Source organism: Ananas comosus, linkage group 7 (assembly GCF_001540865.1).
Source record: "Ananas comosus cultivar F153 linkage group 7, ASM154086v1, whole genome shotgun sequence".
In the NCBI taxonomy this organism is placed as follows: Eukaryota; Viridiplantae; Streptophyta; class Magnoliopsida; order Poales; family Bromeliaceae; genus Ananas; species Ananas comosus.
In genome coordinates, this window is record NC_033627.1 from 7,892,609 (window position 1) to 7,964,697 (window position 72,089).

General features: G+C 39.7%; 1 protein-coding gene across 5 annotated transcripts; it reads left to right on the forward strand.

Annotated features, from left to right (window-relative positions):
• On the forward strand, window positions 31,736–56,611 carry LOC109712738 (ribosome-recycling factor, chloroplastic). Of its 5 annotated transcripts, none has more exons than XR_002216964.1 (13): window positions 31,740–31,926; window positions 36,108–36,243; window positions 36,333–36,402; window positions 36,475–36,570; window positions 38,334–38,431; window positions 38,515–38,626; window positions 46,661–46,702; window positions 47,312–47,368; window positions 47,456–47,506; window positions 47,638–47,694; window positions 54,960–55,016; window positions 55,727–55,799; window positions 55,967–56,611. XR_002216964.1 is itself a non-coding variant. In XM_020236483.1 (12 exons), exons 1-11 carry the CDS (start codon window positions 31,848–31,850, stop codon window positions 54,975–54,977), a joined length of 816 nt encoding a protein of 271 aa, XP_020092072.1. In that variant the 5' UTR covers window positions 31,740–31,847; the 3' UTR covers window positions 54,978–55,016; window positions 55,967–56,611. The 5 variants fall into 5 exon arrangements, 3 of the variants coding, with proteins under 3 accessions (XP_020092069.1, XP_020092072.1, XP_020092070.1); XR_002216963.1 differs by having other exon boundaries at window positions 55,898–56,602; XM_020236483.1 differs by lacking the exon at window positions 55,727–55,799.

The following is a 72,089-nucleotide window of genomic DNA, read 5'->3' on the forward strand; positions in this document are numbered from 1 at the left end:
AGGCTTGAGCTAAGGTAATAGAGACCTTAGAAGCCAGTGGACCGAGTTGAGATCCTAAGATAGTAGAAACCTTAGAGTAAAGTTATGAGCTAACAGTAGCTAAGTAAAGTGTAGAATCAATTGATCTACTAGTCGTTGCATAGAGTTGCATGATTTTCATATCGCATATTGTGAGGCATGGCGTGTATTTCAATTGAATATATATCTGTTATATATTGTTCAATTAACATGTTGCAGTGCCTCCTCAGACCTATCGGTCGAGCTTTTCCCTTGGGTGGTCATACCCACTGGGAACCATGGAGTTGGTTCTCACCCCACGTAGTTTTGAGGTGTTTTCAGGTTGTACGTGTGCAGCGCGGTGGCGCGAAGCGAGGGCGTAGCTCAGTAGATAGTGCCCTACCACAGAGACCGAGGTAGTAGTACCCTGAGACAGTCTAGCTTAGGGGGCTAGAAGGTAAGGAATCAAAACATATCAAACTTGTAAAATAAATGATTGTAATTTGGAAGTAAAAGGTAAACTGAGATGTACTAAGTGAATGAAAATGAATGCTTGTAATAGCTGTTAGTTTTATGTATTTGATACTTCCTTTGCAATCTGGATTGATATCCGTTCCTAGTTGGAACATTCGTTGATTGTTTGGATTGCGACGCCTAGAACGTATAGGGGAGACTCTGTCTGCGTACAGGGGAAACCCCGGTCCGTTCGACGGTCTGTTAGCGGCGCCGCGACCCGGTCTAAATTGGCGGTTGGTTGCGGGGCGTGACACCCAAACGTTACGAACGCCGAATTCGCGTCCTATAGTCAAAATAGTGCCAAATTAAGCTCCTTTTTACATGAACTATTCTTAAACATTTTCGTAACGTTAAACGGAGTTGTCCCACGTGTCAAGGGCACCCCCAATTAGGTTTCTACGAGGTCAATTCGTCCCCGAAAAATTCTAGGGCAAAAGCCTCAAATTTGAGCCCTAATAATGCCCTAATGAGATTTCTCCTAGATTGATCTCATTGCTAAGCAAATAATAGCTTAGAATCACTTAAGAAGCATCCTACTAAGGTTTCTAGGCTCTTGGAACCATCCCTAGGGCATCTACCATGAGCCCTAGTGATCTACCATGAGAGCTCCCCAAGAAAACCATGGATTTCATGGTTTCAAGGTCAATAGAGGGTTTCTAGGTTAATTAGAGGATCAAAACTCTAAATCTCAAGGTTTAAATCCAACCCTAGAGTTCTACATGCTAGAAACTCACCTTAGTCCAAGTTCCACCAAGCTCCTCCAAGTCCTTCTTGTAGGAGAGCTTGCTAGACCCACCAACACCACCACAATCCACTTCTCCTTGCTTCTTCTCCTTCTTCTCCACCAAACCCTAGAGTTCTAGAGAGAGAGAAGAGAGAAAATGAGAGAAAGGTGAGAAAGGGCTGTGGGAGAGAGAGCTAGGGCTATATAAGGTGTTGTGACAATTGCACATAGGCCCCTCCACTTCCTATTTTGTGCACTGCCCAGACTGGGCAACTTTCCCAGTCAGGGACTGGTCTCCCCGACCAGGGACCGGTTCCCGAACGTCAGTTTTCCAGGACTTAGACAATTTTCGGGATTTTTGGCTGGCTGCACAGTGAGGGACCGGTCTCTCCTTCAGGGATCGGTTCTTTAGGGACCGGTCTCACTGCCAGGGACCGGTTGCCTCAAGATTCCTGGTAGGCTACACGCACGGAGACCGGTCTCTCCTTCAGGGACCGGTCCCCGAAAGCACAAAATCTTGGACTTAGCCAGATTTTGGAATTTCACTCTCTCGGGTCCCTTTGCACTATATATGGGCTCCAAAACACCGCTAACCCATACCAACTTGTTCCACTCTGCATTCCTGTAATATACCGAAAATTCGGAAAGTAAATGTCGAACTTTAGTCAAATTGACCAAAGTGCGAGGACGGTACACTTCGGAAAGTCCGAAGGTGTTAAAATGATCAAAAGTGAGTTACGGAAGGTTTTCGAGAGCTAAAGAATCAAATTCTGCAAAACAGCAGTTTTTCAGCTCTCGGGGACCGGTCCTTGGTGGGAGAGACCGGTCCCCTTGCGCGTGGGAAGTAAGACAGCCGAAAAATCGGCTAAGTCCTGGAAGGTTAGCTCTCGGGAACCGGTCTCTGTCTGAGAGACCGGTCCCCGAGAGACCGGTCCCCCAAGGAGGGACCGGATGCATTGCGCGCGGCAGCTCTGGCTGCGCAGGGTGGACCTTCGGGGACCGGTCCCTGCTCGGGGAGACCGGTCTCTGCCCGCGAAAACTGCCCAGTCCAGGCAGTGCACAGAGATAAAAGTTGAGGGACTTATCTGCAAAAATGCATTATGTGGGTCATGTTTAGGGCTGTAAGAGCCTCTCCCTCTCATTCCCTCACACCCAAACTCATCCCTCTCCTTCTCTCTCTCTAGAAGACAAAGGAGAAGAAGAAGAAAGGAAGAAAAGAAGGAAAAGAAGGAGAAGAAAGTGAAGAAGAAGATCAAGGAGCAAAGAGGCTTCATCTTCTTCCTCTCTAGAGCAAGAAAGGAGCAAGCCTAGAGATAAGCTTTGCTCCTTCTCATGTTTAATTCCAAACTAGGGTTTGGATTAGAATGAAGATGGTTTTAATGGATTGTTTAGAGTTTTTGAAGCTTTCTCTTTGCTTCTTTAGGGATCAAAACCATGGTTGAGCTCAAGGTGAGCTTCAACCCACCTCTCATGGTGAAATCCAAACTAGGGTTTTGGAAAGGCTAAGAATGGTTCTAATGGACTATTTAGAGTATAATGAAGCTACTTTTGCTTCCCAATGAGATCAAACCCTAGGTTTGATATGTGTATTGGAGCTAGGGCACCAAATTGGGGCTTTTGCTCATGAGGATTGCTAAGTGCAATTGACCCTCTAGAAACCTAATTGGGGGTATTTCCGACGCGTTGGTGCGCTCGGAATAACATTACGAAAAGTCAAAGTAAAGTTATGGGCAAAATGGCCTAATAAGGGTTCGTTACGCCGCAGGTAAAGAACAAGGAGTCTAAAAATCCCAAGAAAATCATCGGAGCACCTTTGAAAGCCTACGAGGTGGGTGGTGCTTCTCAAACTCATTGAACTTCTCTCTATGCCTAATGTGTCATTCATTTGAGCATGTGTAATATATATATTGTTGCATGCATATTAGGGTAAAGTAATGATAAGAATGTGATGATAGCATGATTGTGAGTACAACTTGCTTATAGTGATGGTAGAGAACCAAATGAATGTCAAAACCCTATGTGTATGCATGAGAGCAAAGTGAGCACCCAAAGTGAGCAAAAGAACAGAGTGACACTATGACATAGATCGAGTGGCATTTGAAAATGTAAAGTAAAGAGACACTAGAGTTAGTGTGATGCAAAGAACCAAAGTGATGTAAAGAATGATGAAAATGACAATGTGTAAAGTAAAGTAAAGTGGGGCAATAAGAACAAGAATGCTAGAGTTAGCAAGAGTAGAGAAATGTAAAGAATGTAATTGCATGAGTTTGCAACATAAAGTGATGTAAAGAACACTAGAGCTAGTGTAAAGTCAAGATTGAACTTATAAATCCTTTGAGTTAAGGATATGATCATACTTGCTTTGAGTTCCGTGCTCGAGGGCGGTCGCTCCCCCTCGGGCGATGCACTCCGGAGTTATGCATCACGGGTTGGAGTAAACCCGAAGGACGGTCCTAGCTGGTGAGTTCCTGCGATGATGGGCTTAATGTGAAGCAAGTCAATGTGGCGATACCCCCGGGTTAGCCTTGAGATTAAAGAACAAAGAGTAAAGAACAAAGTACAAAGTAAAGTTAAGAAACGAAAAGAATTGCATAATCTGTATTTACTTAATGTTGAGCATACTTCTTGCTTATTGTTCAGGCATATTAGCATCATGTTATAGATTGGTTACTATACAGCTTATTCTTTCTACTATGCCTGAGTTAGTCCTAGTGGGAAAGTCGGTGATGTTGAGGCCGAACCCACTGGGAACTTTGTTGTAGTTCTCACCCCACTATTCCACAGAACCGGGACCGAGCGAGCCGGCGAGCGACCGCGGAAAAGGTATCGCACCGTAGTCAGAGGCCACCGGTGTTGGGTTACATTTTGTTAGCAGTTATCCCTTTATCATCTTTTGTATTTGATGATTCAAGATGTTAATGTATAAAGCAAGGAAAAGAATGTAAAGCCTATTTTGAGGTATATGTGATGTAAGAATGAAATGATGGAGTGATGTAATGAAATGTAAAGGATCCAAAATGAAAGCTATGAATGCAATGTATATGATCTAAAATGAATCATGTTACATGTGTAGATGTTTAGTTTTCCTTTCTTTCACTAATGGCTATTGCTTACCCTCGTGTAAGCCGTTTATGTATGTTTCCGCTAGTGCTTTTCTCTATTGATGAAAATGTACATGTGATGAGCCTTGGGCGGATAGGGGAAACTCTGTCCGTTCGGCGTCTGTTTGACGTGCTCGGGTCGGGCCAAACTGGTATCGGTCCCGGGGCGTGACAATTCCGCTCATTTCGACGAAACTCGGCACGATTCATGAGGGATGTGATATATTACATTCTCCACCCCTTAAATTTAGTTTCGTCTGCGAAACTACTAAGTTTGAACTTTAGCAAATTGCGAAGTTCGAGAGAGTGGGATTGGTAATTGGAGTGTACCCACAAGTTTTAAAGGTTTTTAGACAATTTGTGGATAAGTTTGAAGGTGATCAGACTGTCGGAAGCACAAAAGTGCATTGCTAGTGCAGAACACTACAATTCAGCATTGGCAGCAGCAACAGCAGCAGCTTCAGCAGCAGCAGCAGCAGCATGGGCAGCAGCTTAAGCAGCTGCTGGCAGCAGCAGCAGCATCAGCAGCTGCAAGCTGCAGCATCAGCAGCAGCAGCTGAATCAACAGCAGCAGTTGGCTGGCAGCAGGGGTGTTATAGTAATTTTTCTCTCAACCTTATCTCTAATGACCCAACTTGACTCTTGAAGCTGCTGGAGAGTCATTAGAATCAGAGAAGAGGTTTTGCATCTCCCTTATTCTCTCTCTCTAAGGGTTTTTCTCTCTCTTTCAATAGAAATTGAGTTTGGAGCTTGATTTCATCCCCTTTTGGATGCTGAGTATTTTGGAAGGTCTTGGAGCTATTACAGGAGGTGGAGAAGAGGTCTTGGGGTGGATTTCATAGCTCCCTTGCAGTAGGTAGCTGAGGGATGGTTGCTAAGGTAATTAACTTAACCAATTTAAGTTTTGATGTGTTGATGTTGGAGTTAGGTGTGATTTTTGAAGTTCTTGTGACCAGCAGGTGTAGAAAAGAGATTTTGGCAGCTCGGAAGGGGGGGCTGTGGCTTCAGGGCTTTAATTCGAAGCTAAGGGAAGTACTACTATAGCTGCAAGAAGGTAATTGAGTGCTTAAATGAATAATTGATGCGATAGAAGTTATCGATATGATGTATGAATGCTAATTTTGGGAATTTGTGTTCTTAGCGGCTGGAATCTTCACTTTAAACTGAGTATTACAATCTTATTAGTTGATTTTGAATGTAATTAATCAGAGGGAAGTTGTAACACACTGGACCTTTGCAAATTGCGAGGTTCGAGTGTTTGGACAGTGTCCTGAGCTTTTCCAGACTTTCTGGTGGGTCGTAGATAGTGTTCCGACCTATGGTTCGAACCCCGAGGATTGAAGTATGAAGCCTAACACCAAAACCCAAAAAATCGGATTTTTGGCTAGCTCTCGGGTAGCCTTCATTGGGCTATGTACCGGTACAGAGTTGATGGCTGTATCGGTACAGGGTTGATGGTTGTACCGGTACGGGATTGTGTACCGGTACACAGGTAGCTTTCCAGCCAACCCGAGGCTCGGGTTTGGTATTTTCGTGGGATGTGTACCGGTACGTAGGCCCGTGTACCGGTACGCAGTGACAGATTTTGAATGGTCAAAACTGCAGGGGTGCTTTTGCATTGTGGCTTCTCTATAATAGCACCCACGCCCCTAGGGCTGCTCATTGAGCTTGCCACTGCAGAGAGAAGGTAAGGGGAGCTCCTCCATGCTTCTCCTTGGTTTTGATCCCCTTTTTAGCTTGGATTAAGGGTTTAATCTCTCTCTTTTTCCCTTTTGGTGTAATTCCTCCATTGTTGAAGCTTGGAGCTTGGATTTGGAGCTTTGTTGAGGGGAGATCTTGGCACTTAGAGAGTCTAGAGTTTGGATTGAAACTTCTAAGAGGTAATTTACTTGTTTTCTCCCTCTAGATTGGATTTTTTATTGATGGTTTTGAGATGAAACCCTAGAATGGAAACTTAGGGTTTATTTTGGGCATTTTTGATCTAGGGCTTTTGGAGCTAAATTAATTAGATTAGAACCCTCCTTTGGGTTGGATTGGAAGGAATTTAGCTCTCTTTTGGAGCTTGTGAGAGCTTTTCTCCACCCTAGGTGAGATTTTAGCCATTTTGCCTTGATGGTTAATGTTTGATCTTATAGTTGATCGTAATGCACATGTATCTCTTCGCTCATTACTTTTAGGATATTTTGAGACTCCTGGACAACTTCGTTCGGCGAAACGAGGGACTACGCCACGGTTCGGTGGGTTTGACCTAACCACACAATGAGAAAATCTCATATGCGAAGATTTGAGTATCGTTAAACGATAAAGCATGTATAATCATGTTAGATATATTTATTATGAATTTTAGAATGCTTAACATGCCTATGTAATGTATAGTAAATTTTTGGACCTCTATGTAGTAGAGTGTATGCATGTGAGATATAGCATTCTAGTTGAGACTTGGAACCATGATTCCTATTATGAAAATGAACATTGCCTTCATGCATTTATCCTTTATGCCCAATTGTGACAGTAGAGACTTTGGAAGCCTAGAGAGGCTTGAGGACTTAGACTATTTGAGATTTTGGACCAATGTCATAAAGAGGCATTGGGCTCCGACCTTAGTGAGCATTGGTATTAATGTCTTAAATGAGAACATAGAACTTGATTTGGGCCTGATTAGTCGTGGTGCTTATGTGTCATAAAGAGGCACTAAGCAAGTGAGTGTCGGGATATCACATTGCGACATAGAGCTAGACCGTTGGGTTACTAGTAGCTATTACCATGTTTGAGACATGAGGGTTGGATACTTGAGCCTTTGACTATGCTTGCTTGTCATTTGTGCTCATTCGCACATGCTTGTGAGGGTCGCTCCCTACAAGCCGGTACTCCGGAGTTAGCCTACGCGACCTATGTTCGCTAGTGCGGTAATGAGAAGCCTACGGGGTCGAGTAGGACAGACACATTCCAAGAGCAGGGATGTTGGGCTACCACAAGCACTTAGGCAGCACAAGCTGGACTACCTTGGGTAGGTCCTTAATGGGAAATGAAAATCGACACAGTGTTGAGTGTATTTTAGTCACTACCAGATAGAGAGTAGTAGTAGGATTACTTGGACTTGCTCCTAGCATAGTGTTGGACACTTGTGTATACGTACGTACATGTAGCATGCTAGGAGATGTTGCTTATTGCATTCATGTAAATATTGTTTACCATAGTAAAGCATGATCTTCATAATTTCATAAAACAAATCATGATTGTTACTTGTGGTCATGTAGGGACATACTTGTTTATTATGAAATAAAGGTGCATCTTAATTAACACAATGTAGTATCTTAGCATTTTAATTATGCTTTCTTAAATGCAAATTATTTATTATTATTGCCCTCTTTTTGACTTACCCTTTCTTTGGGGCCTAGTGGTGTATTGAGCTGAGGTCAGTAATTACCCACTGGGAACTATAAATTATAGTTCTCACGCCCTCTGTTTTATGTTTTCTTTCAGAGCCTTCCACGCCGGGAGAGGCTAGGGACCGTGGGAAGGGCGTTGCTTCAAGCTAGCTCTTCAGCGAGTGACGAGTTCTTGGTGGTCTACCTCTCGATGTATTTATTTTGGAGAGGTTGAGAGCTGTACCAGTATACTAGAGACCACCCTGTTGTGTACCTTTTGGACAGATATTGTATAACTATATGTTTTACTCTTATCGCTTTTGTATTTATCCTTTTACCTTGTTCTAGATGATAGATCTATTTGTGCTCTGATATCTCTAGATGTTGTTTATCTTTGGTTTATTTTTCCGCTGTTGATGTAGACGCCTTATATGTATTGACATATGGCGGGTCTGGGCACGCTACCAGGAGGGCCTCTGCCGGTCCCGGGGCGTGACAGAAGTGAGGATTCAGGTTAGGAATCTATGTTAGTTGAATTTCAGCATACATTAAGGAGTCGTATAGGGTACTAATGCTGTTATCTTTTAGTAATGTTCGTAATAGACTTGGAGGACCATCGGATTACTCTTGGCTTATATTTAGAAGTTCTTGAAGAGCAAATAGAGTACCTTAACCTGAACCAAAGCAAGGATTCAAGCTATAGCATCACGCAAGGTAATAACCTTGCCGAAATTGGAGGTTTGGATACTAATTTCAATGCAGTTTTTATAGTGAATTTGCAACAGGATTGAGACCAGTTGAATTGAATTTTCAGGACTTATTCAAGTGGAATTGAGCTGACCTAGAGGTGCTTTAACTTGGATTGAAGTAGAGGTTTAGTTTAAACTAAACCTAGGTGAGGATTAGTTCATAACTTGTGACTTTATGAAGTGTTATTATTGACATATATATTCAGCTCTTCGTTGACTTTGATCCGATGTCAAGTGATTGTAAAACTTCAGAATTTCTGCAAGTGTGTGTATTCGACAAAAAATCGTCAATAAAAAGATGGGTCGGACCTCACCAGAGCAAATGAAACTCCTCTATGTTCTATATGATACTATAGAACTATTAATATCATGCAATGGATTTAATATGTGACAAATGAAGAATGATTGAGGCAATGCACTGAGTACTAGCTAATCTTGATTTCTCCGAATTATGACTCTACTATGCTTCTGTAAGTAAGAACAAGGACATATGTTTGTGGCATGAGTTTGTTGTTGAATCTCAATGCATGGACATTAAATGCTTTGTTACATTTTATAAATTAGAGAACAAAGAGGTTAGATTGTATTCTGGTAAATAATATAATTGTATTGACAAGTTTTAAGGCTAATGACATATATACACACTTGCATTGCTTTCATGTATACGTTGAATCTAGTGGACACTAGTATGTTACTTATGATTGAATTTCGACCCAAAGGTCCAGAGTAGAACCTTACATGTTAAGACATAATATTTGAGAACTGTTGGACTATGAATTATGCCTGCTTGCCATTGTGCTCATTCGCACATGCTTGTGAATGTCGCTCCCCACAAGCCGGCACTCCGGAGTTGGCCTACGCAACAGATTGCTCGCCCGTGCGGGATTGGGTGCCGAAATGGATTTCCGTGGGAAGTGTTTACTACCACTGGGCCATTAGGCGCAGCGCAAGCTGGACTACCTTGTGTAGGTCCTTATGAATTAAACTAAAGTTCTAAAAGATAGTAATCTATGATTACCTCATTTAATGTATAGTTACACATTTCCAGAACATGTCCATGTGCGTAGTAATTACCTTATTTGCTTTTACTTAATTGATACATCTGATAGTATGATACATGTTCATTATTAATTATTGTTGATTTATCTATCATGCAATAAATGTTGTTTACATTTCTAATAGTACATTATGAGCCTAGTGGTGTAATTCGCCGAGGCTGGCGGCTTACCCACTGGGAACTATTATTTAATAGTTCTCACGCCCTTTTTATTGTTGTTTTTACAGAGCCACCTACAGGAGAGACTAAGGATCGCGGCAAGGGGGTCGCGTCTAGCTAGACATATCTTGATGTTTGCTAGTTGATCACCTTGCTACTCATGCCACGACCGAGGGTGATGTACCCGTGCATAGAGAGACTACCATTGTACATGTATTTTGAGTAAACCTGTGATGTATATGAGTAGTTTGAATCGGGGATTTTAGTTTTGATATTGCTCTTTGATATTGAGATTTTGGGTTGTATACTCCTTGTTCCTCTGATGATGGTTTTATTGACTTATACTTTGCTCTGATATCAGGTTAGGAATCTTTTATGTTTTCTTTCTATCGAAATGTTTTCTTTGTAGATGCCTTATATACTGCAGGTGTATAGCGGGTTTGTACACGTACCAGATATGCTTCTGCTAGTACCCGAGCGTGACACACACCGTGTACCCTATGCAATACATTCAGGAGGCACCAAGATGTATAAGGACTTAAAGATGCTATATTGGTGGCCCAGGATAAAATAGGACGTTGGTGAGTTTGTTGCTAGATGTATAACTTGCCAACAGGTGAAAGCTGAACATCGAGTCCCCGCGGGGAAATTGCAGAGCATACCGATCCCAGTATGGAAGTGGGAGAAGATCACCATGGACTTCGTGATGGGATTGCCTCACTCACAGGCCGGACATGATGCTATTTGGGTGATCGTGGATAGGCTGACGAAATCAGCTCATTTCATACGTATTCACACTACTTGAACTGGTGAGAGACTCGCACAGGTATATCTTGATGAGATTGTGCGATTGCACGGGGTACCTACTTCTACAATTTCGGACCGAGATCCCCGTTTTGTATCTCATTTTTGGAGGAGCTTACAGGATGCCTTGGGCACACGCTTGGATTTCAGTACGGCTTTCCACCCTCAGAGTGACGGGCAGTCAGAGCGCACTATACAGACTCTTGAGGATATGCTTCGAGCCTATGTGATCGACTTCCAGGGACGATGGTCACAGCATCTACCGATAGCAGAGTTTGCTTATAATAATAGTTATAAAGCAAGCATCAAGATTGCACCTTTCGAGGCACTTTATGGACGAAAGTGTAAATCGCCACTTCATTGGAGTGAAGTTTGCGAGAGATTGGCTTTAGGCCCCGATGTGCTCTAGAAAGTAGAGGACAAGGTTCGTATTGCTGAGAGCGACTGTTGACAGCCTAGAGTAGGCAAAAGAGTTATGCTGACAAGCGTCGACGAGACTTGGAATTTCAGATTGTAGATCATGTCTTTTTGAAAGTCTCGCCGACCAAGGAAATTAGAAAATTTGGTATCCAGGGTAAGTTGAGCCCCCGATACATTGGACCGTATAAGGTTTTGGAGCGCGTAGGTCCGGTAGCGTATCGACTTGCTCTACCACCCAACCTATCGAGTGTACACAATGTATTTCATGTATCGGTCCTTCGAAAGTACATCCATGATCCGGCTTATGTGTTGGATGCTATACCCTTGGAGCTGAGGGATGATTTGAGCTTTGAAGAGCAACCTTTGAGGATTTCGGCTTGCGAGGTGAAGAGGCTGCGGAACCATGAGATTCCCTATGTGATTGGAGCAACCACGATGAACGCGAGGCCACTTGGGAGTTGGAGAGCGTACTGCAGGAGCGCTATCCCCATCTTTTTCAGATGGAAGCTTGAGGTACCTTGCTTTTTGAGTTTCGCGAACGAAACTCCTTTTTAGGATGGGTGAATGTAACGCACTGGACCTTTGCAAATTGCGAGGTTCGAGTGTTTGATCAGTGTTCTGAGTTTTTTCAGATTTTCTGGCGGGTCGTTGACAGTGTTCCGACCTATGGCTCGTATCCCGAGAATTGAGGTATTTAAAGCAGCACTAAGGTCACCAAAGAAGAGGACTTAGGCTGCTCTTGGGTTGCCTTCTGTGGGATTGTGTACTGGTACACCTTAATGGTTGTACCGGTACAGAAAGTGTATCGGTGACAACTCGATGGTTGTACCGGTACACATGTGTTTATTAGCCAACCCGAGGCTCGGGTTTGCGCATTCATAGGATTTGTACCGGTACACTTTTTTGTTTACCGGTACACTTTGGCAGACTGCAAAATAACAGCTTTGAGGAGTGTTTTTGCTATTATAGCAACTCTATATTAGTCCCCACGCCCTTTAGAGGTTTTCCTGTGCTGAGAACAGAGGAGAATCAGGTAGAGGACCCCTCCACTTCCTCTTTTTGATTTTCTTTCCTTTTCTTGGATTTTTAGAGGAATAATCACCTCTTTTTGCTTCTTTTGGTATTTTGGTGACCTACTCACCATTGGAGAAGCTTTGGAGGGAAGTTTGGAGCTTGCTTGAGGATTGATCTTCAACCCTAGCTGGTTTTGACCCTTGTTTGGGGCTTCTAAAGAGGTTAGTTACATACTTCTCCTCTCTAGATCTTGATTTGGTGGATTTCATGTGTGGAAACCCTAGAATTGGAAACTTAGGGTTTATTTGGGCATTTTGGATTTAGGACTTTTGGAGCTTGATCTCTTGGATTAGAACCTTTCTTTAGGTTGGTTTGAAAAGGTTCTAGCTTCCGTTTGGAGTCCGAAAGAGATTATCACCATTTAGGTGAGTTTTTGCCCTTTGCTAGAAATGGTTAATGTTTGAGCTTAGGGCTTTTCGTAACGTATGTGTATCTCTTCTTTTGTAATCTTTAGGGTGCTAGGAGAATTGTCGGCAACTCCATTCGGCGAAACGAAGGAGTTTTAGCGAAGCTTCGGTGGATTTGACCTCACCAAGAATGAGAAAATATCATTTTTGTTGATTTGAGTATCGTAAAATGAAAAATCATGCATTTTCATGTTAGATGCATTATTTATGAATTTTAGAATACTCAAAATGCTTATGTTGTATACAATGCATTTTTGGACCTCTATGTAATATAGAGCTTGCATATGAGACTTGTGCATGAGATTAGCATTCGTATTCGGGACTTGGAATCATGTTTCATATTGTGAAAATGATAATGTAATACACCATTGGACATAGGAGAATACATTAGGCCATAAAGTGGCGTTGGACTTGAATAACTTGTGAATTAGAGAGCTAATGTCATAAAACGACATTGAGCTTGGGTTATATATGAACCTAGTAAATAATGCCATAAAGAGGCATGGGAATTGGAACATGTTTGGTTATAGTAAGGTTCTAGTGTCATAAAGAGGCACTAGACTTAGTGAATGTTGCAACTTCACATTGAGATATAGAACTAGACCTATGGATTACTAGTGACTATTACCATGTTAGAGACATGACGATTGGGTACTTGAGACGATGACCATGCTTGTTTGCTATTTGTGCTTATTCGCACATGCTTGTGAGGGTCGCTCCCTACAAGCCGACACTTCGGAGTTGGCCTACGCGACTTATGATCACTCATGCGATATCGAGAAACCTACGGGGTCAGAAAGGATAGACTCATTTCTAGAGTGGGAATGTTGGAGCTACCACCGGCACTTAGGTGGCACAAGCTGGACTACACTTGTGTAGGTCCCCAAACAAAATTGAACAACGACATCAATCCATAATGATAATCACTACTAGATAGAGTGTAGTAGTTGGATTACCTTGACATGCTTAATGCATACCTGTGGACATTTGAGACATGTAGTATACTTAGTAATATCGCTTATTGCATTATAGTATACTTGCTTGCCATGTGGGATCATACTAGATATGTTTTGGACATGCTTTACCATGATAGAATGAATGTACCATATATTTTCATCATATTGCTTATGGCATAGTAGTTTAGCATTTATACATGCTTTCATATTTGCAGTTTATTTCGTTATTTTTCGTATCTATCTTATTCTTTTGGGCCTAGTGGTGCATTATGCTGAGGTTAGTAATTGCCCACTGGGAACTATAAATTATAGTTCTCACGCCCCCTATTTCTTGTTCCTTTCAGAGCCTTCCACACCGGGTGAGGCTAGGGACCACGGAAAGGGTATCGCCTCGAGCTAGCTCTTTGGCGAGGGATTTATCGATAGGTGGTCTACCTCTCATTGATTTTATTTTGGAGAGGTTGAGAGTGGTACTATGTAAAGAGACCACCCTTTTTGTATTTTGAAACAGTTGATGTATCTACTTTATATTTTTAATTAATGGATCAGTTTTCTTTTCCTCTACTTGTTGTNCGGAAAGGGTATCGCCTCGAGCTAGCTCTTTGGCGAGGGATTTATCGATAGGTGGTCTACCTCTCATTGATTTTATTTTGGAGAGGTTGAGAGTGGTACTATGTAAAGAGACCACCCTTTTTGTATTTTGAAACAGTTGATGTATCTACTTTATATTTTTAATTAATGGATCAGTTTTCTTTTCCTCTACTTGTTGTTAGAATTTAGCTGCTAGTTGCTCTGATATCTTTACTTGTCTTACTTTTCCTTACTTTCATATCTCTATTGTTGTAGACGCCTTATATGTGCAGGCATATGGCAGGTCTCGGCACGCATCGGGCAGGCCTACGCCGAGTCCCGGGGCGTGACACCACCCACCTTGTATGGTTGTAAAGGTGCTACGGTTCAAATCTGAAAATTTTTGGGCTCCTATTCTCTCGCCTGCGGCAAAACGAAGCCGAATTAGGCTTTTTGCTCATAACTTTGCGTAGGCTCGTCAGATCGGCGAACCGAGTCTATAAACGAGTTAGAAATACCCCCAAATTGGTTTCTATAAGGTCAATTTGTCTTTAAACCAACCTAGGGCAGAAGCCCTAATTTTGGTGCTCTAACAATGCCATATAACCATATACCTTGGTTTGATCTCGGAGCTAAGCAAAATCAAGCTTAGAACCATCTAAGAATCCCTCTAAAATAATTTCTAGGTCATTCAAACCATCCCTAGGGCATATAAACCGAACCTTAGAAGTCCACTATGAAAGCATATGAAGAAAACATGGTTTTCATGTGTTTCATGGCCTCTACTTGGTTTCTACACTTGTAAGAAGATCAAAACCAAAGATCTAGAGCATAAAACCAAGCCCTAACCTCAATCATACAAGAAACCTCACCTTAACCCACTAGCTCTCCAAGATCCACCTTGTAGGAAAGCTCCCAAGCCTTCAAAACCCCAAAAATTTCCTCCAATCTTCCTCTTGATCTCCTCCTTCAAGCTTGGGGGAGAGCTCCTAGAGAGAGAGAGGGAGAGAGAATGAGAGAGGAGAGGGTGTTTTGCTGTGAAAGGGAGAGCGAGGGAGTGTGGGGTCTTATATAGGTTGCCAAAATTGCAAAAAGACCCTCCCTCAATTCATATTTGCAGCAGACCAAAGTCTGCTGCAATGGGCACTTGGTACCGGTACAAGGTGATTTTGTCATCGGTTACACGATCGCGTAATAGCCAAACCCGAGAGCAACCTTCTCGCGTAACAGACTTGGTACCGGTACAAGCTATTTTGTCACCAGTTTAACAGCCAGAATTTCTCAAACCCGAGAGCAGTTGCTCTCGGTCCGCTGCCTGGTACCGGTACAAGCTCAATGCATTACCGGTGACAAAAGTTCCAGACTTGAGTTTTGCACCGTTTTAACTCCAATTCGTGTCGAGCAATGCTAAAACTTTTCTAACTCTTTTGGAACTCAACTTTAACCCTTCCAACATTGTTGAAATGTTAAATTGACTTTGTCCAACTATTTCTCTCGGACACTTTAGTCAATTTGACTAAAGTACGATATACTCTACCGAAGTTTCGGTATATTACAATATGCATGTTGGCATATTTTGGATTATGCTAAATGATATATATATATATATGCATTGTAGGATTGTAGTTGTAGCATTTCCATTCCTTATGCTTTTCTAGTTGATAACATATTGTGAGATGGACACACGATATAGTGGATATGTAAGGAATTGAGTCTTGACATCGAAAGTCCTATAGTGCCGGATCCAGAGATGAACTTGATGCAAGTGTAGCGACATAATGAGTGGCATGTAAATCAATGTGGTTGAGACACTTACTGTTAAGGATTTTTCTAGGTTGGCGGTTTTCGTGAAGTTCGAATGGAGTCTTGAAGAGTTAGAAGACGAAGTTTGAAGAGAGAATTGGAGTTTGAAGTTCAAAGACTCGTTCGCAAAGCTCAGGACCTCAGGTATGATGATAAATGGTTTGTGGTGAAGTTTTATTGTCAAAATGTGTTTAGAAGACTTAGATTGCATTTCTGTTGATCAAACTGGACTATTCTGAAATTCTCAGGGTTCAGGGATCGGTTCTTGATCAAAAGGACCGGACCTCGTAGGTCCTCTCTGCGTAGAAGCTACGAGGGACCGGTCTCTGTCCTTGAGGACCGGTTCCCGTAGGGTGGTTAATATGGTACGAAGAGAGGGACCGGTCTCGGAACTGAGGACCGGTTCCCGTAAGCTGGTTTTTCAATTGCGCATTGAGGGACCGGACCCTGAATTGAGGGCCGGTCCCCGTATGCAAGATTTTCAGTTACGCAGAGAAAGACCGGTCCCCGAAATGAAGGACCGGTTCCCGTGACTTGTGTTTTCAGCTACGAAATGACAAACCGGTCTTCATCTTGAAGGACCGGTTCCCGTGGCTTATGTTCTTTGTCACAAAACGAAGAACCGGTCTCTGACTTGGAGGACCGGTCTCCTCGGGAGGACCGGACCCTGAGGATGTCGTCAGTTTATAAAATTGTGTTTTTGAAATCCTAGTCTATCTAGAAGTCTTCTAAACCTATAAATATGATATGAGGAACCTCATATAATGTGAGCTTAGAGAGAAAACCTTTTAGAAACCCTAACGGCTTGATTCGAAGCTTTTGATCTATGTTTTACAAATCAAGTTCTTTTCTTTGATCACCGATTCGATTCTTTAGTGTTTGATTTCAATGGTTCTTTAAGGATCAAATCGGTGATGTTCTAATTACGGTTTCTCCTTATATCATATGTGCTTTCTAAGTTTTTAAATCACCACAAAGTATTAAAATTCTTCGAGCTCCGGATGGAGCGTTGACGCGTGGACTTTGCATGAAAGCCGTGGATTCGGTGGGCGCTTCGTGGATTCGAGGTGTGTTTGCTGCAAGGGCTTGCAGCGTGATCGGTAGAAGGAGTTCGATCGATCGAGGACCGGCGAAGACAATTTACAATGAGGATTCGGTAAATTGAGTCATGTATTTTTGGTAAATCACTTGTACTCAATTCTTCATAGTGGATTGTTTCGTGTGATCGGTCCCGTGGGTTTTTCTCTCCGAATTGGAGTTTTCCCACGTTAAATCTCGATGTTTGGTTTTATTTTTCGCTACTAGTTTTATTTTGCATCGAGAGATTTGTTTTTGCCGTTTACACCTATTTACCCCTCTCTAGGTGTTATTTACCTTTTAGATCCTTGGGGTCCATATCTTACAAGTGTTATCAAAGCGGGTATAGGTTGTAAACTATGGCCGAGGGAGGTAACATTAATTGACCCCCTCTCTTTGATGACACTATTTATGCTTATTGGAAAGTTCGAGTGAGAGCGTTTCTTATTGCCATTGATCTATCTAGAGTGGAAGTCAAACCATGCTCTACTAGTCCTAACCCATATCCTTAGGGTCTAGTCAGCCTTTTGTTCTAGCACATATACCTAGAGTGAAAGTCAAACCATGCTCGACTAGTCCTAACCCATGTACTTAGGGTCTAGTCAGCCTTTTACTCTAGCATATCTACCAAAAGTGAAATCCATACCCGATCGAGCTCTAATACATATACTTGGAGCTCATACGAATCAAATCCGACGAACCCTAACGCAATACCTTAGGGCTTAGTCAGATCTTCACTCTAGCACATATAACTAGAGTGAAAACATATTAAACTCGGTTAATTCTGATACATACACTCAGAAATTAGCCACTCTCTACTTTCGGGTAATATCAAATCCGATCTACCTCAATACATATACTTGAGATTTGGTCACATCTCCACCTTAGAATATACAACCAAGGTGAACCCAACCGCCATGTCATTAAACTGAGCACCAAACTTAAACCGACCGCCATGTCATTAAACTGAGCATCAAAACTTCAATCGACCACCAAGTCGCTAAATTGAGTATCTAGTCTTGTAAAATTTATGTACAGTGGGGGTGTGCCCCTGCTTAAGCCATATACACGGCAAATCGTATTAATAAAATTTTATTTGACTGTGTCTCTTTTATTATCAGTATTTATATTTGGTCTCTTAATTGAGGGTTCCTTAACACCGAAAGTGTCGGGTAATTAACAGTAGATTCTTGAGTCTGTTGAAAGCCATGAACCTATAATCCTGATTTCAAAATAAAATATAAACAAATTTAATCTCTACCATGAATAACCACTCGCCTTAAAAACAACCTACGGTGGTGTAACACACCGGGCCTTTGCAAATTGCGAGGTTCGAGTGTTTGATCAGTGTTCTGAGTTTTTCCAGATATTCTGGAGGGTCGTTGACAGTGTTCCGATCTATAGCTCGTATCCCGAGAATTATAGTATTTAAAGTAGCGCTAAAATCGCCAAAATGATGGACTTAGGTTGCTCTCGGATTACATTTTGCTGGGCTGTATACCGGTACACCTTGATGGTTGTACCGGTACAGAAAGTGTACCGGTGACAACTCGATGGTTATATCGGTACAGATGGATTTTTCTGTGAATCCGAGCCTCGGGTTCGCGCGCACAGGGTTTTGTACCGATACACTTTTTCGTGTACCGATACACATTGCAGACTGCAGTCTACTCAGACTAGAAGGGTGTTTTTGCAATTACGGCCTATCTATTTGTACCCCACACCTCCTCTCTTGTTCTCTGAGCTTGGACCAGCAGGGAACAAGGTGAGAGAACCCTTCCACTCCCCCTCTTTGATTTTTCCTTCTCCTTTTCTTGGATTTTTAGAGGATTGATCTCCTCTTTTGTTTCTTTTGGCTTTGGGTGATCTTTTCACCATTGGATAAGCATTGGAGAAGGGATTGGAGCTTGCTTGAGGGAAGGACCTCAACTTCGGTGGATCTTGAGCCTTATTTGGAGCTTCTAGAGAGGTTGGATACTTACTCCTTCTCTTTTGATCATGATTTTCATGTTTTTTTAAGTAGAAATCCTAGATTGAGCATATTAGGGTTAGTAATGGAGAATTTTGATTAGAGGCTTTTGAAACCTAATTGATGAACCTAATTGATGGGTTTAGAACCTTTGCTTAGGTTGGTTTTGAAGGACTCTAACTCCCATTTGGAGATCGAGAGAGGTTTCTTCGCATTCGGTGAGTTTTCTTCACCTTTGCTTGAGTTGCTTAATGTTTGAGCAATTGATTGTTAGTAACGTTCGTGTATCCCTCCTTTTGTTACCTTTAGGGTATTAGGAGAGTAGTGGACACCTTCGTCTGTGCAAATGAAGGGTTCTGAGAGGTCACGGTAGGTTTGGCTTCATTGGAACAGGAGAAATCTTCTCCTAAGTGGTTAAAAGTTGTTGTTTTATCGAGAGGCGTGCATATTCATGCTAGATAGGATTTTTATGAATTTTAGAATACTTAGAATGCATGCGTTATGTTTTATGAAAAATTGACTCTATGTAGTAAAGGGCTAATTATATTACTCATGCATATGATTAGTATTCTATTTTGTAAGTTGGAACATGTCTCATGTGTTGGAAATGGTTAGAATTAAGTGCTCTGGGACACCAAACTTATGTTTGAACACATTGGACAAAAGTGCCATAAAGAGGCACCCGAACTAGTAAACAGTTGAACTGCAACATAGTGACATATTGATAGGCCATTGTGACATCGACTATATTCCATATTTTAGACATAATGACATAGTGATAGGCCATTGAGATACTTGCTACATTCCATGTTTTAGACATGATGACTTGAGACTTGAGTTTTACGCTTGCTTGCCATTGTGCTCATTCGCACATGCTTGTGAGGGTCGCTCCCCACAAACTAGGCACTCCGGAGATAGCCATCGCGACACATGCTCGTCCGTGCGGGATTGGGCACTGAAATGGGATGCCGTGGGGGAGGCTCATCCCTAAAGTGGGGATGTTGACTACCACGGGGCCATTAGGCATAGTGCAGGCCGGACTACCTACGGGTAGGTCCTACAGAATTGGGATTCTAGGGACATAACATGCCAATGCCAAGTGGACATTAACTAGAATAGTAAGCAATGACATCTTACTGACTGCTTTGTGGATATCATGTTGATTGTATATTCAGGCTTATACATGTTAGAATAGCATCATACTTATACAAATTCATACTAAGTAGAGATATCATGGTTTAGTAAGTATTCATGTGTAAATACTTGTCATTCATATGGCTTATTTATTCGCAATTACCTGCTTAGTTTTCGAGTCTAGTGGCGCATTACACTGAAGTCAGTAATTGCCCACTAGAAACTATTATTTAATAGTTCTCACGCCCTCTGTTTTATGATATTTTTTCAGAGTCTTCAGCACCGGTGGAGGCACGGGATCGTGGCAAAGGGGTCGTGTAGCTAGATAGTGAGGACTTACTTTCTGCTTTGGTGGTTTTCTCTCTTCTGTTTTTGTAGAGAGTGTAATATACCGAAAATTCGGAAAGTAAATATCGAACTTTAGTCAAATTGACCAAAGTGCGAGGACGGTACACTTCGGAAAGTCCGAAGGTGTTAAAACGATCAAAAGTGTGTAGTGGAAGATTTTTGAGAGCTAAAGAATCAAATTCTGCAAAATTGCAGATTTTCAGCTCTCGGGGACCGGTCCCTGGTGGGAGAGACCGGTTTCCGAACGTGTATGAAATGAGACAGCCGAAAAATCGGCTAAGTCCTGAGAAAGTAGCTCTTGGGAACCGGTCCCTGTCCGAGAGACCGGTCCCCAAGAGACTGGTCCCCCTAAGAGAGACCGGTTGCCCTGTGCGCAGCAGTTCTGGCTACGCGGGGAGACCCTTCGGGAACCGGTCCCTGAAGGAGAGACCGGTCCCCGGCTGCGCGAACTGCCCAGTTCGGGCAGTGTATTAAAGTAAAAGTTGAGGGGTTTATTTGCATTTTGGCAACCCAATAGCTATGTTATGGGGCCTAATGAGATTTTCTCTCATTTCCTCACCCTCTCACACTCTCTTCTCTCCCTCTATCTCTCTAGAAGACAAAGGGGAAGAAGAAGAAAGAAAGAAGGGAAGAGAAAGAAGGAAAAGAAGGTGAAGGAGAAGATCAAGGAGCAAAGGAGCTTCATCTTCTTCCTCTCTAGTGCAAGAAAAGGAAGCTTACAAGGTAAGCTTTGAACCCTAATGTAGTAAAACCCTAGAAATGGGTTTGAATGAACCTAGAAATGGATTCTAATGGAATATCTAGTAGTTTGAAGCTTTCTTTTTGCTTCTTTAAAGATCAAAACCATGATTGAGCCCAAGGTGAGCTTCAACCCACCTCTAATGGTGAAATCTAATCTAGGGTTTTGGAAAGCCTAAGAATGGTTCTAATGAACAATTTAGAGTATAATGAAGCTACTTTTGCTTCCCAAAGAGATCAAACCCTAGGTTTTGATATACATTGGAGCTAGGGCACCCAAATTGGGGCTTTTGCTCATGGGGATTTCTAAGTGCAATTGACCCTCTAGAAACCTAATTGGGGGTATTTCCGACGCGTTGGTGCGCTCGGATTTATGTTACGAAAAGCCAATGTAAAGTTACAGCCAAATAAACCTAATTTGGCTTCGTTATGCCGCAGGTAAAGAACGAAGGGTCTAAAAATCCTAAGAAAATCATCGGAGCACCTTTGAAAGCCTACGAGGTGGGTGGTGCTTCTCAAACTCATTGAACTTCTCTCTATGCCTAATGTGTCATTCATTTGAGCATATATGTTACATATTTGTTGCATGCATTTTAGGGTAAAGTAATGATGAAAATGTAATGATGCATGATTGTGAGTACAACTTGCATAATATGATGATTAAGAACTTGTGATGTCGAAAACCCTATGTGTATGCATGAGAGAAAGTGAGCACCCAAAGTGAGCAAAAGAACAGAGTGACACTACGACATAGATCGAGTGGCATTTGATAAAGTGATGTAAAGAACACTAGAGCTAGTGTAAAGTCATGATTGAACTTATAAATCCTTTGAGTTAAGGATATGATCATGCTTGCTATGAGTTCCGTGCTCGAGGGCGGTCGCTCCCCCTCGGGCGATACGCTCCGGAGTTATGCATCACGGGTTGGAGTAAACCCGAAGGACGGTCCTAGCGGGTGAGTTCCTGCGATGATGGACTTAATGTGAAGCAAGTTAATGTGGCGAAACCCCGGGGTTAGCCTTGAGATTAAAGAATAAAGAATAAAGAACAAAGAGCAAAGAATAAAGAACAAAGAGCAAAGAACAAAGAACAAAGAGTAATGTGAAAAGAACAAAGAACTTGCATAATCTGCATATGTTTAATGTTGAGCATATTCCTTGCTTTTGTTCAGGCAATATTAGTATCATGTTGTAGATTGGTTACTATATTTCAGCTTATCCTTTCTATTATGCCTGAGTTAGTTCTAGTGGGAAAGTCGGTAATGTTGAGACCGAACCCACTGGGAACTTTATTGTAGTTCTCACCCCACTATTCCCACAGAGCCGGGACCGAGCGAGCCGGCGAGCGACCGAGATAAAGGTATCGCGCCTTAGACAGAGGCCACCAAAGTTGGGTTTCATTTTGTAGCAAAGTACCCTATGATCATCTTTTGTATATGATGGTAAATGATATAAAGAAAAGATTGTAATGTGTATTTTGAGGTAAATGTGATGTAAGAAAGAAATGATGAGATGACATGTAAGGAATCCGAAAATGAACAAGACAAATGCAATGTATATGATCTAAATTGAATCATAGTACTTATATATGTTTAGTTTTCCTTTCTTTCACTAATGGCTATTGCTTACCCTCGTGTAAGCCGTTTGTGTATGTTTCCGCTAGTGCTTTTCTCTATTGATGAAAATGTACATGTGATGAGCCTTGGACGGATAGGGGAGACTCTGTCCGTTCGGTGTCTGTTTGACGTGCTCGGGTCGGGCCAAATTGGTTTCGGTCCCGGGGCGTGACAGAGAGAGTGAGAGTTTTATCCATGTATAGAGACCACCTATGATGTACTTTTGGCTCTTGTATTCAGATTTTCAGATGTACTACTTATGGTTTATATTTAGTGGATTTTAGCCTTTTGCTTATTCCTCTATTGTAGAATCTAGTTGTACTTTGCTCTGATATTCCTAGATGTTCTTCTTCTATTGCTTTATTTATCGCTTCATATTAGACACCTTATATGTTTTAGACGTATGGCGGGTCTAGACACGCTCCGGGCGGGCTTCCGCTTGGTCTCGTGACAGGTGGGGCCGGTTCGTTCGCGGCAGACAAACAAATGACATTATGACATCAATAGTAGAGTGTCATCAATGAGTTTTGAATGCTAGTATACAAGTGTGGCATTAATGAGAACAATAAATGCATGAGGTTAAGTATAAAGAACAAGTAGTGTATGTGACACTAATGAGAGTTAAAGAATGAAAAAAATGAGACATTTGACATTATGGCTGTAATACACTGAACTTTAGCAAATTGTGAAGTTCGAGTGTGTGGAATGATATGTGGATCTATCCTACACCTTCTAAAAGGCTTAGACAAGTTTTTGGCCAAGTTAGAGGTTGATTGGAAGGTTAAAAATAAGAAAGTGCATTAATCTGGCAAATATTCAGCCTTTTCTGCATTGTGTACCGGTACAACCATCATCGTGTACCAGTACACAATGGCAGAAACGTGGCAGCAAGGCTAATTTGGTAATTTCACATCTTATCTCATCTACTTGACCCCAGCACGACTCCTGGAGTGTTTTGGAAGGTGTTAGAGCTCAGAGGAAGAGTTTTGCACTTGTCTTACTCTCTCTCTCTAGGATTTTTCTCTCTCTACATAGAAATCGAAGATTAAGCTCGATTTCCTCGCCTGGCTTGTTTTTCGCTGGTTGCGAGTGTCGCAGAGCTATCGTGGACGAGTGAGAGAGTATTTTGGAAGATTTTTCGCAGCTCTGACCCAGTAGGTTATTGGTTGGAGGCTTGTTAAGGTAATTGACTCAACTATTCTCTAATCGATGTTCTAATAATCGAATCGAGGGTTGATTTTGAGTTTTTGCTCCCAGCTGAGTTAGACAGAGGTTCCAGCAGCTAGAGATGAGTTATTTTCTTGTGCTTTATCCACTTTAGACCAGGGATAAGCTGCTTCGAAGCTTGATAATGGTAATTAGTCATTTATGGTTCTATTTCAGAACTAAACGCGGTTAAATCGGGCGAATTAATGCAGTTTGAAATAGTTTCTTTGCAGCAGGTTTTCGATTCATTTTGAGCTAAATCAGTGACCTTGGGGGTTAGTTTAAAAGGTGTTTCAACTAGGGGTAAGTAGAAATTTCAGTTAGAAAACTGATTTCGCAAGATTTCGGCTATATTGACTAGTTTACGAGCTTTTTGATGCCGTTTTGGTATTGTTCGCAGTGAGAGTGCAACCAACCTTTGGATCATCTTCGGTTGGCATTGGAGAGCCTTTAGAGGTTGAACTTGAGGTGCTAAAGTGAACCAAAATAGGGATTTAAGTTACTATTTTGTACTAAGTGAGTTTTGTGCCAAATTTGGACAATTCGGTTGTAGTTTTGATGTGATTTTTAATACTTGATTTTCAGCAGGTTCATGAACCAGTGAGCTGAATTGTGGGATTCTTTTGGGCTGTATTGAGCTTAGTGATAGGTGGGTTTGACCTAACCAAAGCAAGTGAAGCTCCCCTATGTTCTATATGTTATTATAGAATTGATACATAATGTTTGAGTTGTGATTATGTTCTTGATAAGGACTTAGAACATCAATGCCAAAACATTTGCTGTATTTGAGATGAATCCTCTATGAAGTAGAGAGAACTCATGCATAAATTATTTATGTTCATATTTGGTTTAGTTGAATAACTAATGGACAAATCTATTATGCTCCTATAAAGTAGAGAACAATGATATTCTCTTGATTCTATTGACGATAAAGTAGAGAACAATGACATACTTTGTGACTATATTGATAGTACCCTGATAGTGGAAAGTTTCTAATGCCATGTGTAAATTAGCATTACTTTCATGTACTTACTAATCTAGTGGATACTAGCAAGTTTTATTGCTTAGTATAATGAGAATTCTGATCAATAGATCGAGAGTGAGAACATAGTGTACTATGACATGATGATTGAGACATATTGGGCTATGGATTTTGCTTGCTTGCCATCGTGCTCATTCGCACACGCTTGTGAGGGTCGCTCCCTACAAGCCGGTACTCCGGAGTTGGCCTACGCGACAAATGCTCGCCTGTGCGGGATTGGGTGCCGAAGTGGATTGCCGTGGGGAGTGTATACTACCACGGAGCCATTAGGCGCGGCGCAAGCTGGACTACCTTGTGTAGGTCCTTATGAATACAATTAAAGTTCGAAATGACAGTAATGAATGATTATCAGTTATAGTGTACAGTATTCACTTACACGTTCATGTTATGTTCATGCTTACAATAGTTGCTATGCTTTTATTATTCAGTCGATTCATTACTGCAGAAAGTAGGATTACATGTTGATTACCTGTTAACAGTATAGATATATCATGCAATTACTGCTTTTACTTTCATTCAGTACATCATGAGCCTAGTGGTGTAATTCGCCGAGGCTAGCGGCTTACCCACTGGGAACTATTGGATAATAGTTCTCACGCCCTTTTTATTGTTGTTTTTATAGAGCCACTTACAGGAAAGGCTAGGAATCGCGGCAAGGGAGTCGCGTCTAGCTAGATCTAGCATTGGAGCTTGACTATATGATCACCTTGCTACTCGGGCTACGGCCGAGGGTGATGTCCCCGTGTATAGAGAGACCACCACTGTACCTATATTTTGTGTTCCTTGTGATGTATATGTGGTCGGGAACCAGAGATTATAGTTTTGATACTTCTCTGCGATGTTGAGATTTTGGGTTGTGTACTCTTTGTTCTTTGTTCATGGTCTTATTGACTTATACTTTGCTCTAATATCAGGATAGGATTTTTCTTTATTTTCTTCCTATCGACTTCCTTCTTTGTAGACGCCTTATATACTGCAGGTGTATGGCGGGACTGTGCACGTACCGGACATGCTTCCGCTGGTAATCGGGCGTGACAATGGCATATGTGATTATGACATCCTCATAGTTGAGGCGTCCTTATAGTTAGGGAATGGATTGAGCATTGCATCCTTAGAGTTAAGAATTAGATTGAACTTGGCATCCTTATAGTTAAGGATTGGATTATACTCGCCTATAAGTCTTGGCTCGAGGGTTGCAGCTTTACCTCGAGCGATGATGTCATACCCTGAATTCCCCAAATCCGAGAGTTGCGCTTCGTCGAGAATCGACTAATGGTTGATTGGATAAGCTTTGGAAAAGCTTAGGATGCACAAATCCAAGAAGTGCATTGGAATGGAGTCCGCGAGGGCAAATCATGCAAATTGCATTATTGGGCTGAAGTTGCCCTCGGGGACCGGTCTCTGGTTGGAGAGACCGGTCCCATCAGCAGAGGCTAGGGTCGCTGGTGCGACCAGTCCCTGGTCAGGGAGGGACCGGTCCCCGTAGGTGATCTCAGCGGAAATAGCCGAAAATCGGCTAAGTCCCACGAGACGAGCTCTCGGGGACCAGTCCCTGGTGGGCAGACCGGTCTCCTAGGGACCGATCTCTCAGGGAAAGACCGGTTCCCGAAAACGTGCTGTCTGGGAGAGCTCTCGGGGACCGGTCCCTGGTCGGGGAGACCGGTCCCTCCGCGCGCAGAATGCCCAGTAAGGGCTGTGTAAGAGATGAAATGTGGAGAGGCCTTAGAGGATATTGTTACAAAATGAGAGAGGGTATTAGAGAGACCTTTTTCCTCTCTCTCTCTCACTCCCTCAGCCTCTCTCTCTCCCTTTCTCTGATCGTGCAAGGGAGGGGAAGAAGAAAAGAAAGAAAAGAGAAAGAGAAGAGAAGAAGAAAAAGAGAAAGGAAAGGAGAAGAAGAAGAGGATCAAGGAGAAGACCCTCTTCCTCATCTTCATCTTCATCTTCCTCTCACCTTGGAGCTCTTGGAGAGGTAAGCTTGGTGCCCTCTCATGGTAAATCCTTAAAGATAGGGTTTTGATCTCTAGAAATGGTTAGAATGGAACCCTAGCATGCTATTAAGATGGTTTTTCCCCATTTCATAGATCGATTTGGTGGATTTGGTAGTAATAGCATCTAGGGCGCCCAAATTGAAATTTTGTGATTTGGGAGGGTTTGATCTGATTTGACCCTTCGTAAACCTAATTGGTAGGTAACGAAACACGTTGGCGAAGTCGGTTCGGCAATCCGACAAGCCGTTGCAAAGATATTGAAGAAACAGACGCTTGGAGCTTCGTTTCTGCCTGGAGGGCCGAGGCGACGTCCATAAATCGTGAAATCGGGTCCCGAGCACCGTAGCAGCAAGGCGAAGACCTTTAGTACTTGAATCGGCGAAGCGGCGCGCTCTCGGGGAGCAACTGTGAGATCGGGCCTAAACGGGTGCCGAGTGCCGCGGGAAGCCGATTGCAAGTGTCGACGAGCAATTGGAAAGCTAACTAAGGTGGGTTGTGCTTACCGAAGTGACTAGGTCGCCCTTTATGTCTAAGCAATGTAATCCCATGTTGATGCATGTGCATGTAGACAAGAACAAGTAATGCATGATGAATGATAATGCATAGAGTAAAATGCTAAGTAGCGAGCATGATGAACGTGACATGTAAGTAATGTTAGCAAAAGTAAAGAATGCATGTTAATAATAGTGCATAGATGAAGATGCTAAGTAGATGCTTATGAATAATGCTATATATATATATATATGCATGTAAACTAGATGATAACTCTAGTTTGAGTAGAGTTGATTGATATAAGGTACTCGATTGGACAACTAGGATGTCGACTAGATCGAGTGGCACCTAACCTAGTGTTAAAGAACATATGTTGAACAAGTGAACTTAGAGTCGAGCCAGTCTAGGTGTGGCATCGAACTTAGTGTTAGCAAACATAGGTCGATCTAGTAAACCTAGAAGTGGACATCTAGGTAAAGATGACGTGAACCTAGAGATTGTGCCTAGGTTATGTGATGTGAATATAGAACCTAGAGTGTTGGAACCTAGGTTGATGAGTATAGTGGTATAGCCACTAGGATGAGCTAGGTCGACAGCATAGGGTTGGTTATGGACCCTCGACCTGTGGAAAGTGGATTCCAGAATCCCCTGACTTGTGATGACCCTGGTAGAGGCTAGGGCGTTTGTGCGACGACTTCGCCGCCGAGCTTGATACCGAGGGAGGATTGGGGGCGATCACATGGAGATCACCGCCCGGGGCTTGAACCATTGTCGTGGCGTTTGTGCGATGATTTCGTCGCCGGATGGTTAAGCCATTTGAGGATTAGACCGCCAGAGCAGACTGAGTCCATGCTGGGTAAGTACGATGCGGGTGCCTCCAGGTGGCTGAGTCTGTCATGTACCGTTGTTGTGTGAGGTGCGATTCGTTCGCCGCCAGACGATGTGTCAGGTCTCGAGCTCACGCTGGGTAAGAGCAACGCGATCGCCGCCAAATGGTCAAGTCGTGCGACTTGAGCTGTGCTTAGCGTGTGCGACGACTTCGCCGCTAGGAGGCTGTGACAGAGAGAGGGCAGTAGGCTGATGATGTGACGCCCCAGCTTCCCAGGGGGTCACCCATCCTAGGACTACTCCCATCCCAGCACGCTTAACTCTCTTAACCTCTTGGGACTTGCCACCACCCAAAATGCTTAAGCCGGGTTAAGAGTTTAGCCCTCTTATATCTCATATATAGGACTATCTGAGGTCTCACAATCTCCCCTCCTTTAAGCCTTGACGTCCTCGTCAGGCTCAGACTCACAAGTACCAGGCGATGTGAGACTCGTCTGGCTAGCCCGTCATCCAGACCCTGGCTCAGCAGAGACTCATCTCACACTTCCGGCTGGTAATTGGCTCTGATACCATCTGTGACGCCCCAGCTTCCCAAGGGGTCACCCATCCTAGGACTACTCCCATCCCAGCACGCTTAACTCTCTTAACCTCTTGGGACTTGCCACCACCCAAAATGCTTAAACCGGGTTAAGAGTTTAGCCCTATTATATCTCATATATAGGACTATCTGGGGTCTCACAGATGAGCAGCCAGTGCGCGGGCTATCCGCGGATGATTGACTCGGAGCCGAGTCGGGTGGTTATCTTTGATAGGGTAGAGGAACCCTTATGAGCTAGAGATAGAGGCAAGAGCTAAGGTAATAGAGACCTTAGAAGCCAGTGGATTGAGTTGAGATCCTAAGGTAATTGACCTTAGAGTTGATGAAATGAGCTAAGAGTAGCCAAGTAAAGTGTAGAATCAATTGATCTACTAGTTGTTGCATAGAGTTGCATGATTTTCATATCGCATATCGTGAGGCATGTCATGTATTTCAATTGAATATATATATCTGTTGTATATTGTTGAACTAATATATTGCAGCGCCTCCTCGGACCTATCGGTCGAGCTTTTCCCTTAGGTGGCCGTACCCACTGGGAACCATGGAGTTGGTTCTCACCCCACGTTGTTTTGGGGTGTTTTCAGGTTGTACGTTTGCGGCGCGGCGGCGCAAGGCGAGGGTGTAGCTTCGTAGATAGCGCCCTACCCCAGAGACCGAGGTAGCAGTACCCGAGTCGGTGGTCTAGCTTGAGGGGTTTAGAGACAAAGTGCAAACTTGTAATAAATTGTAATAATGTAATTGTATTTGGAAGTTAAGCAAATGTAAAAGAGAAATATTGCATGAAGTGAATGCGTGTAATAACAGTTAGTTCTATGTATTTGATACTTCCTTATGTAATCTGGATTGATATCCGTTCCTAGTTGGAACATTAGTTGATTGTTTGGATTGCGACGCCTAGAACGTATAGGGGAGACTCTATCCGCGTATAGGGGAAACCCCGGTCCGTTCGGCGGTCTGTCGTCGGCGCCGCGATCCTGTCCAAATTGGCGGTCTGTCGCGGGCGTGACAGATGAGCTCCGGAGTAGTCATCCTTGGTTGGTGTTTTCCCAGAGGACGGTCTCGTCGGGTTGTAGGAGTCTTCCCGATATTAGGGATTTTGAGTTGGTGAGTTGCTTCGGGCAAAACCTACAAGTTAGCCAAGAGATTGAGTACTGGAAATGTGATCTTGCATGCATCATGAGCATTCTATTTGAGCATTATTGTTGATTATATCTTGTTCAGACATATTAGCTACATTTGTATAGTTTGGTTACTATTTATCTGTTTATTTTTCTATTATGCCTGATTTAGACTTAGTGGAAAAGTCGGCGAAGTCGGCGGACAAACCCACTGGAAACTTTGTTGTAGTTCTCACCCCACTATTTTTCACAGAGCCGGGACCGAGTGAGCCGGCCGACGATCGCAGTAAAAGTATCGCGCCATGGACAGTGACTGCCCGAGTCAGTTCCATATTTATTTAGTTGCATTCCCCATATATCATCTTTTGTATTTGATGATATTAGTATTATAAATGTAACAAATGATGTAAAAGTTTATATTTTGAAAAATCATGTGATGTAAAAGAAATGATGAAAAGAATGTAAATGTAAAGGTTGAATGCATGTATGTGGTTAAAAGTTAATCATTATACTTGTATGGATGTTTAATTTAGAATCTTTCACTTTTGGCTACTGCTTGTCCTCGTGGAAACCATATATGTTATGTTTCCTCTTGTGCAATCTATATACTTGATTTCTACTTGTGTTGAGCCTTGGGCAGACAGGGGAGGTGCTGTCCGTTCGGCGTGTGTTCGACGTGCCCAAACCGACCAAATAGGTCGGTCCCGGGGCGTGACAGATAGTATAGTAGCATGTAGCTATAGAGTTCATTCCAGTTTTTTTTGCTATCTCTTGCACGTATTTCTATAGACTTAGTGGGTGAACCGTTGAGGTCGGTGACGGTACCCACTGAGGACTACTCTATTTGCAGTAGTTCTCACACCTTGTTGTTGACTCCCTTTTTGCAGAGTCTTCGTTGGCAGCTGCTGCTGTTATGGATTCAGACCGAGGCAAGGGAGTCGCGAGTTAGAGCCATCCCTTCCTTGGTTGCCAGCTAGAGGAGCACCTATCCAGAGGTAGTGTTGGGTTTTGTTTGTACATACTGTGATGTTGTCGTGGTACTCGCTGGAGCGAGTTAGGTATAGACATTTTGTATGTACAGGAACCCCTCAAGATTTATTTATATGTTTATTTTTCTATTTAGCAGCTCTTTACCTTGTCGTCGTAGCTTGGTTTTGTTTACAAGTACAATTATCGCTTTGTATACAGGAAAAATTTCTGTATATACGGCGGGTCTGTTAGTGTGCCCGGAGAACTGTGGTAATCCGAGGTGTGACATGCGGCGCCGCAGGAACCTCCGCGGCGTCGACGTCGGTGAAGATACGTTGTTGTCGGAGACAACAGAGGAGGAGGGAAAGGGAGAGGACGAGAAGGGCGAGAGAGGCATCATCATCGGAGACGGTGGAGAAAGGTCGGAGAGGAAAAAAAAAGAGTCGCGGCGCGGCCTCAGCGGGCTCGGAGGTGAAGAAGGTAGGGGTGGGCGGGCAAAGGCAAGGGCGAGGGCGAGGGCGAGGGTATGAGGGTGAGAGGCTAGGTGGGTTGTTTTTGCCTCCGTTGTCTTCCTCGGCGAGAGAATAAAAAATGAATGAGAGAAAGAAAAAAGGAGAGAGAAAGAGGATAGAAAAAAGTAATAAAGGTATGAAAATTCGGACCGAATTTACAAAATAAAAAAAATGCAGCATAATTTTACAAAAGCTCAAAATTTGTGAATTTTTTATGTAAATTGGCCAAAAAATTTTACCAATTCTTTAATCGGAAGATATAAGAAATGATGTACAACACTGTTGCACGCAGTGCACATCTAGTGAATACTCGTGAACGATCCTCGACGGTCCGATTCCATTTTCACTTCCCACGTGAGTTGCGCGTGCCGAGTTCTGGAAGGCGTCCTCCTCCCTCCCATCCCGCCCCTTATCCGCTCTACGGGCTACTACGCTCTTCTTGTCCGTCTCGCTTTCCTCGCTACCCACATCCGACCCTTCCGCACAGGATTCTGGCAGCCCCAAAATGGCGTTTCAATCCTCATCGCCCGCCGCCGCTCGGTCTCGACTGTCGCCTTCTTCTTTCCTCCTCTCCCAGCGAGCAGGCACCCTTTTCTCTTTACGTTTACTCCTCGAACCTTCAATTAGTTACTTCTTCCAAGTGCTTTGTTCATCATAATCCTTGGATAAAATTATTAGGTTAGTTTGTTATGATTCTAACGATTAGCCTGTGGAACATGTTAGGCCCACATACGAAATAGAGTTGGGAGTCAAGTAGTGGAAGTGTCATTGGGATAAATTATCACTGTTCGGGCTAGGAAGATTGGAACTTATCCTTTGAATTGAGAACATATTTCTTTACTTTTTTGGGGTGAGATTGGCATCAAGAATCGACTGCAACTTAGAATTTTCTTTCGTCACCATTAGTGGAGTGTTTGACTGTGTACCGACGAAAGAAGTCGATCCCTCTTACTTTGCATGAGAGATCAAATACACTTATTTAAATAGGGGGCACTTTAGAAACCTTCTGTCTTCCATCTGCCACAATTTATATAGGCTGATTTCACTCGTACGTACCTCCTGGTTGACATTCCTAGTTTCCTACAGATTAAGCAATTAAAATCTTTATTATTGAAAACCTTAAAATGGTATGTGATTTTCTCATTTCAATTGTATGAGATTTCAATGGCGGGGTTGTGGAGAGATTTTGTAGGAAGATTTGTTGAAAAATTAAAAAAGTTTTGTAAAGTAAACTTGAGAGAAGGAAAATTTTATATTGAAAATTTGGGAGTAGAGAGAATTAATGATTGGAGAATAAATAGAATGAAGGATTTGCTTGTTGTGATGAAATTGGAGATTTGTAGGAGTACTTACAGTTGTAAAATTTTTTAGAAATTTTTTTAAAAAATTAAAAAGTTATAAATTAGAAGTTATAAATTTTAATTTTTTGGACCAAAATGTCCTCTTTGATGGTTAGAAAATTGAATGTTAGAGAGGGCATTTTGGTCATTTTGACCAAAAGAGGCCCTTTTAGTGTCTTACAGTTTTCTTTCAAATGAAAAAAAAGAAAAAAAAAAAAGAGGTCGCCAACGGCTATTGAGCCCTTGGGTCCACTCCCCAAGGGTCTGCCCTTGGGGTTGGGGATGGTCTTTTAGGCCTTGCCCAAGGGCCAGGACTAAATCCAATATAGGCCTGGCTCTAGGGAGAGCCAAGCCTATATTGGTGTCCAGGACAGGGCCATGCCTGGGTCTTGGCTTTAAACATAATGGCCCTTTGGGCCTGGATGTCCAGTCAGGCTCAAAGGGCCTCACTTTCTTGCTTGGCCGTGTCGGCCCGGCAAGCACGGCCTGTATAGGCCGTGTTGTGCCGAGCCACGAGCCTACTCCTTAGCCCGGCACGGCTCAAGTATGACTTAGGCAAGGCCAGATCTTGTCGGCGGGCTGTGTGGGGGTAGGCCCAGCACAGACCTAAGAGCTGGGTCGTCCCGCCCAAACACATGTGCTATAGTACCCGTTCCGGGCCATGGCCTGGCCTAGGGTCGTGCTGGGCCAGGCGGCCCGTGCCCGTTTTACATTCTTAGGCACAGAAGGCCTCCTAATGGTACACTCAAACAAACTTTGGCACGAGTGCATGACCTTATTCAACTTTTTTAGTTCCAAATAAGGTTTTGTAATGTTATTTTGAAAGTTTTATGATAGTAATTATAAACTTTGGCTATGTATTGATTGACCTACTGGCAAAGATAGCCTACTACATCTACTAGTTAATATAGTTGTAGGCTTCTTTACAAGTAAAATATAATTATAGTTCGTTGAAAGCAAAAACTAAAATACAATTAGAAGATCCATAATTACAATAATAATTTAAATTTATATCTTGGCAGAGCGATGACTACTTAGTCCACATAGATCGTCGAGGTGGATCATATGGCATAGAGTAATCTGTAGACACAAAATTGACATTACAATTTTGGTGTAAATATTGCTTGTACTACGAGAAGGTTATATAGTGCCAGTACATAGCGTTGTTTCATTGTATGTAATCTACATATGCTTTCAGATTGTGGGCATAATGGACAACAATTGCTTGTACCGGCACTGAGGTTGAAACCCCATTAGGATAAGTATGGTATAGAATAGAAGCACCATAATATGGGTAGACAGTATATTCACTATGTTCATATGAATCAGTGGACATGGAGTGACCATACGAATTTCCACTATATGACGTTACAAATGGATAGTGAATTAGTGATCGGGCTTCTCGTGCACCAACTGATACTCCGTGCATTGAGATTAATCATCAGTGCTGCGAATTGATGTAGCGAAAGAGTCCAACATAGAGCATGCATCTTTTCGTAAAACCCATGTTGATATGATGGATATGATAATGCGAAAGTTCTATCGAATTGTGATTGCATATCATCATCCGTCCATGGGTACCCAGTTGACAACACTTGCAAACCCTCTCTTATCTCCCTATAGTCTTGTTGTTTTCTAGATGCTTGATGTACCTGGGGATTAGAATTATGATACAACTCAAAAGGAAACTCAACTTACAAAGAAGCAAGCGTGCAGGTTAAAGGCATACAATAACTACTTTATTGTATAATAGTGCCTATTGTGTTCTTTCGCTCGTGATACAAGTGCATGCATACTCTTTTTAGACATTTATATGCAAAATTGGGACATAATAGTGTAATACGTATGGTGCTTTAAATCCATAATTGCTTGGTTTAACTATCATATATCATTATCACAATGAAAACCATGTCTTCTGAATTTCAACTTTTTGCATATATTAGAATGATACCTAGTCAGTTGACACCAAGCAATTATGCTTGATATTCTTGATTACACTCTTAATGAGGTTTACAAATTTGTCATGATTGTCAACCATTTGGTTCTTTAAAGTAAACCTACGGTACACCTAAGTAAACCTATGGTACACTTTTTCTAGTTTGTTAGTTTGAATATTTGTATTTTTCATGATATGCTTCACGCTCTATTGTCTTTTCTTCTTGTGTTAATTGTTTGTCAACCTGTTAAGTTCCTTATGTCTGGCTGATGAGATAAAAGGTTAGAGAAAAAAAAGAAAGCAAAACAAAACAATACAAAACAAAACAAAAGAACAGGAGGAATTAGACAGAATCTTGTTGAAATAAGATAGCATTATGGTGCCCGGTTAGATTCAGGGGCCCTTCTAGGTTTTCTATTTCTAAGTATATTTCGCTTTATTTTTTATCTGCAGTCATATATTGGCATGTAAATCTCTGTCCTATATAATAAAAGTTTGCTACTAAGCAGTTATAAAGTTTCGTGCAATTTAGGGCCTGTTTGTTTGCACGGAAGTTGGGTGGAAGTGGAAAGGGGGAAGTAATTTTCGGTGAAAACTGACCACTTTCGTTGTTTGGTTCACCGTAATTTTATTACGCTTGAAAATCTAGTTCACCCAAATTAATGAAATTGACTTCCCCCTCCCATGGGGCGAAGTCAATTTCGGTGAGGTGAAAAGAGGCAAGAGTGTGAATTGATGTGTTAGGATTACCCTCTTCTCTACCCTTTCCTTTCATCCAAATATATTCAATTGTGGAAGTAATTAAATTTTTTATTTTGATTGTATGCCTAAAATATGATCAAATTTGGTTAGATAAGTTTTAATATATTTTTTGTTTAATTTGTATATTTAGAAAATGATGAAAAATGAATTTGTTAAATGTTAATAATTTTTTAACTTTAGAATTTTATTTGTTGCATTATTATAATTTATATGCAAACAAATAATATAATTTTTTAAAATGTTATTTTATAATTATACATATATATAATTATTTACATACATAATTATATTAATTTTTATTTATTATAATTTATTATTCACTAAGTTACAAAGTAGACAATGATATCACTTCAGAGGTAAGTATACCGGGGGTGGAGAACTACACTTTTTACGTCACCTACTTCCTACCAAACAAACAACAGAACTCGCAGAACTGCACTTCCACAGTTAGAAACAAACAGCGGAAGTGAATTAATTTTCACCCTAACTGCACTTCAACCCAAAGTCCACTTCCATCCCAAGTCTACTTACGTTGAAACAAACATGCCCTTAACCACAAAGATTTCAATGTAATGACAACTGTAAGTCTATCTCCTAATTGAGTGAGAAAAGAACTCTTGTAGTAATATAGACTCCCCAGAATGCTCAGTGCTGAATTCTCACTATTTCTAGTTTGCCCATTCCATCATGGCAAAAGACGAGCAATTATCTTGTTATTATTGAACAGGAAAGAGTCGCTCTGGATTCCTTTGTCTCTCACCAAATGTAGTTTGTTGGAGCTCTACTGCAAACTATGTGCTACTGCAAGAGGGATCAACTGCATTCTTTCTAAAGCCCTTGGATACTAGAAACAGAAAAAAGAGGCATGTGCTTTGGTTTTAATGGTTTTGTCCTTCTACTGGAAACTTCATATGCAACTCCTTCCATAAGCATGCTTTTACCTGACTCTCAGACCAGGATTCTTGAGATGTGCAACCATTGAAGAAATTGAGGCAGAGAAGTCCTTGATTGAGAGGGATGTGGTTAGTACCATTTATGGTTGTTTAGTATAATTGGCACATTACCTAGTTGCATAATTACTGACTTAATTGTAGAAAGAAAGGATGGAAAAGACCATTGAAACTGTTCGAGGTAGTTTTAATGCAGTGAGGACTGGGCGAGCAAACCCAGCTATGCTCGATAGAATTGAGGTACAAGATAGAATTTTTTGTTGCTATTTATGTAATCTTTTAAGTTTTATTATTTTGAATAGTTTGTCTAGCAACTTATATGAGCAATCGACCGGGATCATTCAATACGACAGTATGAGCACGATCCAAGGCAAACCCTTAGCATATATAAAATGCCAAAAAGCGAAAATTTACATATCCTCCCCCTTATTTAGCCCCTTGATGGAAATTGGCTTCACTGCGCCCTGAATAAGAAAAAAGCTGCATGAGAAGATTCATCCCATTTTGGCCAGAGGGAGGCAGTGAATCACCTGGGCTACAGATTTGTCTGTTGGTTGATTCGATAAATAACCTCATTCGGAAAAAAAAGGTATCAAGATAAGAATCTTCGTGAACTGGACTATCTTTATAGCATGTCTCTTTAAAGTGAAAGTGGAATTCATCCTTTGTTTTTTCCTTTCCATTCACTCCCAACCGCTCTACCACTGAGCTACTGACGAACAACGGGAGTTGAACTCTATGAGGTCGAATCTCCCGTTCTCAACCCATGAACAATATGAGTCCGAAGCTTCCTTCGTAACTCCCGGAACTTCTTCGTAGTGGCTCTGTTCCATGCCTCATTTCATAGGGAACCCCAAAGTGGCTCTATTTCATTATATTCCATCTTACATATGGCTCTAGAGTTGTTTTGCCACCATGTAATTACTTTGTCACTGCAAACCATCCTCCCTAATATGGTCAGTTAGTGTTATGTTCTCCCTTTCATTAATTTTTCATCAGAGATTGTACATCTTTTGTAGCTTCCCAGTGAAATGATTAAAAATTTAATAATCTAGCATGCTTTATGTCTTTTATTTGAAATTTTCATTTCACATTAAGAAGGTGGTTATATGAAATACAGGCAAGAAGTTATTATCATAATTAAAGGCGTAATGGTGGGTTTGCCTTGGGTTAATTGTGCTTATTATGGGAACATCATTTAAATGTTGAACCAGGGTCTAAATGATTTTTCGTATCTCTATGAAGTTAAGTGGCTTCTCTTTAATACACAACTTTGCGAAGAAGAAATTATTGAAGTGGCTCGAAAAATTGTGCTCATGTCAAACTGAATTTTTTTTCTTGGTTGTAGCTGATAATAGACAGATGTAGCTCCTCATTGTCTCTTATATTGGTTAGTCAAAATAAAAGAACTATTGCTTTGCTGTACAAACTAGAAATTATCGATGATAGTACAATCTTGCTGAACCAGCACCTTCTGTTTTCGATGCCTCTACATTTGTCTCTTTCTAACACTGGATAATTGGGTACAACTTCTCACCACTTCAATAAAAAAATTAAAATGCCCAAATTTTTTCAATCCGCCATTTTTATGTGTAGCTTAAATTTGTTTATGTAGGTGAGAATTGCCCTTTCATTGATAATTTTGACTAGACTGCATACGGGTAAATATGTGACAGTTATGCCACCATCCCTTGCAACAATGTAGATTTTACAATATTACGAGATTCTCCTACAACAATTAATCTGGAATATTGATTTTAGCTACTCTTTGAACATATTCTGTTTATTCATATTTCTTTGTGAGATAATTTTCAATTTGTGACATATTAGTTTTCGTAATCGATGGACATAAGATTTTTGTCTTGTTGCCATTAAAACTATGCTACTTATCGTCTAAGTTAGTTACTCCATCTATCCTAGAGCTAAAACTGCTCCCTGAAAAGATGCATGTAGTTGCAGTCATCACAATTGGTTTTCAACTGTTGATATTTATTATTTTCCAGGTTGAATATTATGGAAGTCCAGTAAGCTTAAAGAGCATCGCACAGATCAGCACTCCAGATGGAAGTTCCCTTCTTGTTCAGCCATACGACAAGTCTTGGTAAAACTCTACCTGTATTAGTAAAGCTTTCATATTTGATATGCTGTTCTAATTTTTTTTTTTTTTACTTCATATGTTTTTAGTCTCAAAGCCATTGAAAAGGCGATTGTTAACTCTGATATTGGTTTAACACCAAACAATGATGGAGAAGTAATAAGATTGAGCATCCCACAACTGACATCTGAGCGAAGAAAGGTTTGTCTTTTGCTATCTTAATCTTTTCTTTGAAAAAGAAATGCATGTAATTGCAACCTTATTTTCAAAAATATTACAAATCTGTGAGTGAGTGTTGGTGACTGGAGTCCCCCAAGTCTACTTTAAACTGAGATTTTCCTTCATCTACGACCTGGTATATCTAATTAAACTGCAAATATTCTCTTTCACATAATGTAATGGAGGAGTAATATGGTTTTAGCTTTAATATTACTAATTAGATATATATATTTTTTAATAATTTTGGTACTTAATTGTATAGCCAATTGGTGGTCTTGTTGCTTAGGTTATTTTTTTTGTGTCCTCTTTCTTTTTCTTTTTTCCATTCTTATATGCACTTAAACTGCAAGCATCTGTATTTTGTTAAGCTGTTCCCATAGTTACCAATGGTGATTTCAAATTTGTAATTAGAAGTTCTACCTATCAATTACTCGTTGGTGCACCCTCAAACTTTTTTTTGACGATTTTTTTTTTATTTAGGCTTAAAAGATATTATAATTATAAATATAGTCCTTCAAAAATTTTATTTACAAACCTAGTCTTGTACGGTGAATGATTCACCGCTTTCTAATTGTGGTAAATCATATACTCCTTTCTACAAGCGTTATTTTTAATGTTCAATGCTATATATCCTTCGGAGTTCGAAGGTAGAAAAATATATTACTTTGGTGAAAGTGGTGAATGATTTACTGCTTTTAGAATGCTGTGAATTTAAAAGTAGTAAATCATTCACCTTATAGGCCTAATTTATTATAAATAGAAATTTTAAATGTCTATTCTTACAATTAAAAAACTTTATAGGGTATTTTTTAACTATCCTCATCCTCCACGGTTGTGTGTGAATTGTGAAACGTGAGGACTGTTGGAAGCTACGATTCCCACCTTACCACTTTATTTATATGTAAAATTGTTGAAGTGGAGGGAGAAAATTCTCTGATTTGCTATGGTGCTTATTTTGATAGAGAGATTACTTTTTCTCTTCCCACATGCTTAGCATCCCGTTCATCAACATTTCATTTTTTTTCCTATTTATGATATCCCACAAGCAACCACAATTCACCATTAAGACTTTTCCAATCCTTGTGCTAATGAAGAAAATTAGGAGGGTAAAGGTCAATTTTGTTTGTTGATCGAGCTACCATTGAGATTTACAATTTGGCACGTAAAGGGGGAAAATACTACTGTAAGACTCTCTAAGAGAAGATGACTCTGACCCAGGCCATTTCTCTATGTAAATTAAAATAGTAATTTATCATATTTATTAATCTGCTAGTGTTTTTCCGAAAGCTTTTTGGTGCTTAGTCAATTTAAAACCCCTGATATTCCCAACAATTAGTTGATGGTACGTTTATAGCTACAAGCATAGAGAAGGACTTCTTTTTGCCGACCCAGTTTTGGCACCGCCACTAATACTTGGCCAATGGCATGAGTCGTTTTCCTTCTTTTTTTTATCATCTGAGAAGATCTTGTGATTCTTTGAATGCTCTTAACTTGTTCTTTTTTTCAAATGTATTTGAATAATATTTTTGATGAAGTTGAGGGTTAAAGTTTATGGAAATTGATTTCATTCCATCCGCATAAGTTGGAACAAAATATATTGATATCAATGATTTATGTGAGAATATAAGTACCTGTGCATTAGTTGTAATTTTTGCATGTTAAATTTTAATAACACAGAAGGTTTGCCAAGGAAAAAAAACACGATTTATGTAATTTTAATAACAATTTAAGAAAACTTGATGGAATTATTGGCCATAACTCATAATCTTTGTTTCCTTGCTGTTCGATCCAATGGAGAGATGGATAATGTTGTAATTACTGTTTTCGTATATCATTGTAGACCAAGAAAGTTAGAAATACACTGTGCATTAGAACATTAAAGTATCACAAGAGACTCTTGTGGGCTACATGTAGTTCGGCACCAATGATGCCTTCAGCATGGCAAAAAAATAAAAGTTCTCTAGTTTGTTTGGTTTCTAGTGATGATACTTTCTTAAATAAGACGACTTTGCCAGGTCAACAAAAGACTAGATTGTTTAATGATTAGGTAGACATTAATCTAATAGAAGCAAATGTCATAATCACCTACTTTATTTGTCATCCTAAAATAAGTTAAAATGAGATTGTTTGGGCAACCTTTCAACATTCTAACAGGCTCATCTGTCCTTATTAATCTTAAGGATGGTGTAGGAACTATATCACTATTAGTGCACTTAAACAATTCAAGAAAAATATAGCTTGTTATATTTTGAAATCGTCATGAATTTGAGAGGAAAATTTGAATTAAACCAGTCAATGACTTCACCATGATCTTATTGAAAGAGTGGTTTAATAGAGCTGGTGGTCGACATGATGCATAGGGTTTAGGGTTTAGATTATCATCTTATTCAGGTGGGTTAGGTTACCAAAAAAGAGAGAGAGAGAGAGGAGAAGAGAATTATAAAGGGAAGTGAGGAGCAGCGTGTAAAAGAGAGAGAGGAGAAGAGAATTATAAAGGGAAGTGAGGAGTAGCGTGTAAAAGAGAGAGAGAAGAAGAGATTTGCAAAGGGAAGTGAGGAGCAACGTGTAAAGGCTTTAGGGTGGCTTGGATTTGGGATGGCTTCTGTAAGTCTTCTTCCTAGGGAAATAGGTGCCTTCTGTAATGGAATTCTATAGGTTCAAGAATACTATTTGGACTTGGTTTTAGTGAGAGCCAATCAAGACTGCTAATGGTACATAAGACCTTTCTGATCTACAGTTTTCAGGGTGAATTGAGCCTGACGGCCTGATGCTCAATCAAGATAGTGAATGGGCTTTTGGCAAAATCAAACCCCTATGAAATCAATCAGGCGTATATGTTTTATAGCAGCTTGATATGAAACTTTCACTTTCACTTTAATGGAGATCCTAAGCCACTGGGTGAATAGTATTGCTTTGCTCTTAGGATTTGTATTAATGAGACAATATAAAGTATAGAGGATAAAGACTTACAGAAAAGAGAGATGTTTATTCCATGAATAGGAAGTAGTTACGGCTGAGAGGTGATCTTGCTGGTACAATAGAAAGGTAGGAGAATGTTCTACAGGATTAGATATAAAGATAATTTACAATAATTGGTGGCTATTTTACAAGAATAGTGGGATTTAAAGAGAAACAAAGAGGTTTTTATGGCTAAGACTATTTGAGGCTTTCTGTGAGGTTTATTGCAGATCCTTTTTTTGATACCCTCTATGCTTGAGAGAAAGCTCATATTTATAGTCGAAGGGTAGGATACTTTAGATGATAGTGAAGATTCCCAACTGTCCGTCATTATTGTCCTTTGGACTGAGGTGTTAAAAGCATTCTTAGTGCGCCTTTAGGAAAGTAGTGGAGGGTGGTAGAAGCTGGTAGAAGATACTTTCTTTGTGGAGAAGAGTATAGTGGAGAAGAGTAATACTTGTAAGGTAGATGTTTTGATGACGTGTCTATGCACGGATGAAGAGACTATTGCGGACTTTTTTTTTGAAACTTTTTTTTGAAGCTTTACAGAAGGCTTTGGACAAGTAATTTCTGTGTTGAGGTTATGTTCTATAATACTATCATTTGAGAGATGAAAACTACCCGGTCTTCTAGGACTTGATTATACAGAGATATCTAGTGAGATAGCATTAGAAGTTGTTTCTTTGGTAGGATATAGTGGGTCTTGTGGTAGCGGAGGTAGCCAATCTTCTCTTAATGGTTTTAGAGGTTGTTGGAGTCGCATAAGTACCTTTCCTATAATTCTTCTATTTTAATTTTTTTTCTTTTTCTTCTTTTGTTGTTTCTTTTTCTCTTTTTTTTTCCTTCTATTTTTATTCTTTTTCCTTCTCCTTCTATTTTTATTCCTTTTTCTTTGTGTTGAGTTCGTGCTTTGATAGAGCTTGTACCGGTGATGTAGTCTGAGGATTATCCTGAGCTTGGCTAGAAGGCTGTGTAGTTGGTGTCTTGGAAGTAGCATTTTGGAGTTCTTGATTTACGATGCTAAGTTCATGATTTTGAATGGAGAGAATATGCAGTCTTTCTTCAAGTATGGGTATTCAGTCTTGGAGAGCCTGCTTTTCTTTAATGAGGCTTTGACTATTGTAATTGAGCTTCTAAACAGTTCTAGTCATCGTCTCACAATGATCATAGAATATCACTTTTTGTGTATCATAGGCTATAGTGTAGTTAGGAGGTGATTCTTGAGAGGTTCTTATGGAAGGAGAAATATGGAAACAAGGTCCAAGAAAATGTCGAGCTATATCTGGGGCTTGAGAAAAGATTATTGAAGCCTTTGTAGAAAGGTTTAGTAATTCCGTGAATAGAATCTAGAACTTTTAACCAGGTGTGGAAAACTCCTATTTTTTTCTATAAGGGAATTTATAGATTCTAATATTGTTTATCAAGATCTTTATGTCTGGGGTGTCCTATGGTAGGCGATTCAAAGATTGTCTATCAAGCATTTCTGTTCTTCTGTAAGAGGTTTTGGATTTTTTTGATTTGAATACTAAATTATTGTTTTGAAAGAAAGAAATTAAACTTTCTTTTCCAAACTGTATTTTCTTAATTATGTTCTCTAGGTCTTGAGGTACTCTGTGTTTGCTCTTGTAGATATTGTTCATACCAACGTTGTTTTACTGGAGGTTGTGTAGAGATGATGTCTTTTCCTGCTGTTAGGGATTCTGAAAAGAAATTCACGAGATTAGTTTCTTTGTACAGAACGACTCTACTTAATTTAGCAGCAAAAGAGATTATCTTAGAGAAAATTTCTGTATTACCAAATATAAAATTTGAACATATTAAAAGAAAAGATAATCTCTTTGCTGATAAATTAAGTAGAGCCATTCTGTATAAAGAAACTAATCTCATGAATTTCTTTTCAGAATCCCCCATGGCAGGAAAAGACATCATCCCTACACATCCTCCGGTGAAACAACGTTGGTATGAACAATGTCTACAAGAGCAAACACAAAGTACCTTAAGACCTAGAGAACATACTCAACTAAGAAGAATACAGTTTGGAAAAGAAGTCTAATTTCTTTCTCTCAATACAATATTTAGTTTTCAGGTCAAAATATTTAAAACCTCTTACAGAAGAATAGAATTGCTTGATAGACAATCTTTGGATCGCCTACCATAGGACACCTGGACATAAAGATTTTGATAAAAAATATTTTATAGCATGTATAAATTCCCTTATAGGATATTTCCATACTTCTAGGTCCAGTAATTTCCATTTTTATGTAGTTATTAATGGAAAGAAAACCAGAGTTTTTCACACTTGGTTAGAAGTTCTAGATTCTGTTCATGGAATTACTAAACCTTTTTACAAAGGCTTCAATAATCTTTCTGAAGCCCTAGACACAGCTTGACATTTTCTTTGACCTTATTTCCATATTTCTCCCTCCATAAGAACATCTCAAGAACCACCTCCTAACTATCACTATAGCCCATGATACATAAAAAGTGATATTTTGTGACCATTGTGAGACGATGGCTAGAACTATTCAAAATCTCAATTACATAGTCAAAGCCTCATTAAAGAAAAGCAGGCTCTCCAAGACCAAATACACATACTTGAAGAAAGACTATATATCCTCTCCATTCAAAATCATGAACTTCGCATCGTAAATCAAGAACTCCAAAATGCTACTTCCAAGTAGACCTGGCATATGAGTGGGTTGGGTAACCTGCGGGTAGTTTACTGTACTCGTGGGTCATATGGGTATGGATAAAATTTACCTATAAATTTTTGGATGTTCAATATCTTTACCCATACCACAGGCAAGTGGGTAGGTATGCGGGTTACCTGCAAGATTTTTTGTTTTATTTTTTACTCCTATACTTTCCAAATGCAAAACACATATATAAAATTTTTAAAAGCATAACGTAATTTTTGTTTGAGATATCATAACATATAATAAATAATATAAAATCTTAAAGCACATAAATTATATAATATAAAAATATTTTATCATCCCAAATTTTCATGATATAAAATTAATAAATTTTTTATTAATAAAGTTTTTTATCATTATAGAGTCAATATCATAGAGATTATATATTTTTTAATTAAAAATAATATATGGGGTACTCGCGGATTGCTCTGTTGCTCAAAATACCTACCACTTAATGGGTACCTACCTATTTTATTCATAATTTTTTGGGTAAGAAAACTAGTATCAATACACACAAATTGCGGATAACCCGCGCGTATAGATAAAGATTGCCAGGTTTACTTCCGAGACACCAACCACAACCTTTTAGTCAAGCTTAAGATAATTCTCAGACTACATCACCAATACATCAACAACACGGACTCAAGACGAAGGAAAAGGAACAAAAATAGAGGAAGAAAAAGAAAAAGGAAAAAAATAGAAAAGAAAAAGAAAGAAAAAGAAACGACAAAAGAGGAAAAATAAGAAGAAATCAAAATAGAAGAAATTATAGAAAAGGTACTTATGCGACTCCATCAACCTCTAAAAACAGTAAGAGAAGATTGGCTACCTTCGCTATCACAGGACCCACTATATCCTATCGGAGAAATAGCTTAGTGATAACTCACCAGAGATCTCTATACAATTAAGTCTTAGAAGACCGGATAGTTGTGATCTCTCAGATGATAGTATTATGGAACATAACCTTGTTATGTAAATTACTTATCCAAAGCCATTTGTAAAGCTTAAAAAAAAATTAGCAAAGGTTTCTTTATTCGTACATAGACACGTCATTAAGACATCTACCGTACAAGCACTGCTCTTCTCCACTAAGAAAGCATCTTCTACAAGCTTCTATCACCCTTCACTACTTTCGTAAAGGCGCACTAAGAAGGCATCTTTAACACCTCAGTCCAAAGGACAATAATAACGGACGACTGATAATCTCTACTATAATCTAAAGCATTTTAGAAGATTCAAGAAGCACCTTCCTTTCGATTATAAATATGCGCTTCCTTTCAAGCATATTGGGCATCGAAAAAATGTTCTGCAAGAAACTCCAGAGAAAGGCTTAAATAGTCCTTGCCATAAAAGGTTTTTAATTTCTCTTTAAATCCCACTGTTCTTGTAAAAGTAGCGACGACTCATTGTAAATTCTATTTATATCTAGTCCCGTAGGACATTCTCCTATCTTTCTGTTGTACCACCGCAGGATCACCTCTCAGCTGTAACCACTTCTTGTACATGGAATAAACGTCTCTCTTTCTGTAAATCTTTATCCTCTATGCTACATGATATCTCATTAATGCAATTCTTAAGAGCAAAACAATACTATTCACCCAGTAGCTTAGGATCTCCCTTAAGTTGAAAGTTTCATATCAAGCTGTTATAAAACATATACGCCTGATTGATTTCATAGGGATTTGATTTTACTGAAAGGTCATTCGTCGTCTTGATTAAGTATCAGGCCATCAGGCTCAATTTATTCTGAAAACTGTAGATCAGAAGAGTCTTGTGTACCATTAGCAGTCGTGATTGGCTCGCACTAAAACCATATCCGAATAATATTCTTGAACTTAAAGAATTCCATTACAGAAGGCACCCATTTCTATAGGAAGAAGACTTACAGAAGCCATCCCAAATCCAAGCCACCCTAAAGCCTTTACACGCTGCTCCTCACTTCCATTTGCAATTCTCTTCTCCCCTCTCTCTCTTTTACACACTGCTCCTCACTTCCCTTTGCAATTCTCTTCTCCTCTTCTCCTCTTCTCCTCTCTCTTTCTCTTATACACCCTACTCCTCACTTCTCTTTGCAATTCTCTTCTCCTCTCTCTTTCTTTTTTGTATTCGATTAGTCATTAGTCTAGCAATTAATTTAAGGATTCTTTTTTGTGTCTTGACATCTGCATGCATAGTAGCTAAATCCTTGTTAACACTAATGTTTAATGGGTGCCTTTTCTAAAACTTCTGCTAATCTTTGTTTGGGGTGAATCAATTATACCAACATGTGAAAATTAGGTGTATAATAATATGGTACAGCAGAACATTCAGAAAGCTGCTGTCAGAATTATATCAGTATCTAACACTAGGTCTTCTGATGCAGGAGTTATCAAAAGTTGTTGCTAAACTAGCTGAGGAAGGAAAGGTAAAATCTGACCATTCAAGTATTTCTTAAGATGCTGCACTTTTCATTTTTCTTTTCTCTTTTGTAAGTGCTAAATGTTTATGTCATTCACTAGTGATATTATCAGAAAAGAAGATTACTTGAAAATTATGTGAATACACTTTCAAGGGACCCATTCATTCATCAAGTTTCTCTTTGATAAACTACATGGGTCGTGAAGGCGAGAGGTGTTCTCTGATCTTCATGAACCATAAAACTACATACTACTTACCCCTCCCTTTCTCTCTTGCATATCTTTGCGCGCACATGTGAATGGGCATGGGAAATGGCGCATGCATATGCTTGTGGTATTTTTGGTTCACATCCTTGTGTATATCATGTCTTCGAATGATATTATGATACTGCTGTTATTATGAAGATATTAGTATAGATTTTGAGTTTTAGTAGTCTTTGTTGATCATAATAGCTCCTCAGGTATTACATTTTGGATAGTTGTTATTCACGTTCCAGTTTCTGCCATGCTGTTGGACACAATTTGTCCTGTCAGAATAAATTGTCTTTTCTGTTAAAGCACTTGAGCTCGATATAGTTTGTCAATTAAATAACATGCTTGTGATTTGCTGTTCACAGGTTGCCATAAGAAACATAAGGAGAGATGCAATTAAAGCCTATGAGAAACTTGAGAAGGTTTGCACTTTAAGCTGTGCAATTCCTGGCAGGATTCTTCTAATTTTAGAACCCCATTTATCTTCTACTTTCTGTTTTCTTTCACAGGAAAAGAAGCTTTCTGAAGATAATGTCAAAGATTTATCAAGTGATCTGCAGGTGATATTTAATGAGTTGGCCTTTGTGGTCCCATGCAATGTCTATAATTACTTCATTTTACACCTAAGCTAATAGTGATGTGCAACTAATTTGTGAACCTGGAACTGTGATATGTTTCTCACTATTTGCAGAAAGTGACCGATGAGTACATGAAAAAGATTGACTCTATGCAAAAACAGAAGGAAAAGGTATATTGAACTGCCTTATACAGTCATGTCGATTAACATACTCTGTTTTTCCGTAAACATGTTCTCCTGTTTGGCAAAAGGACAATGTGAAATCTCTCTCATAAACATGTAGTAGTTTTATTTTCACTATGTTTTCTCTAGAACTAGATTCTGTCTTCAGTTCCGAGTACAATACAAACTGAACAACAATGTTACTTATAGATGGACATCTCAATTATTAAATCCTTCCTATCTAGGGTTTTGGTGATCGTACCAATTTGAGCAAAGAAGATTTGGAGTCCTATGATTATCTTTATGATTTTCAAAATCCATTGGTGTCTCACTTGCTCTATATAGCTGCAGTGTGTTTACATCCTTTACATCCTTTATAGGAAAATATACTTGGAAACTTTGCATGGTGCGCATAGTAGGTATAGGCTCACTAGGCTCGTAATGCGGGCAGATTGTTGAAATTTTTTTGTTCAATTCTTTTTTTCCAAGGTAAACATAAAAAGAGCGCTCTTATCTCCTGACATTGGCGCTGCTTATCTCCATTCAGACTTTAGTTGCCACACTTTCTATCATGATAACAACTTTTACGGATGCCATAGCTGCATTTTCTAGAAGTTCATAATAGCAAATTTTATTTCCTCCAATACTGTTTTTGGAAATCCTAGATGTTCGTATTGAAAATTGTTGTATCGCAATTGTCTCATTTTTAGCTTTACTTTGTTGCTACTCTACCTTCTTGTTTCAATTGTTGGTCAATGGAAAATTATTGGTAAGATATACATTCTGTTAATTAGATTTATTGTGTTGATACTGTCCACATAAATATCTTTGTGGTCCACAATTTTCCAGGATGCCTTCACTGTGCTATTGTCTGTAACCAATTGTAGCCATCCTGTGCGTGGCGATACTTCAGAAGTGATAAATATCGAAAGTTTTCTAAGCTTTATGTTCTTTTTTTTTTTCACATTTTGTATTCTATATTTTAGTTAGTTACAAATCTTCTTTTTTTCCCAAGTAAATGTCCCATTACAAGGAATAGGCATGCACAGGTAGTGTTCGTGTACCTTATTTATCACTTAGTTGTTTAAAAAATTTCAAGGTTTAGCTAAACCTTATAGTATTAAACGACAAAGGTGTTTTGGACTTAAAATTACGGCTGTTCTAGTTGGGGACTGGATTGGAGACCTATTTGCAGAATTCTAATGAACTTAATGCTCCAACGAGACATGCTGGACGTCCCTTTTGGCTCTGGGAAATGATTCAGTACATATGTTTTGTTTCCAAGTCATTGATGCATTGCTTTCAAATAGTTGATTTTAATGAGGGTACCTGCTCATGTTTCAAAGTTCACCTGTAGAAAGAACGTTCAGTTTCTAGGGTGACTTCCCTTATTTAGTGTAGGTAAAAATGTGCAGAGAATCTTCCAACTATAGACCATTTTGAGATAGGGCCCTCAAATTGAATAGGAGATTTCACTAAAATTAAAGAATCCGCTGGATGTTAGTCAGTAAGTGCTAACTTTAATTCACAATTCTGTTAGCTGAACTGGGGACAAAAGTTAATTTTAACACAAGAAATTTTGCATAACAGTTTCCTTGAAAATCACAGTTTCGTATCTCAAGATTGTAATAGATCAGATCATAACTCATAGGAGATCTAAACTGGAATCCAATAAGCTATTAGTGCTTCTGCTTATGGGCCATTTAGTTTGGGGTCATTTTTGGCTTTTGCTTTGTTCAGGCTCAGGCTTCTCAGGTGGCACTTTGTTTGGATTTGGGTTGTGGCACTTTGTTTGGATTTGGGTTGTTTTGGATTCCGGTTTCTTTGGGTTTTTTGTGCCTCAGGTTATTTGGGTCTGGACAAGGTTCATTATTGAGTAAACTGGTCAATATTTCTAGTTTTGACCCTCTATAGGGTCCAAATCTTTCTATTTTGATTTGGTCACATTTATATAGGCTATTGAGTTGATCTTTCTTTGAAGTAATATCCAAGATTGTTAAGAGTGAGACATTATTTCACATATTAGTAAAGATAAAATTCATGAAATACTACCGTACATTAGGCAATGTAGGGAAATCAGAAAGCTGTTCCTACTGATTAGTGGCTGTAAACTAGCTTAGCAATATTATTATTGATGTATTAAATAGTTTTCTTTCAAATCAAACATTGATATTCCGTACTAAGTTAACTTCATAGTAGGCTTAAAATGGTTGATATTTAAAATTCTTTTAATGCTATAAGTATATTTTTCTTTTAAGATTTAGTATTACAAATCCGTACTAAGTTAACTTCATAGTAGGCTTAAAATGGTTGATATTTAAAATTCTTTTAATGCTATAAGTATATTTTTCTTTTAAGATTTAGTATTACGAATCATCTTTCTTTCAGTTTGTTAGGTTTTGATTTTCCGTGATTTTTGTCACCTAGTGTTTGGATTGCTTTGGATTTGGGTTGGTTTAGATCAAGGTTTAAAGTGCCATAGCACGGGGGCGTGCTGCTGTATGCCTGGCACGGTACGGCACCGGCACGCTTCCGTGCTGACACATGGTACGCTTGCGTGCCGATAGATACGCATGATCTCCTATTGGCACGCTTTGGCACGGATTTATTTTAGTTTTTTTTATTTCAATAAGCACTTATAATATTATTTTGAAAGATTTAATCAAATAATTATGAATATTTGCTATGTATAGCTTACTATACTCATTAATTAACATATTTGTAAGTTTTTTTATATATAAAGTACAATTATACCTTATGCAGAATAGAAATTTTTATAGGTTAGAATTTTTAAAATACAAAGACATCTTTTTTTCTTTTTTTCTTTTGACCATAATACATTTTTTCTTTTATAAAATACAAAAAAATTATTTTAAAATTATTTTAAAAATTATTTGAAAAAATTATTTTTTAATTAATTTTTTCAAAAAATTAGTAGATCTATAAAACAAAAGGCCAATTTGCATAAAAAATCCATTTATTTTGGGCTTTTGCAAAACCGGGCCACCTTTTTCGTTTTTGCAAATTCGGTCCGCTTTTTCAGCAAACTGACCAAAATACCCTTATTACTTTTTCTCTTTCCTCTTTCTCTCTCCTCTTCGTTCTCTCGTTCTTTTTTTTTTTTTCTCCGAAAAAAAAAAGCGACGGCCAGAGCACCGCCAGGCGGGCTCTTCTTCTTCTTCTTCTTCCTGCAGGAGCAATTTTTTTTTTCTTTTTCTTTTTCTTCTTCTTTCTACCGCTGGAGCATTTTTTTTTTCCCTCTTCTTCTTCTTCTTCTTTTTCTTTTTCTTCCTGTAAGAGCACGGGGCGCGCTCGTCAACCTCCCCCGCGCCGACCTCGAGCCCGACCACCACCGCGAGGGCGCAACCGGTGCCGGCGCCGGCGCCGCGCGTTCCTACTAGTTGCCCGAGGAAGGCCGCGCGTCGGACTACGAGCCCGACCGCTCGACCCCGACGCCCTGCTCAAGCCGGGGAAGCTCTACTTCCTCCCCCGCGCCGACCCCGAGCCCGACCACCGCCGCGCGATTTCACCATTACACCATTAATAGTGTAATGGTGCACCATTACACCATTACGAAGAACCCGAGCAGCCGGGACAGCGAGCGCCTGTGCGAGACCGCCGGGTCGACGTGCGCCTCCTCCGCGGCGACGGCGACGGAGAGGGAGGCGTTGGCGTGCACCGGCCGACCTCGAGCTCGGCCGACCCCGACCTCCCCCGCGCCTCCGCTCGACCCCGACGCCCGCAGGCCGCCGCGTGCACCGGCCCCGTGCGTGCCGCGGCGCCCCCCGAGCTCCGCGGCAGAGCTCGGCTCGGGGGCGCCGTCGCCGCGGCAGAGCTTCGCCGCCGCTGCTGCCGCGGCGCAGCGAACGAGGCCGCGGCGGGCCGCGGCGTGGGCGGCGTGGGCGCGGCGTCGGCGTGAACAAGAATTCGATACACATGGTTGTTGGGGCTGTTAAGGATATTTCTCGAAGCACTAGTTTAGTGAGGAACTTTATTGATCAGAGTAATAATTCCGTAAGTTAATCTTTTTTTTTTTTGGTCCTCAACTCCAGCAATTTTGGTTATTGCATATAAAACAAGAAGTTAATTATGCATGCTTTGCATTTCATCAAACTATAGCTGCAATGTTTAACAATTATATTAATGAGCAAATGCTGATGAGCATTTTGTTACAGTTCTTTTTCAATTTTTGTCTTTATAGTATACGCTGACGCCGACGCCGCGCCCACGCCGCCCACGCCGCGGCCCGCCGCGGCCTCGTTCGCTGCGCCGCGGCAGCAGCGGCGGCGAAGCTCTGCCGCGGCGACGGCGCCCCCGAGCCGAGCTCTGCCGCGGAGCTCGGGGGGCGCCGCGGCACGCACGGGGCCGGTGCACGCGGCGGCCTGCGGGCGTCGGGGTCGAGCGGAGGCGCGGGGGAGGTCGGGGTCGGCCGAGCTCGAGGTCGGCCGGTGCACGCCAACGCCTCCCTCTCCGTCGCCGTCGCCGCGGAGGAGGCGCACGTCGACCCGGCGGTCTCGCGCGGGCGCTCGCTGTCCCGGCTGCTCGGGTTCTTCGTAATGGTGTAATGGTGCACCATTACACCATTAATGGTGTAATTACACCATTAATGGTGTAATGGTTACACCATTAATGGTGTAATTACACCATTACACCATTAATGGTGTAATGGTGAAATCGCGCGGCGGTGGTCGGGCTCGGGGTCGGCGCGGGGGAGGAAGTAGAGCTTCCCCGGCTTGAGCAGGGCGTCGGGGTCGAGCGGTCGGGCTCGTAGTCCGACGCGCGGCCTTCCTCGGGCAACTAGTAGGAACGCGCGGCGCCGGCGCCGGCGCCGATTGCGCCCTCGCGGCGGTGGTTGGGCTCGAGGTCGGCGCAGGGGAGGTCGACGAGGAAGTAGAGCTTCCCCGGCTTGAGCGGGGCGTCGGGGTCGAGCGGTCGGGCTCCGTGGCGAGGCCGGAAGTCGCCGTGCGCGCCCCGTGCTCTTACATGAAGAAAAAGAAGAAGAAGAAGAAGAAGAAGAGGGGAAAAAAAAAAAAAAAAGCTCCAGCAGGAGGAAGAAGAAGAAGAAAAAGAAAAAGAGAAAAAAAATTGCTCCTGAAGGAAGAAGAAGAAGAAGAGCCCGCCTGGCGGTGCTTCGGCTGTCGCTTTTTTTTTTCGGCGAAAAAAAAAAAGAACGAGAGAATGAAGAGAAGAGAGAAAGAGGAAAGAGAAAAAGTAATAAGGGTATTTTGGTCAGTTTGCTGAAAAAGCGGACCGAATTTGCAAAAACGAAAAAGGTGGCTCGATTTTGCAAAAGCCCAAAATAAGTGGATTTTTTATGCAAATTGGCCAAAAAAAAATTAAGCAATAAATTATATGAAAAATAAATTAAATAAATTTAAATATCAATTGATTTAATTTAGCTTTTAATTTTATCAGTATTTTCAATCTTCTAGCGCAAAAATAAAGTTTTATGTTTAATGTGCCTCAAAATTTATTTATTGAGTTTGATTTTTTCCCTTAATTCGCCAAAAATTTTGCGGGTTTGTGAAGAAAAAATGAATGTCTGTAGTGGAAGCGGAGGGTTCGAACAAATCTTTTGTCTGTATATTGATAAACAAAAAAATTTGAATTATAATTTTTTTGACTTACCTAATAAGTAAATTTTTGATTTGCAATATCTTTGAGGGTGGGGGTGTGGGGTACCCAGAATACTTCGGATAACCCAAAGAACAAAAAAAAGAGAAAAAAAAAGTAAAAAACAGGAAAAAAAAGAGAGCAAAAATAAAATTAAGCAAGAGTGCCGGCACGGCACTGTACCGCGGTACACTGCGCCGTGCCGCTGTCTCGTGCGGCACGGAGGGGGGTCCGAGACCCCCCCTGTACCGCACCACCTTCTGCCGCCGCGTGCCTTACAACACGGGGCTACACTTTAAACCTTGGTTTGGATTTAGAACAATGACTTTTTATGTCAAAATGGATTGGGCTGATTTAGGTTCTGAACAGATCAAGTTTTCTACCAAAGCTTGATAATCTGTGGTAGATCTTTGGATCATGTCAATGGCAAGGATTTAAGTGCCTATTGGCACGGGATGTATCCACCGTGCCATATCTACCATGTCGTATCGTGCCAATAAGATATCAGTATGATACAGTCCTTGTGCCGATAGCACCACTCAAAACTCTTTTCTTTAAATTAGTAAATAATTTACTCAATACAGTTCAAAAAATTTGATGAAGATACATAATAAGTAAATAGAATATTTTGTTGAATGTTGATAAAGAAAGTAAAATTTCATACCATTATGTATCGGTGCACGTATTTTTCGTGACCGACACGCATCGACACAGCTCGGTACGCACCATGCCGTACCGTTCCGGCAAGTTTTCGGCACAATCCTGTGCCCGGAGCTTAAATCCTTGGCCTGTAGGATAGTAGGTTACATTGGTACCCTAGTTCCTAAACACGTTGACAACTAAATCACAATAGACTTTGAAACATCGGTTTCATTATTTCCTCTTCCAATCAATTAGATGAGATTTACATCTACATAAAGAAGTGACACATTACTCTGTCCCACTAACAGTCGCAAATGAAATGAAGGATTAGTGTTTTTGCTGAAACTGCTGTAATTTTTATTTTTCCCACCTAGCCAATCGCGTTTCTTTTATTGTAATAAAATGGGTACTGGAAGACTAGGTAGCCAAAACCCCATGTCTAATTAGTGCTATCAATCATGATGGCTGGGAAACCCCATATCTAATTAATGAGTTTCATTGCATAGTGCGACTAAATTTTAGTTGGAAAATACATACATGTAGATTTTCCCTAGTATCCTTTTTATCATTTTAGATCTAGTGACTGTACTCATATTAGTGCCTTCCCATGAATTTTTACCCACTTCTAACTTCAATTACATTTCATGCTTGTGCCTCATATATGTATAGCATCATCTTCCTGGTTGTGAAGATGTTTATTACTTTATTCTTATTACATTGTGTGAGATATGCTATTTGAGCCTGTTTAATAACAATTAGAAACACTGATACACTCTAAAATACTATTTTTCATAGACTATTGATAGAATAGGCCATGCCAATAAATGCCAAGTGTGCCACTAGCGCGCCACTGGCATAGAGGGCTTTGCCGGCATTGGCATAGCACGTGCTGCTGTGCCTTTCCATGCTGATGCCACACCAACATGCTCCGTGCCGGTGGCTCGGCAATTCTTTCTCTATTGTACCCTTTACTCCTTACACTTTTTTCAGCTTTTATATGCATATACTTCTTTTTTCAGGAGTTGCTGACTGTGTAGCTCTAATAGTGTGCGTCGCTTCAACTGGTGGTTTAAGATGTATGGTTCCTTTTTGCCCCAATTTTATTGCTTTCTTATATATATATATATATAGAGAGAGAGAGAGAGAGAGAAGGTCTTGTGTGCCATTAGGAGCACGGAGGCCTCCGTGTTCTTAAGCCGTTTTCGATGATAAAGTTTTCGAATCGCCGATCAGCCCCGTTAGACTTGATCTAGCGTATTGAAGTATCTACAAAATAAATTTTGCGATTTTTCGATATCATTTATCTAACGATCGAAGGGTTCAAAATCAAGGGCTGAAAATAAAAATCTCACAAAAAGTGGTGGTATAACACTAAAATTTTCGATCAGAGATATTGATCTTGCAGTAAATAGTATGAAACATTTTCTATCAAAATTTCACCTGATTTGGATACTTTTACACCGTTAAACTTGCAAACGATATAAATCAACCATTAAAAATTGTTGATTTTGAACCCTTTCGATCGCTAGGTAAATGATATCGAAAAATCACAAAATTTATTTTTTAAATACTTCAAATATGTTAGATCAAATCTAACGAAGCCGATCATCGATTCGGAAGCTCCATTGTCGAAAACGGCTCAGGAGCACGGAGGCCTCTGTGCTCCTAATAGCATAAGACCTACTATATATATATATATATATATATATATATAAATAATATTTCTTTCTCTATTTGTCACTAATAAATTATATTGAATACGGTAAATCTTCTTTAAAAATGACAGTCTGCAGTTCTTTTATCTGAGCATATCAGCTGGTTATTGCTGGATGGTTCTTGGTTAGAGCAGGCTGGGACCAGTGAGCATTGAGATTATTGAGAAGTTTTTTCTGTGGACTCTTTGCACATAATCTCCATTTTGTTTCATTCTGTTTATATATCACTTTTCCTATTGCAGGAAGAGTATTTTACCATTTCATGGAAGAATATTGAAAATTTTATTGCATTCTCCATTTTGATGAAACAGTGAAACACTAGCAGATTTTCTTGAAGTTATGCCAAGTTAAAAGTGAGGTAATTCATTGGGGCTTCTCACCGCATCCGCCAAAAACTATATCGTCTTATAATTCTTCATCTGGGATACGAAGATTATTACTCGGATAGTTTTCTATCACGTCCCAGTGCGGAAGTCCCAGGTGAACTTTTAGTACATCCACTGCACGAAGGTTTTACAGATTTTATATTTATAAAGTACAATATCGAATGATAATCATAGTAGATCAACATCTAAAAGTAGACTTGAATTTGAAAACATTAATTTTACTTACTTTTTATAGATTTTAACATAACATTTTAAATCACAATACATGCTTTATTGCAAATGTGTTTGCCCAAGAGCTGCAGTGCAACACCAAAATTGATTTTTGGGCTACTACCCAGTCGATCTTCGCAGGATGGTCAATAGTAATAAGGATATAGAAAAGCTAAGAAGGGTGGCTTTTCTTGTGATGATAATCTTTTTAAAATGAAAAACTTGGCGCAGAGAATAATTCATTTGTGGTTTCTATCATCAGCACAAGGCTTCATCAGCTTTATCATTGTCTAATCTCCACTTCCACTTGTGAGCTGTGAGTATTAATTTGAGCAGAGTTATATTTGATTCCGAAACAAACTTTTCTTGCTTATTCCTAGTACAGCTATAATATCTTTGGGAATAAATAGAAATTAGACTAACTTTGTAGTTGGCTGAGAGATTGAGTTATTTTTATGAGTAAGAAAAACAATGTTTGAATTTTTAGATTGAATTTTAGGGCTTGTTTGGTTCATCCATTTTGGGTATGGAATGGAAATCGATTTGATCAAATCCGGTTAATTTTCTTTGGTTCGCATGAATCGATTTGAGATTCCTATTCCGGACCGGAATGGGAATGGCCCATTAGCCTTCAACTTGATTCCGGTCTTCTAGCCCGGATTGAGATTTTATTTTGGAAGCCCACTAAGTTTTCGAAGCCCATGTGACCATCTCAACCTCCTTCTCTTCACCCCTTTTCCATCAAAAAAGAAAAAATCTATCCTCTCTCAAAATCCTATCCCTAGCCCACATCAATAAAAATTTTTAAAAATAAATTTGATATTTTTTTTGAAAAACTTATTAGAGAATAGTATTATATTTTTCATAAATTTTAAATAATATAAATTTATATTTGAGAGTAAAATTAGTATTATAGTATTCTATAATTTTTTTAGTTTGTACGAACCAAACAATGAAATGTGAATAACTCATTTCAATTTCCAATCCACAAATAAATCAAACGTCTTGGGGGAGTGGGCCATTCCAATTACCATTCTAATTCATTCCCATTCCATTATCCATTCCAATTCCACTCTTGAACCAAACAAGTCCTTAGTGGGAATATATATATATATATATATATATATAAAAGCGTATAGGAATTCCGACAATGACAGACGGAATCTAAAAAGGAATAAAATAATATTACCTACGAATGGTTATAATTAATATGTTAAAAATATCTCAAATAAAAACAAACGGTTATGATTAATCTGTAAAAAAAAATAATATTCCCTACGAATAGTTATGATTAATTTGTTAAAAATATCTCAAATCAATAAGAACGGTTATGATCAATCTATTAAATCTCTACTATATAAAAATCTATTCTCTACAAATGCTTATGATCAATTTGTTAAAAAGAAAATATCAAAATAAGAACAGTTATGATTAATTTATTAAAAAATAGCATTCCTATCCATCTATAAATTTAATCCTACGAACGATTATAATCAATTTGTTAAAAAATATCTCAAATAAAAACAAACTGTTATGATCAATTTGTAAAAAAAAAGCATTCCTATTTATTTATTTTACATTAAAATTTGAGTTTAAATTATGAATTAAATTTAGTTTTTGATATCAAATTTAAATTAACAATTAATTTTTGTATTACAGTGGATCAATCTTAAATTTTAAAATTTGAAAATAAATATAAATTAAATTTTGATGCTTTTAGTTTAAAATACATATTTAAATTTAATTCATCAAAAATCAAAAAGTATATAAAAATGGTCGATGTATATATAAAAAAAAACACATAGGATATTGTAAATATTTTCTAATAAAATATAATATATTAATTTATAAATATAGTTTTTATTATAAAATTTTGGATTTATATAATGTACACATTTATATTGGTTTGAAATATATTATAATAATTAATTGTTACGTGCATTTGCACGTACATTCAACTAGTATATATATATATATATATATATATATATATATATATATATATATATAATTATATATTAATTAGTCTTCGTTTTTATATTCAAGATGAAAGTGTTTTGTCTTCTCCCCAAGGTAGCATTGCCGAGCGGGCGATCCCTTTTTTTGATCCAGCTAGCTTTTCTTCGTGGTACTCAAATTCTTTCTATTTTTTAGGCTCGTTTTTTTTCTTTTAGAATATCAATAGATTGAGAAATGTTTTCTCAGGATAAAGCATAGGCGCCAAGGTTATTGATGATTACCATTCGCCCATCGTTTCATGTTAATAGAACCCCTTTTTGTTTGATATGATGACTTGTCAAAAACTATGGCCATGCAGGAGAGTTTCTGCTTCTGCAAAGGCAAAGGTTGCATCTTTGATCCCGAGAGCGAGAGGAGATCTGTTCAATTCCACATGACAGCACCCTTTCCATCTCTTATGACCCCATAATCTGAATTCCCAGNGTTAATCTCAAGTCAGCATACATTTTTATATTATATTTATCCTTCGGTTGGCAAAATATTAAATAAGCCTGAATTTTTTTCTATTTTAGAGATTAAGAGGAATTAAAAGTTTGTTTTATTATATTATTTATTTTGCTTAAGGAAAGAGAAACTTTTTTTTTCTGCAAAAAAATAGGTCCGTCGACGGATCGAAATTAAAAATTCGTGTTTATATATATATATATATATATATATATATAGAGAGAGAGAGAGAGAGAGAGAGAGAGAGAGAGAGAGAGAGAGAGAGAGTCCAGCTATAGTACTTGTAAAAGCACCAAGCACTTGGTGCTAGTAAATTTTTTACCGTTAGATCTACGCCTTTGATAATTTTTTTTCGTTAGATTATACTATTCAACCAACTGCTCACTCAACCCTAAAAGGCCCACATCATCCTAACCACACATCACTTAATCCAAAGGCTGAAAACTTACAAATATTAAGACTTGGTGCTTGTAAAAGCATAACAGCTCAATTATATATATATATATATATCTATGGGATACTATCGATAGCAACAAGCGTTTGATGCTATCAAGTTTTCTATTGTTAAATTTAACTCTTTGACTATTTTCATCCGTTAGATTATATTATTAAACCAATAATTCATTCAAACCTAGGAGGCTGACATCATCCTAATAGTATATTTTTTTATTCAAGGACCGAAAACCTAATAACACTGATAGTTTGGTGCTATTAATAGTATTCCAGCTTAAGTCATATATATATATATATATATATATATATATATATATAAACACCTTAATTACTTACTAAACATGAAAATAAGTAGATAAGTTAATTAATTAACTACTTAATTTTGTAATTAGTTGTAAATTAATTAAATTAGCAAAAATATTAATTAAACTTTATATAAATAGTAGTTAATGGATGAGCCCGTGAAATGATTAATTATTTAATTAGCTAGTTAATTATGAATGATAAATTAATTTCTCTAGTTATCTAAATATTAAATTAATTTAATAAATTAAGTGATTAATTTGTCATCTAAATAAGGAATTATATTATATTATATTATATTATATTATTATACATTAATGGGCTTTTTTTGCATTTAGCCTCCTGGTAAATTTTTATTTTAAAAATAGCCTTGTCAAAATTTAATTTGCAAAAATGGCCCTAGGCTTGCCACGCAGGCGTCACGTCAGCGCCACGCGGGTGGGGCTGGGGGTGGCAGTTAAGTTAAACACGGTGAACCATTCACTGTGTTTAAACACGGTGAAATGGTTCACCGTTTTTAGTACGTATTTTTTGTATATTGAAAAGAGGAATAGAAAATTTGTATTCATTTTCTTCTCTTTTTCAAAAATCCGAACCCGAACCCGAAAATTAAATTAAAATCCAAACCCGGATCGGAACCCGACGGATTTTAAAAATTCATACCCATATCCATATCCGACCAAAAACTCGAAACCCGAACTTGAACCCAGCGGGTTTTAAAAATCTATACCGTTGGATGAAGATCTAAGAAATAAAAATTATTAAATATTTTATATATTGTATAAATATATATAAAAATAAATTATATATATATATAATTTATTCGGGTTTGGATTCGGATAATATTTCGGATATCCATATCTATTGACATCCCTACTCCCTATTCCTCTTTTCAATAAAAATATGTACTAAATACGGTGAACCATTCACTGTGTTTGAACACGGTGAACCATTCACCGTGTTTGAACATGGTTAATGATTCACCGTGTTCAACTTAACACACGGGCCCCGACCCTGCACGCGTGGCGCTGACGTGGCGCCTGCGTGGCAGGCCCAGGGCCATTTTTGCAAATTAAATTTTGACAGGGCTAATTTTAAAATAAAAATTTGTCAGGGGGCTAAATGCAAAAAAAGCCCTACATTAATTAACAATAAATTTTTAGTTACTTGTAACCTAATATTTATTATTTATACGGTAAATAAGGAAAAAAGATAGAATTACTGTAGTTAACTAAAAGTAGGAAAAAGACTTGACTTTTTGATTTGCTCTTCTTTTCACTTTTCTCGCACTTTCATTTTTCCTCTCTAATAAATATTTTTTGTAGTTTCCTCTTTTTTCCTCGCTATTTCATCTTTCCTTCTAAATTAATATTTTTTTTCTCGCACTTTCATTTTTCCTCTCTAATAAATATTTTTTTTAGTTTCCTCTTTTTTCCTCTCTATTTCATTTTTCCTTCTAAATTAATACTTTTCATTCGCTACAATACCTCAACCGTTTTCTTTATTCTATTATTCCCATCCCCTCCTCCCCCTCCTCCCCTCTCTCTCTCTCTCTCTCTCTCTCTCTCTCTCTCTCGGAGCCCTTCGACCACTACCTTCACCACGCCTTTTGTGCCCTCACCACGCCTTACATGCCCTCGACAAGAACAGTGACGACACCGATCTTGTCATCAACTGCTCTATCTCCCATCTCTCTCTCTTCCTTCATCCTCCATCTCCTTTTATCTCCCATCTCTCTCACTTTCTTCATCCTTCATCTCCTTCCCACTACCTCTGCTGCTGCTCACATTTCACAGTTCTCAGCTACTGTGATGTCGTTGAAACATTAGACTCCACTTTCGTCGCTTTCAACACCATGCTCTTCGAGGCCTCAATAGACGTAGCAATGAGTCGAGCACTCAGATTTGTCTAATTTTCACCACATAAATAGTAAATCTCTTCTCTCTTATTTTTGGACTGATAAATGGTGAATCTCTTTGTTCACATTATTGTATTCTACATTTTCTTTTTTCAAATTTCTATACACCACATCACGCGGGCCCCCACACTAATTTTATTATTATTATATTTTTGAGAGATATGTAGCATGCTATCCGCTTTGTTTATTTCATTTAGAAATAAACTTAGCTAAAAATGTGAATCAACTAGGATTCGAGCTTGGGACCTCGAATACCAACCACCAAGCCCTTTGCCACTTGAGTTAGGGACAGTCAATCACTAGTTTTATTATTAAATATAAAAATTTAAGGCCAATTTGCATAAAAAATCACTAATTTTTAGATTTTGCAAAAGTAAGCCGACTTTTAGGATTTTTAGATTCGGTTTAATTTTTCAAAAAGATGATCAAACTATCCTTCTTTCAAAATGTATAAAAAGTATATACAATAAATATCTTGAAACATACAACTGATAAGTCATTATTGCAGCTATCTTTTTTTGAGAAATAAAATTCTTATCTAGCATATAATAAAAAGCTTTAAATAATAAAAAAAAGAAAGAATGGAATATCTTTTAAATAGTGCAACAGCTTTTTAAATTGTGCAATATTCTCTTCCAAATAGTACAATATTTGTGTAAATAGTGCAACATATACATCGTTTATATACATATTGCATGATTTTTATACTAAATTATTAATAATATAATATTACATACAAACATAATTAGTTAATTCAGATTTGGCAAAAATTCGTTACAGTTATAATTTGAATAAAATTCGTATCTCAATTTTTAAATTTGTTGAAAAATACGGCTAAACAGATTTGCCAATTATTCGGATACATAATTTATACGGAATTATGCGCTCACCAATTAAAAATTCAGGATCAAAAATTAGGCTATCAAACAAAGATTTTTTCTCTAGATTTATGTTATTAGCATACAAAGTTATAAATTTTTAAGAATATAAAAACAAAGAGCTACAAAATAAAATAGATTAAGTAAAACAAATAATAGCAAATTTTACTGTCGTCTCCATCTTCATCTTTTTCATTATCCACATACTGTGGAAGTTCATGAAGTTTTTTAATAATTCACGAATAATTGGCAATAATTTGGGAAGGGATTTTATCCAAAAATTTTGCATATTTTTTTGCCCGAATAGTTCCGCATATGAGAATTATTTGCGAATAATAAATCTAATTCAACAATTCATGTTTTATTTCGATTTTTTGGGAATAAATCCCATACAAACTGTTTTATTTGGATTTCCAATAATTCTCAAATTAACTAACTATAGGTACAAATAGTATAATATATTACAATATATTATAAAAATCATACAATATGAGTATAAACAATGTATATATTTCAATATTTATATAAATATTGCACTATTTGAAAGAAAATGTTACACAATTTGAAAAGATGTTGTACTATTTGAGAGAATATTGCACTCTTCATCTTATTAATTATATATATATATTTTTATTTTGTCTTAAATAAGAATTTTCATCTCTCGCGAAAGGTACATGCAATTATAACTTAACAATTTGTCATTTTTAATAAATTTGACACTTTATTTAATATATAATGTACTTTAATTTTTTTTTTAAAAAGTGTTATATATAAAATTATGACTTAACAGTTTGTCCTTTTCAATAAATTTGACACTTTATTTAATATACAATGCAATTTAATTTTTAACAAGAAAGAGTGTAATATACTCATGATGGTACAACATTCTCTTCTAATAGTACAACGTTCAAATAGTGCAATAATATTTGTACAAATAGTGCAATATATGCACCATTTATGCAAATATTATATAATTTTTATAATATATTATACTATTTGCATGTAATATACTATATTAATTGTAATATAGTGTAAAATTATACAATGTGTGCATAAATGATATATATGTTGCACTATTTACACAAATATTGTACTTTGTAGAAGAGAATGTTGCACTATTTGAGGGGATATTGTACTTTTTCATTTTATTAGTTATACTATTTTTTTATTTTGTCTTAATGAGGATTCTCGTCTCTCGAGAAAGGTATATATAATTATAACTTAACAGTTGTGATTTCCAAAAAAAAATTTGACACTTTATTTAATATACAATGTATTTTTTTTTTTATAAAAAAGAGCAATATACTATATAAATGGTGCAATATTCTCTTCTAATAGTGTAACGTTTACATATATAGTGTAAATATTTGTTGTGTAACATATGCTTATTTATACATATATTGTATCATTTTTATTATATATTATAATATATTATGCTATTTGCACGCAATATACTATATTATTTGTAATTTAGTATAAAAATTGTGCAACATTATATAAATTGCTTAAATATTGCACTATTTGCACAAATATGACACTATTTGAAAAAAAATGTTGCACAATTTGAAAAGATATTGTACTATTTAAGGGGTATTTTCATTCATTCTTTCTTTTTATTATCTAAAGTTTTTTATTATATATTAGATGAGAATTCCATCTCCCAAAAAATGTTAGCTATAATAGGGGTTATTTGCATACACGTCCCTGCAAACATAGTGAATTGCGAAAATATTCCTGCAAAACGGAAACTCCATAAGTTGTCCCTGCAAAAGTCCTAAGTTATGCAGATATGTCCGGCTGGTTAACATCCGTTAGTGATCTGTTTATTTTTCAACAGTGGATTCGTGAAATGACCATTTTACCCTCATAAATATATCCCTCTAAAAGTTTTCCTCTTCCCTTCTCTTTCTCTTCCTCTTTGGACCGTCGAAGCGGACGATGGCGGCGGCGGCGCGGGTTCGGGTTCGCCGGCGACGAAGAAAAGGGAAGAACGCCGGGGCACCGGAGCTCTACCCGGAGCTCGTTGCCCTCAACGCCGTCCCCTCCCTCGTCGGCCTCCTCGGCCACGACATCGCCGACATCGCCGTCGACGTCATCTCCCTCCTCACCGACCTCACCGACGCCGACGTCCTCAGCGCCACGAGGACCCCGCGCACGCCCTCGTCGCCGCCCTCGTCGACAACAACGCCCTCGAGCTTCTCGTCCAGAAACTCGCCCGCTTTTCTGAGGCGGACCCCGACGAGGTTCTTCTCCCTTGCCGGTGACGAAGAAGAGGGAAGAGGAAGAGGAAGAAAGAAAAAGGAAGAAGAAGGGAAAAGAGGAAGAGGGAAGAGGAAAAGGAAGAGGGTTCGCCACCGTCGCCGCCGGCACCGCCGCATCTCCTCACCGGCGACGAAGAAGAAGGAAGAGGAAGATGAGGAAGAGGAAGAAGGGTAAATACATCAATTTACACTATAATTAACCACGGTTAAGTATTTTAAGCGTGGTTAACGAAAATTTTCTAACAAATTTGGACGGCAGGGACATATCTGCATAACTTAGGACTTTTGCAGGGACAACTTATGGAGTTTTCATTTTGCAGGGATATTTTCGCAATTCACTATGTTTGCAGGGACGTGTATGCAAATAACCCCTATAATAATGACTTGTCAGTTATATTTTTCAAGACATTTAATGCATATACTTTGTATACATTTCGAAAGAGGGTATCACGCTCCGGATTACTACATTTTTTCGGGCACGCCAACAAACCTGCCGTATACATAAAAATTTTTCATGTATACGAAGCGATAGCTATACCTGTAAGCAAGTTAAAGCTACAACCAAGAGTATAGAGCTGCTAGAACTAAAACATATATAAAATATAAAGGATTCACTGTACATACAACATCCACAACTACACCTCGCTCCAGCGACTGCACAACTCACTACCTCAGATGGGTACTCCGCTAGCACGGCGACCATGACTGGTAGTGATCTGGCTCGCGACTCTCTTACCACGGTCAGAATCAGCAACAGCAGCAATTGCAGACAAAGGCTCTGCAAAAAGGTGGCAACAACAGAGTATGAGAACAACTGTAAAACAGAGTAGTCCTCAGTGGGTACCGTCACCGACCTCAACGGCCCGCCCACTAAGTCTACAATAACAATATGCACAGGATAGTAAGGAAAGCTGAAAAAACTCAACAGCTGCATGCCACTATACTATCACTAACAAACACGGCTATCTGTAGACATAAATATGCATCACTAGCTACCACTGACCCAATCTCACACGGGCTGCCCAAACGGACCCACCCTACATGTAACCAAGCTACACCATACACCACCCACGGGAATGGCCGGTCCAAGTAAACGGTCCAAAACAGGATGGCTGCGATATCAACGCAAGTCAAAGCCCCACTCCAAAGCGGCACTCGTGGGCGCGACCCAACGAAGTATGCAAGCGTGTCTCTGCCGAGCTCAATCAGGCTCTCACAGGCTGTAGTCAATGCAAATGGGTCAAACTGGTCTAACCACCAAAGTTCACGTGCTTTCGGCACAATCTAAAATAAGATGTAAACATCTGGATCCAATGTCAATCACGACGGCACCCGACAGTACAAAACAGTCCAAACACTACTGTAAAATGAGCTCAGCCCCACAGCACGAGCGTAATGTCATCCTACACTAATCTCAGTATCCACTACGCACCAACGGCGGTGATACAAAAGACTAATAGCACCTGAAGCTAAATCTGGTAACTTTTCGAAAAATGACAGTGTATGTTAACGAGTTTTATCCTAAGTTAATTCCAGGTTCAGCATATAAATTTGTCTAAATTACTAGATCATGCTCCAAAACTCAGATTTCATAAAACATGCAATTTTTGAATTTGAGCTACTAACATGATAACCAAAACAAGAACCACATGCCAACAAATCTACGACTTAGAAGGAAATCCGACAATTTCGGTAAACATCAACCCACCTCGAACACTCGTCCAATGTCAGCTTGAAGTCGAAAGGAGAAACTCCGCGCGCTCGCTCGACCTCCAACGGTTCACCCGAGACAACCCACGCGCATGAATGGTCCTCCTAGCAAGCGAAGACTCCACACTAGGTCGACCCTCGACTTCCCAACGGGCGGTGTACACAAGCTAGAGAGAAAGAGAGAAGAAGGAAAAGCTATCTGAGTTTCTCTAAGCTTCCAACCCATATATAGAAGCTCGGGGTCGGTTGGAATAATCGCCAACCAAAAAGACCAGAATACCTCCAACCAACTCAGATCTGCCTCTGGGGTACCGGTACTTAACTTGGGCACTGATACTCAGCCCCTCAAACTACAGTCTCGCGCACTGGGTACCAGTACCAGCCCAATGCAGTACCGGTACTCAAGCTCGGTACCGGTACTCAACAACCAGTACTGGTACTCAGCATCAAACATGCGCAAACCTTAGAGCATCCAGTTCTGCAACCCCACTAAGGTACCGGTACTTCTCCCCAGGTACCGGTACTCAATACTAAAATCCTGCACTTTGCATATTTTAATGTCAGAACTGCACTCTTGCTCTGCGCCGAGTCCGTTTTGTGTCCAATTCACGCTAAAACGACTCCAACCTGTCCCGACACCCACCAAACGTATCGACATGTTAAGTACTTTTCTAGGTTGGCGGATTTTGTGGAGTCGGATGGAGTCTTGAAGAGTCGAAGACGATGATTGCGTAATTCGTGATGAAAAGACTCGTTCGTTATGCTCGTTATCTCAGGTATGTGCGGTAATAATTTGTGATGATATTTTGCACATTTAAAAGTGTTTGGGAGACTTAGAATGGGTTATAAATGTACAAATTGGAAAAACTAAGTTTTTCAATGTTCGGAGTCCGAACCTTGGGATCAAGGTCCGGACCCCGTAGGTCCTCCTTGTGTTTACGCAGAGAGGGTCCGGACCTTCGGGCTAGGGTCCGGACCCCGTAGTTGGATTTTTTAATATGCAAGGAGGGTCTGGACCTTGAAGTCAAGATCCGGACCTTCAAGGTCCGGACCCTGCGAAAGGTCCGAACCCTGAGGCCGTCGTCTATTTTAAAGATGAGTTTTTCAAATCCTAGTTTATCTCTTGTCTGCCACCACGAATGACGCACCTTGTACGGTCGATGGATTTTGGTCGTGGGCTAGTATTCATGATTCAGATTAGTATAGGATGTATATGGGTATCAGGTATTGCGGGTCCATGGCTTCCAATAGATGCAAGCATCTATTGTTAATTACACCCTGTAGATTGGGGTACCTTCGATTAAGAGACCTTCATGGAGAGGATAGGATGAATCGTATCTTGGTTTATTGAATCCTAAGTATATGTATTAGGATTCAGTTGGTGTTGAGCCAATTAGGCGCGAACAGGTGGTACGCCGGTATTCCTTTCAAAGGCATCAATCTGGCCGTACACCAGGAGCACCGGAAAAGTTTTAAAGTAAACCGTCGCGCCAATTGAAGGAAGTTACAGTAACTGCAAGCAGTTGCATGCGGTTCCGATCTGCTGGAGGTGGTCTAGGATATTAGAAAATAGTGGCCGATCGTGTAAGAGCAATAACTGATCAAGGGGCGATCTATAAATAGGTCAATAACGCCCTAAAAAAGGGTCTTTTTCCCTGCGAACAAAAGACCACCCTTAATTCCTTGTAATTTCCTGCATTCTCTAGGAGTAGTTTACTTGTAACTTTTCTTTTCCTGCATTTACTGTTCTTTCTAGGAGTAGTTCGTAAAGTAGATCAATCAAGTCTGCATGCCATCCGGCACACTCGACCCCATACTGCCTTTCACTTAATATAAAGGCATTCGGCTCCTCTAGCCGACCAATTCTCACCTTTTCTGTTAATTCGGCTCTTCTGCCGTACTCGTTTCTTGCTCGGTCCGTACATTCGGCTCATCCCGCCGAACCGAGTTTACCTTAAAGGTTTTCGAGCCAGGCTGATCTGATCCCTCATCAGCCGAATCATTTGATCCAGTCGAAGGGAGCAAACTTCGAGGGTCAATATCATAAGCCATTTCCATCTAGACACGCTCCCCAAGGAGGATCGTCGACAAGATCGAGGAAAAAGGAAAACGGCTACCAATAATTTTTGGCACGCCCGGTGGGATACATTTGAGGTTACTTTTATTTTTTATTAATATAATGGCTGGCGATAATGTCATGAACTTACGTAATAGGGTCGTTCCTAGAAGTTCTGGGAGCGAACAGCCCAGCAATTCAAAAAATGTTGCCGAACGCCAAGCGGTTTTGTCTGCTGAGGGTGAAACTAGCGGCCAATCCGGCTAGCAAGGGCCTAGTTTGGCTCAGGCACTTGGGCAAATGACTCAGGTCTTGCAAGTTCTGGACCAGAATAGCCATACTAGCACTGCACGGCCAGATGCAGTGTTGGCCGCGATCACGGCCTCTAACGAGAATATTGCCCGAATAGGGCAATTATTAACTTGGAATGTGTCACGCCCCGGGACCAATTCCAATTTGGGCCGGCCCGGGCACGTCAAACAGACGCCGAACGGACAGAGTTTTCCCTGTCCGCCCAAGGCTCATCACCTGTACATTTTCAAGTAGAGAAAAGCACTAGTAGAAACATACACATACGGCTTACACGAGGGTAAGAAATAGCAATGAGTGAAAGAAAGGAACTAAACACCTACACAAGTTCTAAATTCGCTTTAGATCATATACATTCATCCATTTCATCCAACTTGTACATTCCATAAAGTCTTTACATTTCATTACATCACTTGCATCATTTCTTTTTGCATCACGTTGTCTCAAAATAAAACTTTACATTCTTTACTTTACGTTAAACATCTTCAAGTACAAAAGATGACAATAGGGTAGTTACTAACAAAATGTGAAATAACCCAACTCTGGTGGCCTCTGACTATAGTGCGCTACCTTTACCACGGTTGCTCGCCGGCTCGCTCGGTCCCGGCTCTGTGGAAATGGTGGGGTGAAAACTACAACAAAGTTTCCAGTGGGTTCGGCCCCAATCTTACCGACTTTCTCACTAGGATTAACTCAGGCATAATAGAAAGGATAAGCAGAATAGTAACCAAACTATAATCATGATACTAATATGCCTGAACAATAAAGCAAGAAATATGTTCAACGTAAATCATGCAAGTATGAAAGTTCTTTGTTCCTTACTCTTTATTATTTAATCTTTATTCTTTGTTCTTTAATCTCACGGCTAACCCGGGGGTTTCGCCACATTAACTTGCCTACATCAAGTCCATCATCGCGGGCCCTCAGTTGCCTCCCACTAAGACCGTTCTCGGGTTGACTCCAACCCGTGATGCAAAACTCCGGAGCACATCGCTCGAGGAGGAGCTACCGCCCTCGAGCACGGAACTCATAGCAAGTATGATCGATCCTTAACTCTAAGGATATATAGTTCAATCATTGTCTTTACACTAACTCTAGTGTTCTTTACATCACTTTATTTTGCTAACTCTAGCAATCATTGTTCTTTAACTTTACTCGTTCTTTATGCCACTTTCATTTTCTTTATTTGTCTCTGATCATTATCATTGCTCTTTGCGTCACATTTCTCTTTGATGCCACGCACTAACTCTAGTGTCACATTATTTTACATTGTCGGATGCCATTCGATCTATATTTTATTGTGTCACTTTGTCCTTTCATCTCATTGGGCGCTCACATTATATCTCATGCATACATATAGGGTTGATTAGGTTCTCAAACATTTCGAATAGCACGTGTACTCACATCATGCAACATTCACATACATAACATCACACCTACCCTATAATGCATGCAACAATATAAATATATGCTCAATTGAATGACACATTAGGCATAGAGGAAATTCCAACAAGTTTGGATAGCATCACCCACCTCGAAGGCGTACTAGGATGCTACAATGATTTTTTTTAAATTTTTAGACTTCTAGTTCGTCACCTGGGACAAAACGAAGCCATATTAGGCCATTTTGCTCATAACTTTACATAGGCTTTTCGTAACGTTAAACCGAGCGCACCAACGCGTCGGAAATACCCCCAATTAGATTTCTAGAGGTCAATTTCACTTTGGAACCCTCACAAGCAAAAGCTCCAAATTTGGGTGCCTTAGCTCATCCCATATTAAAACTAGGGTTTTGATCTCTTAGAGAAGCAAAAGTAAGCTTCAAATCATCTAAAGGTTCCATTTGAACCATCCCTAGGTCAATCAAAACCTCTTTTAGGATTTCACCATGAGAGGGGTTGAAGCTTACCTCTAAACTTCACTACCTTCACCCAATCCATAGTTTTGATCTCATCCACAAGCAAAAGAAAGCTTGAAATACCCAAAAGGCTCTACTAAAATCATTTATAGGTCTTTCGGTTTCCATTTTAAGGTTCTACCATGAAAGGGGTCAAAGCTTACCTCAAAGCTTTCCCTTCTGTGCTCCAAAGAGGAAGAAGAAGGAGTTGCTCCACTCCTTGGTCTTCTTCTCCACCTTTGTTTTCTTCTTCTTCTCTTTCTTTTCTTTCCTTTCTTCTTCTCATTCTTGTCTTCTAGAGAGAGAAAGAGAGGAGAGAGTGTGAGAGGGTGAGAATGGGGGAAAACATCTCATACACCCCTCATACATAGCCCACATAATGCATTTTTGCATTTAGGCCCCTCAACTTTCACTCTGTTGAACTGCCTGGACTGGGCCATTTTCGTCTCGGGGACCGGTCTCCCCGACCTGGGACCGGTCCCAGAGAGCTCTCCCGCAGCTGAACGTGGCTTTCGCACGAGGCAACCGGTCTCTCCTAGAGGGACCGGTCTCTCGGGGACAGGTCTCTCCCCGCAAGGACTGGTTCCCGAGAGCTGATTTTCTGGGATTTAGCCGATTTTTTAGCTTTCTAATTTCTCACGCGTTCGGGGACCGGTCTCTCCCACCAGGGACCGGTCCCCGAGAGCTCAGAACCTGCAGAATACAGATTTTTGATTCTTTAGCTCTCGAAAACCTTCCGCAATACACTTTTACCCATTTTAACATCTTCGGACTTTCCGAAGGGTACCATCCTCGCACTTTGGTCAATTTGACTAAAGTTCGATATTTATTTACCGAAATTTCGGTATATTACAGAATGAGCAGCCGTTAGCAGGCTTACAAGCGCCTGTAATGACACCAGTGTTACAAAATCCTGTAACACCGGTAAATGGTCAGCCTCAATACCAGGGGGCACCGTTTCAAGGTGTTTATAGACCGACAGTTGTCAACGCCGGCCAACAACCTGAGATAACATAGGGGTTACCGCCTCCTCCACCAGTAGCAGCATACCAACCCCAAAATGTAGGGGCTAGGGGGCAGCATCCGAATGTACAAGGAGTTAACCCTGTGGTACAAAATTTTGGTCTACCACAAGGACCGAATTCAGTACAAGCACAAGTTCCCGTACAAGGGAATAATAATAAAATTTATGCGCAAATAGAGGAAGCCATCGGAAATACATTCGGAGTAGGCGCAAGGCCGGCAATGCGGCCTGTATTTAGATCACCTTATCCTGCGAATATAGACGCAGAACATCAATACCCGACAAATTGGAAAATGCCGAAGTTTGCTAAGTTTTCTAGAGAACATGGTCGAACATGTTGCACGGTTCACGGCGCAATGCTGAGAAGCCGCAGCAGATCCATTTTTAAAGTTAAGATTATTTAACACCTCATTAACCAAGACGGATTTCACTTGGTATACAAGTGTGTCGGCTAATTTCGTCTGGGATTGGGATGAATTAGAAGGAAAATTTTCTGAACAATTCTATAGAACCGAACCAGAATTATTGGTTACCGATTTGGCTCAATTCAAACAGAGAGCAGGCGA

What these genes read in the sequence shown, in the direction of transcription:
- LOC109712738 (XM_020236480.1), top strand. Translation starts at nt 31,848, where the DNA reads ATGGCGTTTCAATCCTCATCGCCCGCCGCCGCTCGGTCTCGACTGTCG. An exon ending in CCTTGATTGAGAGGGATGTG is followed by an intron (nt 36,403 to 36,474) that starts GTTAGTACCATT and finishes ACTTAATTGTAG; the next exon opens with AAAGAAAGGATGGAAAAGAC. An exon ending in CCTATGAGAAACTTGAGAAG is followed by an intron (nt 47,369 to 47,455) that starts GTTTGCACTTTA and finishes TTTCTTTCACAG; the next exon opens with GAAAAGAAGCTTTCTGAAGA.